Source organism: Musca autumnalis, unplaced genomic scaffold, assembly GCF_047663935.1.
Source record: "Musca autumnalis isolate F117 unplaced genomic scaffold, ASM4766393v1 scaffold_4, whole genome shotgun sequence".
Taxonomy (NCBI): Eukaryota; Metazoa; Arthropoda; class Insecta; order Diptera; family Muscidae; genus Musca; species Musca autumnalis.
In genome coordinates, this window is record NW_027411977.1 from 146,247,970 (window position 1) to 146,320,058 (window position 72,089).

Genomic DNA, 72,089 nt, shown 5'->3' on the forward strand with positions numbered 1-72,089 from the left:
GGAAGCATACTAATGGTCAACCTCCGATCCTTTTCCCAATTTTTAGTTTTAATTTTGCACTCTTTTTTTCTCGATATGACAAGAGATAAAGTTTTTTTTTAAGAATACTGTTGTGAATAGATTTTACACACCTGTCTTGATAACTACTGCAATGCTCCTGCTTTCTTTATTTGAACTTTACTTTTGGCGCTTGTTTAAGCCCTGTGACACTATAACGCACTAGGAGCTGCAGCTAGACAACTAAATAAATGCAAAAACCAATATTGTAAAAAGGTTGAAATTAATTGTTCATTTATGACAACAACCTACATATTTTGTTAAGAAGATGTAACAGTTCGTAATTTGTTACAATTGTCTGAATTTTTCTAATTTTACTACTCCCCTAACGAATGCATTTTATCCTACGCCTTAGGCTTCGGACTTAATTCAATCCAATCCAAATCAGATTAAGGAGGTAAATCTTTGAATCAGTTGGCCCAAAAACATCATCGTTATATTTAGAAATTTGTCCGTGTATTTGACCTTTGGAATGTACAAAATCACAAATGTCTTCTACAACGGAATGAGGTAATTGGTAATGAGTAAAACCGGCAATTGGTATTGAAGAGCTAATTAATGTTTAACCTTGTTTAACCTGTTGCTGTTCTATTATATTCTATGGACGTACAGTTTACTTTTGCCTGCCAACTGAAACAATACACAAATGTCAATAAATATATTTCCTTTAGTTCTAATTTTTGGTGAGAAGGTATACTAAGTCCAAAGACGTAAAATTAGAAAGACTGGACGATATGCATATGACTTACAAATACAAAGTTCACAAAAATTGTGCACGTGCATTGATGTACTCGTATAACAGAGACATGTCAAAAGAAACAGGTAAGTATGGCGTTAAGTTCGGCCGGGCTGAACTTTGCAGTGAAGTAGAATGGAAAAATCACTTTCCCATCGTTTATGAAAGTATTAAGCTCTTCCGCCACGTCAAGGCTTATTCCTAGGAGAAGTGGAATCATCTAACTGAAGAATATCAATTTCTTTTAAACTAGATTTAATACCAATGAGGCATCGATGTTTTCTACACATTGAGAATTCGAAATAATATGTTAGAGTCACTTCAGTAGAAAAATACTTTAAAAGACTTCTCTTCCAAAATCGGGAGACGAATTCTATGGGAGCTATATAAAAATGTGGACATATACCGAAAGTTCTTCAGGAATGTTTTATATTCCCAAAGAAGAATTTATACAGATGGTACCCTTCTATGGGGCTATATCAAAACGTTAACCTTTACAGAAAAATTTCTGGGGAACGTTTTTGTAGCCCCAAGGAAGGCTAAATACCAAATATCAGTCATTTTTGTGTGATAATGAGGCTAAACAGTTGAAAATACCGAACGTCGGGCGGCTACATCAAAACGTGGATCTGTTCTAACATATTTTTGGAGAAAAGTTTTATATCTCCAAAGAAGACTAAATACTAATTTTCAGGCATGTTGATGTGATAATGAGGCTAAAACAAACGTATAAAATTTTAAGTTTTTTCGCAACAAAATTAACAAATGTGGCTAAAACAGGCTAATATTTTAATATTTTTACATAAAACGTATGCAAACCACCGTATATAAAAAACAAGTGAGCAAAGGCTATAGTCGGGAAGGGGCCGACCATGTGATACCCTACACCACTACCCCTGTGCATAAGCTTTCACTGGCAAACATTTCTTTTAGGGAATATAATCCGACTACCACCAAACATAATATGCCCCCATAAGCAACCAAAATTTCGTGACCATCCGATCAAAATTTCGACCTGTAGCGTGATTGCAAAAAATGGAAGAATTGGACGCATTACCGACTATTGTGGTATCTCCCTTGTTGACCACCTTCACCAACCTACATTACACCAATGTCCAGGTAATATTTTCTTCTTCCATTGACAGGCTTTGCCGTTGGAATACCCCTACTAGAAGCCGATATATTCACAAAGAATAAAACTTTGAATTTGTCTCCACATGAGTTTTTCCCCATTCCGACCCCTAAATATTATCCGACTATCACCTCAATCAATAGGCTTCTTCCTCTGTGGGGCCCACATCTACCCCCAAAATCTCGAGACTATCCGATCAAAATTCCAACCGGTAGCGTGATTACAAAAAATGAAAAAATGGATATATTACTGAGTTTTGCGATATCTCGGTTGTTTGCCCACTTACGCCAACATACTTTGCATCAATATAAAGGAGATCTTTTCTTCTACCATTGCACGATGGGGCCAATAGCAGGTTTTCGAGTCAAAAAGTCAATTTTTGAAGTGAACAATTTGAAAAAAATAATAACGGATTTCGATTGCTAACACTTTGAATCACTAAAAAAAAATAAATCAATCTGGTAACATCACATTGCGACATACTGATCTGGCAACGGTGACATATTTTCTTATGCATAATTTTCCGACATTCATTATAAATAAGTAGTGAAAGCATTTTAGGCGCCAAAAAGAAAATTTCAACATTTTTATATTTTTTAAATATGGAAAGCTCTTCAATGGGTATCTATATTAATAAAAGAGTAAAGTGATTGACTCACTGACTGACTGATTGATTCATCAACGCCCAGACGAAACGGCTGAAGCTAGAATCCTGAAATTTTGGGTGTGGATCACTCTTGGTCCGAAGGGGTCAGATAAGGCTGGGTTTTTGGAAATTCGAACTGGAAGGGTACGAAAAGTACTAAAAGGTACTAAATATGGTACCGTTTGTATTTGGCGAACCGGTACAGCTAGAACTTCGCAATTTGGAATGAAGGTCACTGATGGAGTGTAGGAAAGATGTGCTAAAGGGTTTTTGGAAATTCGAACTATAAGTGTACGAAAAGTACTAAAGTGTACTAAATTTGGTACCAATTCGTATTTTGTGAACGGATAAAGATTAAAGATTGAAATTTGGTGTGAGAATAAAGGTTAAAACGTACGGTTGACATAAGGAGGTGGTTTAGGAAAAGTGTACACATGTGTACGAAAAGTACTAAATGGTACTAAATTTGGTACAATTATGATTTGGGCGAACGGATAGAGCTGGAATCCTGAAATTTTGAACTAAGGCTACTGTTGGAGAGTAAAATGGAAGTAGTTTTGAAAATTCGTACTTATGGGTACGAAAAGTACTAAATGGTACTAAATTTGGTACAATTATGATTTGGGCGAACGAATAGAGCTGGAATCCTGAAATTTTGAACTAAGGCTACTGTTGGAGAGTAAAATGGAAGAGTTTTGAAAATTCGTACTTATGGGAACGAAAAGTACTAAAGGGTACTAAATTTGGTACAATTACGATTTGGGCGAACGGATAGAGCGGGAATCCTGAAATTTGAATTAAGGCTACAGTTGGAGGGTAGAATGGAGGCAGTTTTGAAAATTCATACTCATGGGTACGAAAAGTACTAAAGGGTACTAAATTTGGTACAATTACGATTTGGGCGAACGGATAGAGCGGGAATCCTGAAATTTGAATTAAGGCTGCTGTTGGAGAGTAAAATGGAAGTAGTTTTGAAAATTCGTACTTATGGGTACAACAAGTACTAAATGGTACTAAATTTTGTACAATTTGGATTCGAACTATAAGTGTACGAAAAGTACTAAAGTGTACTAAATTTGGTACCAATTCGTATTTTGTGAACGGATAAAGATTAAAGATTGAAATTTGGTGTGAGAATAAAGGTTAAAACGTACGGTTGACATAAGGAGGTGGTTTAGGAAAAGTGTACACATGTGTACGAAAAGTACTAAATTTGGTACAATTATGATTTGGGCGAACGGATAGAGCTGGAATCCTGAAATTTTGAACTAAGGCTACTGTTGGAGAGTAAAATGGAAGTAGTTTTGAAAATTCGTACTTATGGGTACAACAAGTACTAAATGGTACTAAATTTTGTACAATTTGGATTCGAACTATAAGTGTACGAAAAGTACTAAAGTGTACTAAATTTGGTACCAATTCGTATTTTGTGAACGGATAAAGATTAAAGATTGAAATTTGGTGTGAGAATAAAGGTTAAAACGTACGGTTGACATAAGGAGGTGGTTTAGGAAAAGTGTACACATGTGTACGAAAAGTACTAAATTTGGTACAATTATGATTTGGGCGAACGGATAGAGCTGGAATCCTGAAATTTTGAACTAAGGCTACTGTTGGAGAGTAAAATGGAAGTAGTTTTGAAAATTCGTATTTTTTGGGTACGAAAGTACTAAATGATACTAAATTTGGTACAATTACGATTTGGGCGAAGGGATAGAGATGGAAACCTGAAATTTGAATTAAGGCTGCTCTTAGAGAGTAGAATGGAAGCAGTTTTGAAAATTCGTACTTATGGGTACGAAAAGTACTAAATGGTATTAAATTTGGTACAATTTGGATTTAGGTTGTACGGATACAGCTGGAATCCTGAAATTTTGAATTAAGGCTACAGTTGGAGGGTAGAATGGAGGCAGTTTTGAAAATTCATACTCATGGGTACGAAAAGTACTAAATTTGGTACAATTACGATTTGGGCGAACGGATAGAGCGGGAATCCTGAAATTTGAATTAAGGCTGCTGTTAGAGAGTAGAATGGAAATAGTTTTGAAAATTCGTACTTGAGGGTACGAAAAGTACTAAATGATACTAAATTTGGTACAATTATGATTTAGGCGAACGGATAGAGCTGGAATCCTGAAATTTGAATTAAGGCTGATGTTAGATAGTTGAATGGAAGTAGTTTTAAAAATTCGTACTTACGGGTACGAAAAGTACTAAATGGTACTAAATTTGGTACAATTAGGATTTAGGTTGAACGGATAGAGCTGGAATCCTGAAATTTTGAATTAAGGCTACAGTTGGAGGGTAGAATGAAGGTAGTTTTGAAAATTCGTACTTATAGGTACGAAAAGTACTAAAGGGTACTAAATTTGGTACAATTACGATTTGGGCGAACGGATAGAGATGGAATCCTGAAATTTGAATTAAGGCTGCTGCTAGAGAGTAGAATGGAAGCAGTTTTGAAAATTCGTACTTATGGGTACAACAAGTACTAAATGGTACTAAATTTTGTACAATTTGGATTTACGTTGAGCGGATAGAGCTGGAATCCTGAAATTTTTGAATCAAAGATGCAGTTGGAGCGTAGTATGGCAGCAGATTTGAAAAGTCGTACTTATGTGTACGAATAGTACTAAATGGTACAGAATTTGGTACAATTGCGATTTGGGGGAACGGATAGAGCTGGAATCCTGAAATTTTGTACTAAGGCTACTGTTGGAGAGTAGAAGGGAAGTAGTTTTGAAAATTCGTATTTTTTGGGTACGAAAGTACTAAATGATACTAAATTTGGTACAATTACGATTTGGGCGAAGGGATAGAGATGGAAACCTGAAATTTGAATTAAGGCTGCTCTTAGAGAGTAGAATGGAAGCAGTTTTGAAAATTCGTACTTATGGGTACAACAAGTACTAAATGGTACTAAATTTTGTACAATTTGGATTTAGGTTGAGCGGATAGAGCTGGAATCCTGAAAATTTTGAATTAAGGCTGCAGTTGCAGAGTGGAATGGAAGTAGATTTGAAAATTCGTACTTATGGGTACCAAAATACTAAATGGTACTAAATATGGTACACTTACGATTTGGGCGAACGGATAGAGCTGGAATCCTAAAATTTTGTACTAAGGCTACTGTTGGAGAGTAGAATGGAAGTAGTTTTGAAAAATCGTGCTTATGGGTACGAAATGTACTAAATGATACTAAATTTGGTACAACTATGATTTAGGCGAACGGATAGAGCTGGAATCCTGAAATTTTGAATTAAGATTGATGTTGTAGTATGGGATGGTGATAAAAATCGTACTTATGGGTTACGAAAAGTAATAAATTTGGTACAATTAAGATTTGGGTCATCGGATAGAGCTGAATTTCTGAAATTGGGAATTAAACTTGCTGCTGGATTTTAAGAATGGCTACTGTTGGATTGTAGAATAGAGTTGTTTTGAAAATTCGTACTTAAGGTTACGAAAAGTACTAAGTGGTATTAAATTTGGTACAATTTGAATTTAGTGTGAACGGATAGAGCTGTAGCCCTAAAATTTCGAATTAACATTGATGTTAGAGTATGGGATTGATATAATTGGGAAATTAGTACTTCGTAGGCTACATTTGGAGTGTAAAATGGAAGTAGTTTTGAAAATTCGTACAAAAAAGTACCAAATTTGGATTTGGGTGAACGAACAGAGCTGGAATAATGAAATTTAGAATTAAACTTGCTGTTGGTGTGGAAGATGGAGTTAGTTTTGCAAATTCTTACTTACGGGTAAGAAAAATACTAAATTTGGTACAGTTTGGATTTGGGTGAACGAATAGAGCTGGAAACCTTAAATTCGTAATTGAGATTAATGTTGAAGTGTAGGATTGATTGAGGATTGAAATTCGTACTTATGGGAACGAAAAGTACTAAATTTGGTATAATTGGGATTTGGAATCTGGAATCCTGAAATTTGGAATTGAGATTATAGTTGAAGTCTAGGATTGAGGTAGTTTTGGAAATTCGTACTTATGGGTACGGAAAGTACTAAATGGTATTAAATTTGGTACAATTTGGATTTGAGTGAACGAATACACCTGGAATCCTTAAATTTGGAATTGAGATTACTGTTGGAGTATAGGATTACGGTAGTTTTGGAAATTCGTACTTATGGGTACGAAAAGTACTAAAGGGTACTAAATTTCGGGAACGGATAGAGCTGGAATCCTGGAATTTGGTAAGACTACTGTTGGAGTGTAGGATTAAGACATGCAGGTAGTTTTTGAAATTCGTACTTATGGGCACGACATACACCAAATGGTACAACTTGAATTTGAGTGCTCTGATAGCGCTGGAATCAGTGTTGCCGAATTTGACGATTTATCGTCATTTTGACGATTTTTTGGCCCAAAATTTAAAAATGACGATTTGACGATTTTATGGTCCAAAATGACGATTTTTCACGTAAGCCAGTAGTGGAATTCTGTAACTCATTTTTCGAGTTACCGACAAAAATCGGTCAAATTAAAATGTTATAATTTCGGAAATTACCGAAATTTTTCGATAAGTTAGCGACCAAAATGAAGTCGTCGTTAAGTCATACTGATAACAACAGTGTTGTCAACTTTTATTGACATTTTCATTCATAATTTTGCGTTTTAATTTTACCGATTTTTGTCGGTAACTCAAAAAATGAGTTACAGAATTCCACTACAGAAATGCATGAAATAAAAGACCACAACTACATTTTGACCAAAATTTCATGAAAGATTTTAAGAAAAACAATATTCCAAACTCGATTTTTGAGCCATTTTAATGTTTTATAGCAATTTGTAGACGGATTGGCTATATTTCGGCACATATCTGGAATACAGGTATTTTCATAGTTTTTGTTGCCCCATATTCAAATTACATCAGCTGAAAAGTTTCGTATAGTTTTGTTAATGGAAGTAAATCTTCCTTAAAAAGTTTTCTAGATAAAATATTAATTAATTAAATATTTAGGGCCTGTTTATGTATGTCGATAAGAAAACGAATGCGGAAGAAAAACTACCAAATTTGAGTGCGTATTTCAAATTTGTTTTTTGTTTTGAAGCAAAAGCAAGTGAAATAATATTTCAAAAACCAAAGTTTGGGTGTCTTTCATGCGCACACATTTTCGTTTCGAAATACATAAACTGGGGGTTAATTAAATAATTATTAGCTTTAATAACTTCCTACTAATGCCCTCTTTAAGCTGTCAGCCAGTTTTGAATGAACATTTTTATCGATTTACGACTGCCCAACAACCAAAATGTACGTCTACCGACAAACTTGGACGGTCACACTGTCAAGCAAGCGATATTTGAGCTAAGCTGTCATTCAAAATGATGCGTATCCAGCTTTCCATGCTGCATTACTGCAAACTCGATAACCATAGGAAAACTATCATCTTCTGAGAGCTGTTTTTATAGCAGTATTTAGGTGATATCGGGTTAGATTTATTGCTCAGGGTTGCATATCTTATGTTGTCAGTCGCATACACAAAAATATCAGCAAGAAATCGCATTAAACTGTAACCAACCGAGTTTTGGACCCTGTTGACGATTTTTTGACGATTTTCCAAATATTGTTGACGATTTGACGATTTTTTTGACGATTTCCGATCAAAAACTGTCGGCAACGCTGGCTGGAATCCTGTTTTTTGAAATTAAGTTTACTGGTGAAGTGAAGGTAGTTTTGTAAAATCGTTCTTATGGGTACGAGACTACTTAATGGCACTTAATTTGTTGTTGGGTAGGGACAGTTCTGGAATCTGTATTTTTTTGGATTTAGTGTGAGAGTTGGTGTGCAATGTTGGTCTCGCTGTTAACATGTAAGGCTGATCTTTTTGATCTTTTGAAAATCGAACTAAAGCGGTACGAACAGTACTAAAATATTAAACAATAAATATTGATTAAATTGGTATAAGTACTATAAAATTTTCAGTGTTCGCCATTTCCATTATATTATATTATTGTTTATTTGTTTTTAATATCCTTTCCGCATACGAAGTAGCGGGCACTTTGCTAGTGTAAAATAAGATAGTGTTAACAAATAATAAAAATGTTATGGGCCATTATTACATGTGTTCTTTTACTATCTGATGTATTTGAAAATGCAAAATAAATAATAATAACTTATTTGGAGGCATTAAAAATATAATTTTCACATTGAAAGTTAATGACTTGAAGCTCCTCCTTGACATTCAATCATCATTTTTAACTTTAAGTTAACCGGAACGCTATAAATCTGTTCGGTAAATCCGAACTATAACAAAAGAAGACTTATAATAATGGGGGTATGTGTGGTAAATGTATTTTTGAGTTATGATGTTATGTCTTTTTTAGGAGTATTTTGCTTTGTTATCCATGTGTTCTCTGGAGTATAACTTTTGAGATCTAGGTAGATCTAGGATATTATATATATGTGGTGAAAGGTATTAATGTGTACTATCATTTTGTGAAAAAATTAGCTGCGCCCAGCTGCGCCTTTTCATAAAAATCTGATTTCAGATGTCGTAATAAAATTAAAAAATATGGACATTTTTATGTTTTGGTTGGAGAATAATCGGAAACCCATTGATGTTATCAATTGGATTTCAGAAAAATTTAATAGAAGTTTATAATAATAATATATAATTTCAAAGAAATCGCAGACAAACTTGGCTTTTGTGGCGGAATCTTAGCCGATTTTTACTAAATTTGGAACCTTTTTTATTAACTTATAACAGACCACAGACAAAACCATGAAATTTGAACATATGTATATAAGGGAGCTATTTCTATATCTGAACCGATTTCAATATAACTTGACAAACTTATTTGTAGTCCGAATTCCGTAAGATTTTCCAAATTTTATTGTAATTTGATGGAATTTGCATGCTTGGTCAATCATTTGCCTGGAATCGGGCGAACGTATATATGGGAGCTATATCCAATTCTGAACCGATTTCAATATGATTGTCAAAAATGTTTCTAGACCGAAATTCGTCACACATTTCAAATTTCATCAAGATTGGTGCCCAAATACCTAAAATCGGGCGAAAATATATATGGGAGCAATATCAAAATCTGAACCGATTTCAATATAACTTGGCAAACTTATTTGTAGTCCTAATTCCGTGGTATTTTCCAAATCGCATAAAAATTGGGCAGAATTTGCGTGTTTGGTCCATCAATTGCTTGAAATCGGGCGAACATATATACGGGAGTTATATGTATATATGAACCGATATGAACAAAATTTGGCATATTAGTTTCTAAGCCCATTATAAACATCTGTACAAAATTTGGAAGGTCTAGCTTGCCCCAGTGATTTGTTGCCTCGAAAACCTGTCATTGGCCCCATCGTGCATTGGAGGAATACTCCTACCAGAAGCGGAGATATTCGCATAAGAAAAAAACGTTGACTTTTCTCCACATAAGCTTTTTGCTTATTCCGACTCCTGAATATTATCCGACCAGCACCAAACTTAATAGGCTTCTCCTTCTGTGGGACTCGCATCAACTCCCCAAAAATTGTTGACCATCCGATCAAAATTGCGACTTGTAGCGTGATTACAAAAAAAATCGGAAAATGGGATGCATTACCGACTATTGCGATATCTCTGTTGTTTGACCACCTACGACAGCCTACTAACATCGTTGTAAAGGTGATATTTTCTACTTTCATTAGCAGGTTTTGCTTTTGATACACCCATTATAGATGCGGAGATATTCGCTTTGAAATAAAACATTGACTTTTTCCCAAATAAGTTTTTTTGCCCATTCCGACCCCTGAATATTATCCGACCATCACCAAGATCAATAGGCTTCTTCCCCTCCGGGACCCTCATCAACACCCAAAATTTGGTGACGATCCGATCAAAATTGCGACCTGTAGCGTGATTACAGACGGACAGACGGACGGCAGACTGACGGACGGACACACATAGCCAGATCGACTCAGCTCGTCGAGACATTCATTTTGGTATATATAAGTATGGGTCTACGACCATTATTTCGATGCGTTACAAACTTTTTGGCCAAAACCAACTTATAATACCCTCCCCACATAGTGGTGTAGGGTATAACAACTAGCAGATCCGGTTCCGCGTTGCTGGGCCGTCGTAATGAGTTTTAATGACAATTTTTTATGGACTTTGTGCTTGACAATTCAAAAATAGGCATTTTCTACCTCACTTATTCGGTCCATTCTCAAACCGTGGAGGATTTTAAATTTAGCAACAGATTTTGTCTGTAACCTTTCTTTTCTCTTACGGACATTGTCGGATTTTTTCGCCCATTGATGCTGTTTAGGATTTATTATCGTCCATGTCCCCTGTCTTTATCTTAAAGCAATCTAATTATAAAAGTAAAAAAAATATGGTTAATGTCCTAGACAGACGGTAGCGTTAACTTGCATTAATTCAAATAAATGCGTGCATTATCAACATTCTTAATGCACAAAATCAAACTGGATTTATACTGACCCCCCGTTTACACATGCAAGTGGCAGTTCGAAAAACACAAATACACTCACACATATTCATTGCCACACCAACTAACAACCTCACTGCCGACAAAATTTTCTTGTCAGTAATCAATGTAAGTGCTTTGAAAGTAACTTCAATTTTTTTCCGAACGTCTACACATGCAAGTGTCAGTTCGAAAAAATTGAAGTTTCGACTATAATATGTATACACAACTGTCTGTAAGTTACTTGCATGTGTAATCATTGGGTGAATTTACGTATTTCTGTTTCTATGAAAATGTGAAATGAAAACTTTTATAAAGGAGAAAACTGTCAAATAAAAAAAAGAAAATATGAAGGAAATATTTTTCATTTTCAAATACTAGTGTCACTGGTATTTGTAAACAAAACATAAAAAGTGCCAATAAATTATTTTAATTTCAGGCCCATACCTATATACGGACGTATTCCCGGTGCGTGTGTGGTGAAAAAAAGTAGAACACATGTATTCTTATGAGAACTACCGAAATACGTCGAGCGTATACTTTTTGTAAGTTGAAAAAATTTAACTTTGACAGAACGTTATTGTTTGTATGTGTGTGTGTTTTGTATTTTAAAAACTTACCCCCAGTTTATGTATTTCGAAACGAAAATGTGTGCGCATGAAACACACCCAAACCTTAGTTTTTGAAATATTATTTCCTTTGCTTTTGTTTCAAAACAAAAAACAAATTCGAAAAGCACACTCAAATTTGGTAGTTTTTCTTGCGTATTCATTTTCTTATCGACATACATAAACAGGCCCAAAATCCCAACAAAACATGAAATACAATTCATTGCAAAGGAAAATTATTTGTTTTACGAATGAAAACATTTAAGTAAGTTTCGGTCGCGGATTTTGTGTTTTAAATGTGATTTGGGACTCAACGTATTTGGGTAATACGGACGCTCAGAGAGCGTTGTTTTGGTAGGTTGGTGAAATATTTGTGTACGTCCCGTCGTTATTTAGGTTTAGCAGTCAATAATAAATATTTTTAGATTTGGGGAGTCCATATCTATATTAGGCAATTTTACTTGCGGCAATTGTAAATTTGAAGGAGAGAGAGGGAAGCTCTTTGTGTGCAAATTTGTACAAACTTTTACAAAATGCTGTTCGATAAAAAACTTGTTCAGTAAAAGAGAACTGAGAGAACTTGCAAGTTTGTGCAAGAACTTGCAAGTACTTTTTACTTGCGAAGTAATCGAACAGACATAGAGAGAAGGCCTGTTCTGCAAAAACACATTCTCTTAAGTTTACAAAAAATGACACAAATATGTTCATAATATGCAAGATCGCAGTGTGAAAATCGATATTGGGTATATACGAGGGCGGTTCGGAAACTTCTTAGCCTATCAATGAAAGAGAATAGTTAGTTTTTCAAAAATATTTTTATTTTTCAATATAATCAATATAATCTCCTGAAACATCAATACACTTAGTCCAACGCTTTTCTAGCAATTCCATCCCTTGATTAAAATAGTTTTCCTCAAGGTCTTCAAAATAGTGGTTTACAACTGTAATTGCATCTTCATTTGAGGTAAAACGCTTGCCAGCAAGGAATTTTTTTAGATTTGAGAACAAGTAACAGCCAGTTTCTGTATGTCGAAAGAAGAATGTGTGCGAATGAAACACGCCCGAACTTAAGTTTTCGAAATAATTCTACCTTTGCTTTTGCTTCAAAACAAAAAACAAATTTGAAAAACACACAAGAGTTTGGACGTGTTTCTTTCGCACACATTCTTCTTTCGACATACAGAAACAGGCTGTAAATGTCACTGGGAGCTAAATCAGGAGAATAATTGGGTGGTCAAGCAACTCGTACTTTAATTCGTTGATTTTAGCCATTGTTAAAACACTATTGTGCGCTGGTGCGTTGTCTTGATGAAAAATTATTTTTTGTGTTGTAAGCCAGGACGCACTTCCACCTAACACATTCACCATATGATTATGAATTTCTTGTCCCGATAAACCTTTTTTATGTAAATATTTAATGACAGCACGCATTTCTAATTTTTCCATTGTAAAAAAAAATGCGGATGCGTCTTTTTTGAACACCTGTTTCTATATGAAGGAGTTGCCACATCGAAATAAAATTTAACATGTGTTCATAACAGAGACAAAACACTTAACTTTTTTCTGTTTATACCGCGCTTTTTGTGCTAGGCTAAGAAGTTTCCGAACTGCCCTCGTAATAGCGTATTCCATCTTGGGCGCTAACTTCGCAGTGGCTAAAATCATAATATTTGATAATATTTATATGACCTTCCTCATAGGTTTATCTTCGGAGATATTCGTGGGAAATACTTTTTATTCTGAATATTTTGCTCTCAAAAATATATATCCCTAATGTACATAGGAAATAGATGGCCTGTTCCATAACTGCAAGATCAGGTTCTGGAACAGGCATAGAAATAAGTTGTCTGTGTAGTAAAAATTAGTAGCTTCTTGCAGGTTCTGGAACAGAGCAACAAATACATAAATTTTTTTTTTGAATTTGACACTAGTATTAAATGAGAATCGAAACAGCTGGCACTTAATTTTACATGTAAATTATTGTACCATGACCCTGCGTTTACACATGACACGACAGTTGAGTACATGTATTGATTGTCAAAAACCCAAAACAACTGAAAAACAGTTGTAAAATTATGAATGAAAATCAAGTATTTTGCTTTTGTTCATATTCTTTTGTTTTCAACACATTTCAGTTATTATCTCACTTATTTTTACCAAAAAATTTCAAAAAGTTTTTATCCCGACTGTCTGTGAAAAAATGATGAATGAGACACAATTTACATTGTAAACAACAACAAAGTCGTTGTTTACCAGCAATCAACTGTTTCGTAAATGCAGAAACTGTCATGGTAAAGTTAAATGCAGACACCGAAGTAGCCAGTAAGCCGTATTTTGTACTACCTCTGCTAAAATATTTATTGGACAAAAAATAATTTTTCTGGAGTTGTCATTTATAGAAGTGATATTGATCTCCTATGAGGATGCCTACTGGTGTTCTTGCTGAATTTCTTACGGGTCCTCCTAAAAGTTTACCGTGTCCAATGTCCTTTCTTAACATTTAGCAAATAATTTGCATCCAATCGAATAAGTTGCTAATGGAAAGGAAATTTCTTGAAGAATATTGAGAATATTAATCCTCGTTTTTATTGTCCCCACCTATTCGAGATATTTTGAAAAAAATTAGAGGTTTTCTCATGAGGGAGGATACACAGAATTGGGCCCAGTCTAACTTAACGTTGGTTTTACTTGTATTATTTTTAAATCGATAGACAACACGCGATTTATATTGGCTCAATGATATGGAACCTACTTTTTAATGCCGAGTCCGAACGGCGTGTTTTAAAACAGAAAATGTCGTCAACATTACACTGAAGGGTATTTTTGCCACCGTTGAAAATGAGATGTTGTCGGACCTGGGAATCGAACCCCGGAACTTTAGCGTGCATGGCGGGTGTGCATACTATTTCAAGGTAGTACTAAATGAAAACATATTTTCCTTCTTCGGTGAAGGAAGACAAACGAAAAACTTGATCGGAAACCGATTCCAGTTCCACAAAATCTCCACAACCAAAAACCGAACCAAAATCCTCTTACCAACAGAACCATAAGGAGTACCTTCGGAAAAAATTCCTAAAGGATCGTTGAACAGACCTTAAACAGCACTCAAACAAAAATGTTGAACTTTAGTGAGGGACCACCCTAAAGAGTGGACCGATATTGCTCATTTTCGAACTTAAACTAAGTTTCTAGATCAAAAGTTTGGATCAAATCAGTTGCTCCATCCAATAAATATCGCCTGTACCATTTTAGCGTAAATTGTTGAACTTTTGTGGGGAAGGTACCGGAAGCAGTGTACCGATAATCACCATCTTTGAACTTTATTTAAGACTCACAGAAATATTACGATATTTCAAAGTTTGGACCAACGCAGTAACCTGTTCAAAAGTTGTCGTGTGCACAGCCACTACATATCGTGGCCGCAGGAGTTTTTACAGCTTTCGAGCCATTTCCTTAGGCAGTATGGACATGTCCCTGACAAAACTTGTACGGTCGAAATAGGGGCCCCGAGAACAACCTGTTGCAAAATCAAAATATTTCGAGAGCAGGTCTTAAACTAAATTTTTTCGAGTGGAGTGGACCGATATGGACCAACTTTGAGCTTGATCTATCTTTGGACAAAATATTAGGAGGGTCAAATTTTGGACCGAATTGGTTGATCTGTTCGAGTATTTTCGTGCTATACAGCCAGACGGACATCCCTAAAACCATTATTTCGATGAGTCAATTTTGGGAGCATGAAAGTGTGTGTTACCCTAAAGGCTGAGTGTGTTGGATTTTCCTAAAAGAAGAATTCTTAAGAGTTTTTGTGTACATGTAAGACCTTATTAGGCGTCAGAATTTAATTTTGAAAGAATTCAAGACTGGTTGCCAGAGTTTTGCTTGCTTCTGAACAATTTATGAGAAGATTCACCATAGGAATAGGCGATAGAATTCGTCATTAACAAGCCCACAATTGGGCGCCAGAATTTCATGATGGGTACACTCACTGTTGCTCAGCATTAGTTCTCTATCAACAAAATCGCTATTGTCCTTCTGGAATTATTTATGATAAAATCCACGGTTGGGCACCAAAATTTCAATATCATGATATCTAGGACCAGAAATACGGGCACCAAATTATCTTTAGAGAATAACTACAATTGGTTTCTTGATGAAAATAATAACGATTTTTCTATATATAACCCCTTTGGGCGCCAGAGTTTGTCTGCCACAGTTTGGAAGCCTGAATATTAATATAAACAGGACCGTTATTTGGAGGCTGAATTTGCCCAGAACTGGTCATTAACAAATCCACGTGTTGGCACTAAAATGTTTGTATAAACAGGAACTCTAGTGGAAACAATAATTATACTGTCTGTAATTTTTTGGATATTTCTATATTCGATTGCATTATCTTTCTTTTGGTCATTAAATGATACTTATATACACATGAATTGAATGATACTTATATACTCTAGTTGCGAGTTATAGCCTACTTCTGAAGTATTCTGATGAGGGTCTCCAATTTGAAAAATGATACGCCCAAAAATATATGCGATTATTAATAGATCCATTGTTTTGAACATATGTACGATTTATTGTCAAAGCTGCTCTAAAAAACGTCAAAAAGTATTACGCCATTTTAATGAAAAAATAGTAATGAATTTCATTCATCAGAAAAATAAGTCTAAAACAAGTTAAATAAGAAATTTTCGCTAATATTAACTTCCCAAATTTTGGTCCGGTGGGTTAAATGTTATATTTTGGGGGTGGGGTAAAATGTTATATTTTATTTTATTTTATTTGTGGTGGACGTTTGGTCAGAAAATTCAACGGAAGTTTACATAAAAAAATTATTCGCATTTATTTGCTCACATTTGGTTATCATTTTAAACATTTTACAAAATAGATGATACTCAAAGATATTTGGTATATTCACACTATTTTACGCAAACCGCTCGAGACCAAAAAAAAATATTTTGCATATATTTAGTAAACGCTGAAAAAGAAGACATTCACTTTCATATACATAGCGTTGTTGTTCAGGGACCACTGTTGCTCCACATATCATATTTGCCCACACCAAATTTTATCAGTGATTCTCGTCTCACTGCAATCAAATACTAAACATAATGAGTAAATGTGAACACTTTTTATATTGGTTATTTACACTCACTTTATTTTTCGTTTGGGTATAATTTCCAGTTAATTCCAATTATGAAGAATTTTTCTACTCCAAACTACGAGTTTCTTAAATTTATAATGTTTGTTTTTGTTATTCCTCTCTTTGGTGACATTTAATTCATTCATAAATTTACACGCCTTTCTTTGCTAGCCCCCTACTACTATATTCACCACCGTGCAGATAAGTGGTTTATGTACTAGCTTACAAAAATCACAGTGGCCGAATATTTTCCTAAAATTACTTATTAAAGAGGTATTAAATAATAATTTTAGCAAAATTTTCGAAATCTGCACTATGTTTTTGTAGACTCAATACACTTTTTGAAAATACATTAAATTTTATAAATTCGATAACAATTCGAGAACAAAAGGACACCCTGTGTACATATCGATACAGGAATTTTGCATTTTATTTTGTTCATATTCTTTGCGACTAACTTTAGATTATTATCAAGTCAGAAACAAAATTCTTCCTTTTTGATTAAAAACTTTGAAAGAATCAGAACAAAATCGTCCGCTACAAAATCTATAAAAATTTTGTCAATCCATATATTTAACAAATTTCAAGTTGAAAATATAATTCACTTTCAACATCACCAAAATATTTTATCAAATCTTGGAGGTAAATATACCATATAAAGTGTGAAATCAAATGTGTAACCAAAGTGATTTTAGGCAAATATAATTTCTGTGCAATTGTGGCTTCCACTAAACCGCTATACGTGGTTCTGAAGAACCTAGTGATAGTGCCACAATATTTTACTTGGAACTGTACCAAAACCATACGGAAACTCCACATCTAATAGGGTACCTGCCAATCTCGACATTTTATGACCGTCCTTCAGAGATTTCAAAGGTCATAAGAGGAGCTAAGTACGTACCAACGTTATTTGCAAGCCCAACTTGGAAACCAAGTCCTCCCAGACTTAGGATCTGGATCAAAACCATAAAGTGGTAGTGTCTCCAAGAAAAAGTAAACCTCCCGCACATATTATACACAACACCAGATCACGCTGCCCACAGGGTAGTCGTGCATCTATATTCATCCAGCGATACATCGATCAGTATTACGATTTGTACCAACATAACCTGATAAGGGCACCTTGGAAGCTCTATAAGAGTGTCATATACCATTCCCCATTTATCTGTGCTGGGTATACGAGCATTTTTTTTCTTGAAGAACTCAACCATATAAAGACACAGCGCAACATCAGCATATGAAATCTCGGAAGATGTAAAATTTGATGTTGCTTCAGCGTAATTAATAACAGACATAATCTTTCATGGCAGATTCCATTTCATGGTCATGCGGAGTATATTAAAAAATACAAAACCATTAAGTATTATATTAATATTTCTTATGCTTTTTCCAACAACGTGATATACCTACAGTGTATATATATATATTTTTTTTTTCAATATTAGAACACATCACTTTGCTTCAATTTTATATTTGAAAAATTAAAAAAAAAACTTACGGAAGAATTAAATTAAAATCAATGGAATACTTTTACATCACATATGATTGTTAGAAATCAATTGATATAAAACTATTCCAATTTTCTTGAATTAACATCCTTCATACATACTGTACATATATCATGTTGCGCCAGTGTAATTCTTATCTAAAATTTTAAATTTTATTGCATATCAAAAACCTAAAACCTTATCACATGCGAGAAATCAATCACAACTTAAAGAGAACGTTTATAACATCCACATAGAAACTATCTAGATCAACCAGCTTCCAGGAGAAGGCCTTCATCCACGAGGAGAGCTCGGTAAGTTTGCTTATTTTGTTATAAAATTTTAAGAGCAACACATCTCTGTTACAATATGTGAAATTTCTCTTTTATCTTACATTGTTTTTTTTTTTTTTGAAATGTGATTTCATACTACTCGATCTCTAAATCTCGTCATTGATGTCTTGCTCTTAAAATACAAAAAAAAAAAAAAAAATTATTATTCTCTTGTTGTGGTGATTTCTAACAACTGCATTCAGTGTCATTAACCCCTTAAAGGGGACAGAATTTACACTTTCCTATAACAATTCAGAAAATTTAAAATAATTAAAACTAGATTATTAACCACATAAAATTGATATATATGTATATCGTTTTGATTAGAATGCATAGTATTAGGTATTATTTTGTTAATATTTATTTAAATTTGATATGAATAAACAAATAATTGAATTCATAATGAACTGCTAATTAAATTAACGACGTTTTCTTACACTCAGGGGTAGCAATTTAGATACGGAGTAGTAGAAGTAGGGGTCCATACAATATTAGCCATTATGGACAAAGGTAGGTGCGGGTTTCGAGGTTACTTCTCAAAACATCTGAGAAGTTCCCACTTATTAAAAAGCAGGTGATTAGAATGACCATACTCATTTTTCCTTTTATTTGCTCTTTTTTTTATATTGGGGATTTAGTAATATATTATTATTTTTTTTTATTAATTTAATACACGGTCCATATTAAGGTATATTGTAATTTGTTTAGCAGGGAGTCTATAATAATATCTGTAGGTGAACGTGCGCTGACTAAAGGGAGGACAAGAAACCCCCCAACACCGACTGAAGCTTCCAATCAAAGGCTCCCGCAGTCCTTCTCTTGGTCAAAGGTTCAAATGCTAGCAATGCATTTTATTATACTCTTGTACATTACAGTATTTGGCGCCCAACGTGGGGCCTGGAAAATTCTATCGTGAATCCCGGCTCTTTTCCGATTTCTATGTAGATTTCATTAGTATGGAGGTTATTTATATGTTGTTGTTTTAGAACATGTAGATTCAGAATAGTTATCAGAGTCCCTCTGGATTTTCGACAATTTGGAGTTGACTCCGATTAGTTGACCGATGGATTTCTGGTGACACTTTCTCTTCTATATGGTCCTGGAATAAGGGCAGATGATGTACCTTCAATAGTTTAGCGTATATGGCTGTATATTTTTTTATATTTTTGACTGTGAAATCAGCACCTTTCAATATCTCTGCTTATTGCAATATATTGACCTCTGTTTCAAAGATGTGACTATTGAACCTTATTTGAATGTCAAAGCTGGTGTGTTGAATATAAGGGGATTCCAGGCATATATACGAAACTCCATAGACCAATATTTTTGTTCCATTCATTTTAATCACAAGCTATTGCTCACTCCTATCTACTTTGCGTATTACCTGGTAAGAAACGTCATAAATCTGAAAACCTTTAAAACACTTTCGAACACATATATTGGACCTATAAGGGACTATACTGTTCCTTTAGATCTACTTTTGCCAATTTTTACATTAGATTTTGGACTTTTTCGTATTTTTTAGTTTCTATACGAAAAGTAAGATAATTTTCTGGGAAATTTATTTTTGCGTACTTTTTAAATTGTGTATTGTGATCTATTATTATGGCTGAAAAAGCATCCGCAATACCGGAGGAGCAGCCTTTGGCTTCGACAAATGCTATGTCGCCTGGTTGCCATATCTGTAAAGAACCTATGTCTAAAGGGCAAGATTGCCTAGTAATTAGTCAATGCTTGCACTCTTTCCATAGAGATTGCATAGAGCAACATTTGTCTGCCTCAGCCCAATGTCCTGTGTGTCAACATCCATGTCAGCTCAACGAGTTGAGGACATATGTTGTCACACCAAAACAACCTCATATGCCAAAGCACACTAAACGTGGCATGGGAAGAGGAACATGGACACGAACATATACTACAAGAAGCGTAAGTCGGAACTTGTTCCAGGACTTACCAAATAACTCAATCGTTGATAATGGTAACTTACCCCCAGTTCAACAACAACAACCACAATCTCCTAACCCAACGAACAATTCGTTAGGTATTGATAATTCTGTAATATCACCTTTACACAATAATAACAATCCATCAAGTATTAATAATCATGTTGTTAATTACGCCAGTATCAATCGTATGATTGAAAATAATATTACCCGGATTTTACACAATTTGCACTTACATCCAAATTCAATAGGGCCAATGAACAATTCACAACTACCACCGTCTAATACCAATAACCATGCAACTGATAACCCATTAATTCCTTATGGTAATGGTGAAAATGTTCCCAATCCCTTACCTTTTAATCAAAACCAGGTTCCCAACAACCATGGAACTGATATCCCACTAATTCTTTATGGCAATGGTGGAAATGTTCCCAATGCTAATAATAATGAACAAATTCCAGTTCCTCAATGCAGTCAAGACACAAATAACCCTCAGAACTCAAATTTTTCGTCTGTTTTAACCAATAGTAGCAATATTCAGGCCGATAAGGTTACTTCGATTATAAATAACTGGAATCTCAAATTTGATGGTTCATCCAATGGCCTTAATATTGACGAGTTTCTTTATAGAGTTAAAACTCTAACAAACGAAAATCTTAATGGGGATTTTGGGGCCATTTGTAAAAACCTAAACACACTTTTAGCAGGTAAAGCACGCGAGTGGTACTGGCGGTACCACAAATCGGTTAAGACTATTACCTGGGAGGAGTTTTGTAGGGATATTCGTGGCCAATACAAGGACATGAAGTCCTCTTTTGACCTTAGGGAGGAGTTAAGGAATCGCAAGCAAAAGCCTGGGGAAAGTTACGATAACTTTTTCGATGCTTTATGCATGATAGCAGACAGACTACCCCGGCCCATGATTGAGCAGGAGTTTATAGAGATTATAGCCCGCAACTTGCGCCCTGAGGTACGTCAGGATCTGCTATATGTACCCATAAACTCCTTATCACACCTAAGGAAGTTAGTTCAAATGCGTGAGAACTTCCATAGCGACGAGTACGTACGCAAAACGTTAGCTCAGCGCAGTCAAAACCCGAATGCATATCCACGTAGAATGGTTGCAGAAGTCGACCATCACGATTATCTTCCAGAGGCTGAAACCGAATTCCAGGTTGAAGCACTCCAAAGAAATGAACCCAACTATAAGTGTTGGAATTGTGACAACACGGGTCACCATTGGCAGGACTGCCTGGAGACCAGAACCGTTTTCTGCTACGGATGTGGCATAAAAAAATGTTTACAAGCCGCAATGTGCTAGGTGTACTTCTCGAAATCAGTCTAATTCAAAAAACCAGAGACCAACAGACCCTCCAAAGGACCAATCCTTACAGAGGGACCTTCAATAAAACCACCTCCTGTCCATGACAATAAAGTATATCATGAATACGACCATCACCCAGCCTGTACTACATCGCAACCTCCGAATAACAACGGTAAACCGTTTTCTAGCACCTCAAAACCATCGTCTAATGACTTTTTTCCAGATCATTTGGGTCCTAATTACAATAACATTACTATCCTTAAAAGGCCTAGTAGTGTTGAAGACCCATCTGATATATACAATAGATCACCTTGCATATACCCTAGACTTCCGCTACATAAACGTTGGGAGATGTACATTAAAAAACGAAACGAAATTTTTATGTCTCTTCCCTCGTTTCAGTTAAAACTCCCAAGCGATCCACTCTTCGATTACGAAGATTTTTTAAGATTCGGAAAATCTGCTCGAAAATACAGATTTCCACTATAATTTCAAACCCCCATGACCTCAGATACTATGCTAAGATATCATTTTTAGATTTGAATGAATATGGCCTACTAGATACAGGGGCCAATATTAGCTGTCTCGGGGGAGATTTGGCCAAGAGGGATTTTTCGAAATTTTCTAACTTTTTTGACTGCAAATCTTATGTCAAGACCGCCGATGGCAATCGCCAGGAAGTTTTGGGCTGGATTAAAGTTAATGTTTCTTTCAAAAACAAAACAGGCGATCTTAATTTATACATAATTCCAACTATATCCCAAAGATTAATCCTTGGGATAGACGTCTGCAAAACCTTTAATTTGTTAGACAACTTTCTAGATTCCACAGACATAATTGGCGCAAGTATTAATGGTATTTGTACACCTGATGTGTCTACCTTTGATATTCCGCCCATAGTAGAGGACTCTAAAGACATTGACAACACGTTTTACCCCCTTTCTAATGATGAACGAAATCAATTAAACACTGTTATCGAACTTTTCCCAAATTTCGAGAAACAGGGACTTGGCAGAACCAATCTGATCACTCATTCAATTGATGTAGGGGAAGCATCCCCTATAAAACAAAGGTTTTATCCCGTTTCGCCGGCGGTTGAAAAGTTAATGTTTGCCGAGATAGACCGAATGCTGAAGCTCGGTGTTATCGAACCTTCCAACTCCCCATGGAGTTCCCCCATGAGGCTAGTTGTGAAGCCAAACAAGGTTCGGCTATGCCTCGACGCCCGCAAACTTAACTCCGTGACGAAAAAAGATGCTTACCCCCTCCCTAATATTGAGGGCATATTTTCACGTCTTCCAAAGGCGAATATAATCACCAAATTGGATCTTAAAGATGCCTTTTGGCAGATTAGTCTCGACCATAAGTCCAAACATCTAACGGCATTCACAGTTCCCGGGCGGCCACTTTACCAATTTGTGGTTATGCCCTTCGGACTGTGTAATGCCCCGCAGACGATGTGTAGACTTATGGACGAGCTAATCCCGCCAGACCTTCGCCATTCCGTCTTTGGGTATCTAGATGATTTGATTATCATCTCAGAAGATTTTAAACCCCATTTGGAGATTCTCATTCGAATTTCGTCTCAGTTTAGGAAGGCAAACTTGACTCTAAATATATCGAAGAGCAAGTTTTGTGTAACCAAGGTAAATTACCTTGGATATGTGATTGGAAACGGAGGTATCACGACAGATCCTGAAAAGATAACGGCTATATCCAACTGGCCTGTACCCAAAAACTTGAAGCAAGTTAGGGGTTTTTTGGGTCTTGCTGGTTGGTATAGGCGTTTTCTTCAGAATTTTTCGTCGGAAACGTTTCCAATAACAGAGGTGATTTCTACAAAAAAGAAATTCAAGTGGACTGAAGAGGCTCAAAAAGCCTTCGAAAGGGTGAAATCACTGCTCACAAGCGCTCCAGTGTTGGCAAACCCGGACTTTTCCAAAAAGTTCTACCTTCACTGTGATGCGAGTGACTTTGGTATAGGTGCCGTCGTCGTCCAACTTGATAATGAAGGCAATGAACGTCCGATAGCGTTTATGAGCAAAAAGCTCAATACCGCTCAACGCAATTATAGCGTGACGGAGCGTGAATGTCTGGCGGCTCTCGAAGCAATAAAGAAGTTCCGGTGCTACCTGGAACTTCAAGAATTCGAAGTCATTACGGATCATGTAAGCTTAGTATGGCTCATGCGTCAGCCAGATCTCAGCGGCAGGTTGGCTCGATGGGTTTTCAAACTTCAACCCTATCGATTCACCATCAGCCACCGCAAAGGCCGAGATCACGTGGTTCCAGATGCTTTGTCAAGGATTCCACAAGACGAAATATCTGGCCTCGAAATAGTGGACCCAGTAATTGACTTCGATTCTCCTTCTTTCGATGACACAGACTACACTGAACTGAAAGAAACCATCTCGAAAAACCCCAGTAAACATCCCGACCTCAAAATTATAGACAAATCTGTCTACTATAGGACAGAACATTATACTGGAGATGAGTCCCAGGAACAGCTAAGTTGGAAACTGTGGGTTCCCCAGAAGTTGCGTGTCCAAGTTATAGCAAAAGCTCATGATGCACCAGAGGCAGCACATGGAGGTATGGCCAAGACATTGGAACTCTTAAGGCGCACTTTCTTTTGGCCCGGCATGGTTCAAGATGTACGAGAATACGTTCGCAATTGCGACGTATGTAAAACGACCAAGGCCCCAAATATGGTCATGAAACCCCCTATGGGTCACCAAGCCGAATCAGTGCGTCCGTTCCAACGATTATATATCGATATACTCGGTCCCTATCCACGCAGTAAGTCCGGTAACATTGGAATTTTGATAGTCCTTGACCACCTATCAAAATTCCATTGGCTTTGTCCCCTTAGAAAATTCTCTTCCTCCCCCATACAAGATTTCCTCTTAAAACATGTATTTCATGTGTATGGGGTGCCGGAGACCATTGTGAGCGACAATGGAAGCCAATTTAGGTCACATGAGCTAAATGCCTTCTTGACTTCCTATGGAATCAAACACACCTACACTGCCCTGTATTCCCCACAATCCAACGCATCAGAACGCGTCAACCGTTCACTGATTGCGGGAATACGGGCATATCTAAAAAAAGACCATAAACAGTGGGATGAGAAGTTGAGCCACATCAGCTGTGCTCTCCGAAACTCATTCCACCAATCCATACAATGCTCCCCATACCATGCATTATATGGATTTGATATGGTCACACACGCCTCTTCCTACGAGCTATTAAGAAGTTTAAATGCTCTGAATGAGCCAACATTTGCCTTGTCGAAAGACGACAGCCTTCAGCTAATTCGTCACGACATTAAAAAGCATATAAAAAAAGCGTACGATAAGAACCAAAGCTCCTACAACCTCCGAACAAGACCACAAAATTTCAACGTGGGTCAAATAGTTTATAGGCGAAATTTTGCTCAGAGCAGCCAAGAAAAATCTTTTAATGCCAAGCTCGCTCCAGTTTTTATAAAGGCAAAAGTCAAAGAAAAATTAGGTAAGCATTACTATGTCTTAGAGGACTTGGAAGGAAAGGTAATGGGAACTTACCATGGTAAGGACATTAAACCTTAAAACGTCCTTTCTCCCTCTAATTATCCCACGAAATCGTGGCTAATTATATGGTTTGTGGTGGACGTTTGGTCAGAAAATTCAACGGAAGTTTACATAAAAAAATTATTCGCATTTATTTGCTCACATTTGGTTATCATTTTAAACATTTTACAAAATAGATGATACTCAAAGATATTTGGTATATTCACACTATTTTACGCAAACCGCTCGAGACCAAAAAAAAAATATTTTGCATATATTTAGTAAACGCTGAAAAAGAAGACATTCACTTTCATATACATAGCGTTGTTGTTCAGGGACCACTGTTGCTCCACATATCATATTTGCCCACACCAAATTTTATCAGTGATTCTCGTCTCACTGCAATCAAATACTAAACATAATGAGTAAATGTGAACACTTTTTATATTGGTTATTTACACTCACTTTATTTTTCGTTTGGGTATAATTTCCAGTTAATTCCAATTATGAAGAATTTTTCTACTCCAAACTACGAGTTTCTTAAATTTATAATGTTTGTTTTTGTTATTCCTCTCTTTGGTGACATTTAATTCATTCATAAATTTACACGCCTTTCTTTGCTAGCCCCCTACTACTATATTCACCACCGTGCAGATAAGTGGTTTATGTACTAGCTTACAAAAATCACAGTGGCCGAATATTTTCCTAAAATTACTTATTAAAGAGGTATTAAATAATAATTTTAGCAAAATTTTCGAAATCTGCACTATGTTTTTGTAGACTCAATACACTTTTTGAAAATACATTAAATTTTATAAATTCGATAACAATTCGAGAACAAAAGGACACCCTGTGTACATATCGATACAGGAATTTTGCATTTTATTTTGTTCATATTCTTTGCGACTAACTTAAGATTATTATCAAGTCAGAAACAAAATTCTTCCTTTTTGATTAAAAACTTTGAAAGAATCAGAACAAAATCGTCCGCTACAAAATCTATAAAAATTTTGTCAATCCATATATTTAACAAATTTCAAGTTGAAAATATAATTCACTTTCAACATCACCAAAATATTTTATCAAATCTTGGAGGTAAATATACCATATAAAGTGTGAAATCAAATGTGTAACCAAAGTGATTTTAGGCAAATATAATTTCTGTGCAATTGTGGCTTCCACTAAACCGCTATACGTGGTTCTGAAGAACCTAGTGATAGTGCCACAATATTTTACTTGGAACTGTACCAAAACCATACGGAAACTCCACATCTAATAGGGTACCTGCCAATCTCGACATTTTATGACCGTCCTTCAGAGATTTCAAAGGTCATAAGAGGAGCTAAGTACGTACCAACGTTATTTGCAAGCCCAACTTGGAAACCAAGTCCTCCCAGACTTAGGATCTGGATCAAAACCATAAAGTGGTAGTGTCTCCAAGAAAAAGTAAACCTCCCGCACATATTATACACAACACCAGATCACGCTGCCCACAGGGTAGTCGTGCATCTATATTCATCCAGCGATACATCGATCAGTATTACGATTTGTACCAACATAACCTGATAAGGGCACCTTGGAAGCTCTATAAGAGTGTCATATACCATTCCCCATTTATCTGTGCTGGGTATACGAGCATTTTTTTTCTTGAAGAACTCAACCATATAAAGACACAGCGCAACATCAGCATATGAAATCTCGGAAGATGTAAAATTTGATGTTGCTTCAGCGTAATTAATAACAGACATAATCTTTCATGGCAGATTCCATTTCATGGTCATGCGGAGTATATTAAAAAATACAAAACCATTAAGTATTATATTAATATTTCTTATGCTTTTTCCAACAACGTGATATACCTACAGTGTATATATATATATTTTTTTTCAATATTAGAACACATCACTTTGCTTCAATTTTATATTTGTAAAATTAAAAAAAAAACTTACGGAAGAATTAAATTAAAATCAATGGAATACTTTTACATCACATATGATTGTTAGAAATCAATTGATATAAAACTATTCCAATTTTCTTGAATTAACATCCTTCATACATACTGTACATATATCATGTTGCGCCAGTGTAATTCTTATCTAAAATTTTAAATTTTATTGCATATCAAAAACCTAAAACCTTATCACATGCGAGAAATCAATCACAACTTAAAGAGAACGTTTATAACATCCACATAGAAACTATCTAGATCAACCAGCTTCCAGGAGAAGGCCTTCATCCACGAGGAGAGCTCGGTAAGTTTGCTTATTTTGTTATAAAATTTTAAGAGCAACACATCTCTGTTACAATATGTGAAATTTCTCTTTTATCTTACATTGTTTTTTTTTTTTTGAAATGTGATTTCATACTACTCGATCTCTAAATCTCGTCATTGATGTCTTGCTCTTAAAATACAAAAAAAAAAAAAAATTATTATTCTCTTGTTGTGGTGATTTCTAACAACTGCATTCAGTGTCATTAACCCCTTAAAGGGGACAGAATTTACACTTTCCTATAACAATTCAGAAAATTTAAAATAATTAAAACTAGATTATTAACCACATAAAATTGATATATATGTATATCGTTTTGATTAGAATGCATAGTATTAGGTATTATTTTGTTAATATTTATTTAAATTTGATATGAATAAACAAATAATTGAATTCATAATGAACTGCTAATTAAATTAACGACGTTTTCTTACACTCAGGGGTAGCAATTTAGATACGGAGTAGTAGAAGTAGGGGTCCATACAATATTAGCCATTATGGACAAAGGTAGGTGCGGGTTTCGAGGTTACTTCTCAAAACATCTGAGAAGTTCCCACTTATTAAAAAGCAGGTGATTAGAATGACCATACTCATTTTTCCTTTTATTTGCTCTTTTTTTTATATTGGGGATTTAGTAATATATTATTATTTTTTTTTATTAATTTAATACACGGTCCATATTAAGGTATATTGTAATTTGTTTAGCAGGGAGTCTATAATAATATCTGTAGGTGAACGTGCGCTGACTAAAGGGAGGACAAGAAACCCCCCAACACCGACTGAAGCTTCCAATCAAAGGCTCCCGCAGTCCTTCTCTTGGTCAAAGGTTCAAATGCTAGCAATGCATTTTATTATACTCTTGTACATTACATATTTTATTTTATTTTATTTTATTTAGCAAATTATTAAAATTTAGCGCTAAGGAAAAACGCTAGCCCAGAAAAGAGAAAACTGGTCATATTTCATTATAAAAACAGTAGAAATAAAAGGAAATTTTGCTTATTTTTGAATATTTAGTCGAACATAGTTGCAAAAGTGTAAATGTCACGAAAAATAGAAATAATCGATTTCGTGAAACACATAAGCCATCCAAAACCAAGAAGTGGGAGGGAAGGTAGAGGAATCTCCTGAAAAATTACAGATAATACTATGTTTACATTTACGAAATCCAATCGATTTCAACTGTCAATTCCATTGCCCAAACGTCAAATGAAATCCAATCGATTTCAGATGAGTTTTCATTTGACGTATACACAAAGGAATTGACAGATGAAATCAAGTGGATTTCGTAAATGTAAACATAGTATAAACCGCCCTTAATTTTATTGAAATTGGTCACTGAGTCCTAAATGACTTTCATAAGATAGAAAATATGCACTTACATTACAAAAAATCGTAAGTATAAAGCCTTTCATGGCTTTGTAACACATTACAAGCCATCGGCTTATTTACGTAACCAAAAATCTAGTTCAAGTTTCGCCTTGATGTACCTTCAAAACTTGATGTACATCAGAAACTTGGTGAAATTGAGTTAGTTTTGAATGTCTAAGCAGGAAAGTCAGTATACCACCAAGTTTCCGGCCTTTCTGTGTACTCCAACACAAAAAGTACAAAGGAGCTTCTAGGAGACATGTATTTATCAATGACTTATGATGTGTTACAAGGCCATGAAAGGCTTTATCCTTACGATTTTTTTGTAATGTATAGCTCTGTTCCAGAACTAAAAAGTTTTTACAATTTTTACCACTTTTACACATTTTGCGTTCCCGTACACAAAATTTATATGAAAATCGTTTACGACTTTTACAACTTTTACCACTTTATAAAGTATGGGAACAGGCCATAAGTAAGTGCATAATTTCTATTTTATGAAAGACATTTAGGACTCAGTGACCAATTTCAAGAAAATAAACAAAACAAGGAAATGTCTATAAATTATTGGAATTTAAAAAACTAATATTTTTTCACATTTGATTGAATATTTTGAAAAACATTATTGAAAATTCGTCACATTTTCAATTTGAATGTTTCCGTGTCATTTCAATAAATGGATAATTTCTCGCAGAAAGTAGAATTGTTACAAAAATATTTTGAGTCGCTAAAAATTCATTGAAAAATGAGAAGGTGTTTCAAACGTTAGTTTTTGACATCAAACAAGCACATGTTTATTAGGGTTTATTTTTTAAAATTTAACAAAACATCACACATATTAAGAAATGTTGTACCGCCTGTATAAGAGGTGTTTTAGTCAAGGCTTCGGAGTCGAGCCATTTTTGGGCAGACTCCGACTCCAGTCCAATTTTTTTCTCGACTCCGACTCCAACTCCGGAGTCGACTCCGAAAATATATAAAATAAAATTCACAAATTACAGTCATTTCAGTTTGAACTTTCAAGATACATTACATTGGGAGGATACCAAAACATAGTTGTTCGTTTTTTTTCGTTGACAATACAGAATATAAAGTAACAAGCACTTCAGTATACTTCACACTTCAGAACATGTAGCAAACCCCTTCAAAGCAACTGCAATCGGACGGTATCGTTACAAGGTTTCTCTACCTAAACACCAACATACGATTATATTTACAATTTTCCGAATTTGACTTATGTACCCAATGAGACTCGAAATATCAAATTACCATAATTACTGTCCGGTAACACTCTTTGTAATTTTTTGAGTTATGGAAAATTAACGATATTTTAACACCGCATCGTGATAGAAGACCAAAATAGCCTATTTCCCCTTAACATACACTTTCGTGGTTAAGGTTACTTGAAATTCACATTTTTAGGGTTTTTTTATGTTTTCACGATTTTGCTTGAAAACGGTAAGTCCTATCGAAATAGGGCTAAAGAAAATATTGGTTCTGCAAAAATTCACTAGAGGATTGACCTTTACAATTTCGTAGGTTTTACCATTTTTGAGATATAGAAGTTTAGGTCACATTTTTAGGTTTTTATTATTAGGTTTTCACCATTTTGCTTGGGAACGGCAAGTCTTATCGAAATGGGACTGGAGAAATCATATATCTGTGGAAATTCTCTACAATACTGTCTTTTGCAATAATTTCCTAGGTTCTACTATTTTTGAGATATATAAGTTTAAGTTGGTAAATTGTAGTCATGACATTATAAAGAGGCGATACAGTCAGTGCAGAGAAAATTTTCACTGCTACAACATTTTCTTTACATGGAAATGATGTAAAGACTTGCGGTTTTCAAGCAAAATCGTGAAAATTAAAAAAAAACCCTATAAGTGTGAAGTTTGACGGCGATTTATTTAAAAAGCCTTCCGGCTATTGCAGTTTCAGAATCCGCGAAAACTTCTCAGGTGTAAGCTCCTTCCATTTAAATTTGGTTAAGGGGCACCGTGGTAAGTCTTTCGTATGATTTCCCTTAAAGTACTACAAGGTCTTTCATAGAAGTCCAACAGGTTCTTTTACACCAGACATAAATGACTTCTTATAAAAAAACAAGAGAAGACCAGTGAGTCTTCCTTAAAATGACCTGTAAATCTTCTAAAAGATCTTACCCAAGTATATTTGGAGCATGCAAACATTATTATATTGTAGTCAAATAGAGATTAAGAGTTTTTTTAAACTATGATCATTTAAATAAATTAAATTGATTTGACAAATTTTGATAAATGTAGAACAGATTGTTGCCGGAGTCGGAGTCGAGCTTTTTTCACGACTCCGGCTCCGACTCCAGCAAAATTTGCTAGACTCCGACTCCATCTCCGAAGCCCTGGTTTTAGTGTGCGGCACGTCGTTCGGACTTGGAGGATGTTACATATCATTTATATGAAAAAGTCTTTATGGGAAATAGTTTTTTTCTGAATGATATATTCTTTCCGCAAACGTATATATCCCTAATATACATCAAACATAGAAAAAATATAAAATGTCGTATGGAATTTGGCACAGACATTACAGCCCAGTTCAGTCAGCTGGGTATTGCTGTTACCTTATATTGTTATACCATGATAAGAACTTAAATAGTGCGCTGATATAGATCATTGCCAATCTGACTTTGCCAACAAATTTATATTATGCTGTTGTTAAATGCCTTGGAGAGAGTTTTTTTTGGCCATGTCAGAACGGTACTGATCTATATCTGATAACGCAATTTTTAAAACTATTGATTAAAGACCTTTGACTACTTAACAGTTCTTATCTTCGGCATTTGCAACTAATTTCGAGCTTTATGGTTCCAAAGTATTTACAAATTTTCATTACCATTTAGTAGCTAAACATTCAGAATTCGATCAAGAGCTCTACCATGGACACGGATAGAACCTTTTACAATGAGGAAACTAAAATTTGGTATGGCCCCAATACAGAACCTAAATTCGGATTAGATGATTCGATTGGATCCGTTGTAATGAAATTTATGCTTGAATACCCCGATCATATAATTCAGGTAATATGAAGGTCTTAAGGCCTCGGTTCACAAGGGGCGGGCTTTTTTTGCTTAAGTCATTTCTGGTAAAAGAATTTGGCTGTGGCTTTATTTATTCATTTAGAAGAAATGATTTAAGCAAGAATGCCATGCTGCTTATTTACCTAGGACTTTAGGATGCTAACTTAATAATTGATTTTATTTTATTTATGTATATGTGCTTGTATGTCGCAGGTGTGCCATCAAAGTGGAAAGCAGTTTACGAACAAGGAAATGGCAGAAATGTCAACTAGAGCTGCTGTTCAATTTAGAAAATTGAAAATGGAACAAACTGATGTGGTTGGAATATGTGCTGGAAACAGTGATTACATTGCGCCCATATTCTATGGTGTCCTCTTCTCTGGCCTTTGTCTTAGTAGTTCTGATCCCAGTTTCAACGTTAAGGGTTTAAAACATGTCTATTCTTTGACAAAACCTAAGATAATATTTTGTGATGGAGAAGTTTATAGCAAGGTAAGGCAGGCATTACGGGATTGCGAACTTGAAGAGACTATCATTTATACAGTACGCAATCATATCGACGGTGTTCCAAGTGTTATGGAGTTTCTCGATGTATCTATTGGCGATGAGGAGTACAGGTAAATATGCAATAACTTTAAATGACCTTCATAATACTAGAAAGTACATTAATTTTGTCATTTTGTTTGGAACTTTTCGAAGTATTCATTTGTCTGCGTATTTATAAGTAAGTTTAGGACTCAGCTTTTGGTATACCAATTTTCATATGCCGATGATAAAAAACGATGAAGTTATGCGGGTTCGTCAGCGTGTCTATCATTAGTTGAATTCAAACTCTATGCAGCAGTTATGGACCTATCGTTACCAAAAAAAGCCTATAGTTTGGTAATGACCTAAAATATGAAGCGGAAGAAATTGCTCAGTAAAGTTATCGTCCTATTAGTACAATAAAAAGGAGAACAGAGTTTGGGACATAGAAGAAGCCCACAGTTTTGTATGATGTTTAACATCGGAAAGGATCATAACTTTTTGACCAAGGCTCTTAATATTGGCAGAATATAATCAACATCGCCACTGTCGTTGAAAACTCCTTCTGCCAGGATTAGAATGCCTCTAAGCTTAGGAGTTATGTATTCTGTTTACAGCCTTTTTTTAGAAAATCGATAGCACTTTTCAAATATTGTATTTCGTTAATCCATCCTCGTTTAATGGGCTTATTGTAGAAATTTTTCGATACAGTTTGATTAATTTGATCACAAATTAAATCTATGGAACACATTAAATCGCTTGACTTAGTTGCCTCTTGCAGAAGGTGTCCATTATGAATAATTGTCTACATATATGCCAGATTGTAATGTGTAGCAGAATATGTGTATGACCCTTAACATACATACATACATATGTGGGTGAATATTGTGAAATAACTGGTTTTGGGGATCGAAAACGGCAAAATACAAAAATGGGTTTAAATAAATATATTTCGGCTTATACTGTTATATAAGACTATTTTATGTATTAATTAGCGGTGGGACATGTCTATTTATGGATTTTAACTATTTTTTTTAAAACCACGGGAATGATAGTAGGCCCACGGAAATTGCACTTTTTCCTCTGCATTTCTAACAATTTTTTGAGGGTGTCATGTTGTATTTGATGGTATGTGTAATAATTCTTGCTCTGTACCAGAACCTGCAAGAATCTACTAATTTTTACTAAAAATGTTTCCTTTATGTTATCAGAAAAATTAGATTCTTGCAGTTCTGGAACAGACCATATATAATAAATTTATTAAATAACTATCATAGATTGAATAATCTCAAATTTATATTGAAAATGTCATTCCCCTGTTCCTTTCGTCATTTCCGTGGTTAGAAAATACAATGGTGGAATCGTGATTATTCTTGAAAATCTCAAAATTTTTTTATAAAATATAAAATAATTTAATACAGACTAAAAAATTAACATACCTATACCATCAAGTTGGAAATTATAACATGATTAACAGAAAAATACTCACCACGGAAATGACTAAATTTCAGGAACCAACACAAAAAACACTAAACACTTCAATCGTTCTCAAACAACTGACTACATTTTTCACTGCTGTGGATTATCTTTATAACTAACGGGAAATGTGGTTACATTGACAGATTACATATACACAAAAACCAGGTTTGCAGAATTTTTTCTTAATAAACACCTTGGCTCACGGGAATGACAAAAAACACGACTGAAATCCCTCAAAATCATAATTTAAAAAATAAAATAATATTTATGAAATTAAAATAGACATTGTTCGTTATTCCTGAATACATAAGTCGATGTGCTTCATTTATAAAAAATATGATGAAATATTAATGAATATCTGTGTTTTTTTGAGCACAAAACGATTGGGGACACGCCATGGTAATGAGTATTTGCACCTTGCGTAAAAACTTTTTCATATAAATACAGTGAGTGTCAAAAATATTCGGTTTTCAATTTCACCAATAATAACACCTCAGTATTTTAGAAGCCCATACCCAATATCCAAAAAACCAAATACTTAAAAAAATGTTAGTCCTGGGGCTCAATTCTTGTTCTATGAAAATTTGAAATGAAAAGTTTAATAAAGGTAATAAATGTCAAATGAAAAATTTTATAAGGCAAATATTTTTTCATTTCAATTTTTCATAGAACAAGAATCCATCCGCTGTAGTAATTAAAAAATGTACGTAACATGGATCCATTGCAACCCTTTAAGCGAGAATAACAAAGAAAACGTTGTTAACCCTGTTTTCTATGCGTCAAAAATATTCGGTTTTTGTAACTTTTGTTAAATATTTTCCCAAAAAAACCGATCAATATCGAACTTTTTCTGCAATAATAATATACATTTTCATAATTGTGAACAGAACCTTTGTTCCTGTGTGCAAAAATATTATATTTTATAGCAAATTATTAATATTTAGGGCTAAGGAAAACGCTATCCTAGAAAAGAGAAAACAGGTTATATTTCATTATAAAAACAGCAGAAATAAAAGGAAATTTTGCTTATTTTTGAATATTTAGTCGAATATAGTTGAAATAATGTGCAAAAGTCACGAAAATATAGAAATAATAGATTTCGTGAAACAAATAAGCCAGCCAAAACCAAGGACTGGGAGGGAAGGTAGAGGAATCTCCTGAAAAATTACGGCCAAACCTCCCTTAATTTTCTTGAAATTGTTCACCTAGTCCTAAATGATTTCCAGAAGATAGAAAATATGCACGTATATTCCAAAAATATCGTAAGGATAAAGCATTTCATGGCTTTCTGTAAACCTTGGGCATAGCTTTACATTGATATTTTTATTGTGTTCGAAAACAGCACCTACATATGTGTCCTTCCTTACAGGATTACCATCCATAGTAAAACGGTTTGAAAGTAAGTTATTCCTCAGGGATTAAAACAAAATTTGGATAGTCCCGTAGGTAGATAATCTTTTTGTTGTTGTGTAGGAGATATTTGCTGTAATGCATTTATGGACCAAACAAAATATTCTTTAGTGTGTCACCACTGGCACCGTTGCTTAGGGCATAGAAACTGACGATATACTTCCAATTACTGCAGAAGCGTTTCGTCATAAATACAAGGGCCTTTGTAGCAATTTTTGGATTCCACTCTCCATCTCTTATATCTTTGTACCCATTTTCAAAATCTTCAGTTTTGTGATATTTAAACTCCTTTCGTAGTTCCATCTCATCAAATGCAATTATAAATCATTTTGTAAATGTTGCCACAACATTTTTTGAATTTTCAATTCGGGCCATGGCACAATTAACCAGGTAGTGGCATCGTAAAATTTTGAATATGTTATGTCAAAACTTTCTTTATGTTGTTGGGGAAATTACAACAAAAAATTTTTTTAATAAAGGGATTTGACTTTTCATGTTCGATCAGCTGGTGTGATACCACTACCTGGTGGTTCTGCCATGATTCGGGCAGTATCAATTTCCATTTCAACACTTCTCAGTGGGCGCCAGTTCAATAATGAGGGGATACCAAAAAGTTGTAGCACTGCCTGAACTTCCTTTTTTCCTCCACTTCCTTATGATTGCTTTTTTCTCTTCCTCTAGCTGGTTTTGTAGAAGGTCGAGTTGAACACGTAGAGCGCAAGTTTTCTTTGGGATTTCATTTGATGTTTCCAAGATTTCTGATGTGATATTATCTTATGACAATTGCACATATAAACGGAACTTTGTTGTAAATGTGGTTTTTCTTCGCATCCAGCAATTTTTCTATTTGATTTCGCAACTTTCCATTCTTAACATATTATAGACGATTGTTGTACAGAGGGTTTGACTTCCGATTCAGCCATTTTTGGTTCTGTTTTTGTTTTCGATTTTATTTTATTTTTTGATTAAGGCTTTTTGTTCGGCTTTTCTTGGTCAGATTATTTGTATAATAACACCAACACTGAAAATGCAAACAACTTCTAGTATGCATTTTTTGAAAGTAGATATTTAGACTGCAAAAACCCTAGTAGGGTTTTGTCTTGTCAGATCCAGATCGGATTTTATGGCCTCATCTAAACCGGGCTAAATCTACACTTTTTTGCATTTATCAGGCCTTTATCTCAGAAACGAATAGGAATTTGGCCTTGCTGTCTTTAGCAATATTGTAGCCCTAAACTAGTAGAACTTATCTTTTAAAAACACCACATAAGAAAAACTCCATCTAGGGCATCAAAATCTATAACATATAGAACATTTTACATAATTGCTGAAATTCTGGTCAGTATCGGCTAAACTATTGGGAGTTGAACCAAGTAACTTTTTGCAAAAGTCTTCCAAATAAAGTTCTCAACAGTTCTTTAAAACATTCTGAAACTCTAAATTGCTTACTTCATGTTGTTTCAGCGGTATTTTGCATCATATCTTTTACAACACGTATTTCAAACACAGTTCACACCAACAGTTTATTCTCACATTTCGGATTTCACCACATTATGGACATTTTTATTAAATCGTCGTTGAAAAATATACTGAAAACAACGGCATCGAGGCATTTTACAATAATGACATGTTCTGAAGAGTTATGTATTACATTCCAGGGAAAAAATTAACGGTTTTGGAGATACGGTGCGAAATGTATAAAAATTGTGGAATTTTTGCATATATTTTGAAATTTGAGGCAATAAATGTGGTTTTTCGAGTTCATTATTTCTCCAAATATTTTATTCTTGTCCTTATCTACAAATTTGCTTCAGAGGTCAGAAGAAGATTCGCATTGGTTTAAGAGATATAGCCCCGAATTTCTTTTAAAACTCAATATTTAACATGTTTTGATGGGGCCATAAAATCCGAGCTGGATCTGACACAACAAAACACAACTAGGGTTTCTTGTCGTTTGGGTCTGTACTTTCAAAAAATCCTCAGTTCGAATTGTTTGCACAAGATCACACAGTGTAATAGAAACTAGTTTCATTTCATTTTCAGTTCGACGTTTCGCTGGCTTTTTCCAGCTTTTTTATTAAAAATCTGGTAACAATATATCAGGAATATTGTCAATTATTTCATATTCCATTTCAAAAGGGATACATTTTTTTCGCGCTACATCAACGATTTTTGATATGTAGGTTAAGAAAAAAATTCCTAGTAAGAATCTAGTCGCGAGCCAATCTTTGGTTGTTGCGGACAAAAGTTATGGCGCTTTTATTTCGCTTTTTAAGAAAGAAAATATGATAAAAACGCTAATTATTATAATGAGCACAATTGTTACAAAAAATTTCCCTCGAAGTGACTTCAGCGAGTAGATTGCATAATACCTGCAAAATGTTACACAGAATTCGCGGAATGTACATAAAATTGACAAATTATTGAATATAAGTCAACTTTTTTCAAAATGAAGGCCCATTCAGTGGTCATAAAATTACGTAAAAATTTGTTGTGGATCAAAACTTCACGGCGAATCATATGAGACTACAATCATACAGATTGGTGTTATAATTTCGATTTTACAGCCATATTAAGCACACATTTTGGTCAAAAAAATTATTTTTTGTTTGAAAAAATATGTTTTCACATGCTAATGCATGTAGTAGAGAATATTGTAAAAATCTGTAGAAATACTTCCTTCATTTTGCTTAAATCTCCCAATAAAATAGACGGATTTTGCTTTATTGACATTCACATTAAAGCTTTCCCATTAGGGAAGGTAACTGGGTTGATGAGGATATATCTCAAAGCTTCTGAAATGGAAATAGAGGTCAAATAACCCATTTTAATTTATATGCATTTTAAAATACGTGTAAATCGCGTAATTATCAAAATCATTTTGTCCGCATGTGATTTTCATGTACAGCAAGGCCATATCTATTAAGTTGTATATATTTTTCGAAATATAATTTGGACTCTAAGATGTAGCATCGGCTGCATTTTAGCATTAAAAAACCTATAAAATATCGCTAATTTGCGCAAAGTGCATAAAATTTTTGTCCGTATCCGATTTCAGTGTTCACCATGAAAATCTACATCGATATATATCTGTTTGAAGGCGATCAATCAAGAACCGTGGATGTAGCATCACACACTATTTTTTGGGATAAAATTAATGTAGCTTTCTTATCACTGAAGTTTTCAAATCTCTGTTTCCGCTAAAACGAAGATGCTGCACTAGTTTTTTCACTGCAGTGGAAACGATCCGCAGAAAACGCGATAAAATACGCGATATTTTCAAAAACAAATTTAGGTGATTTTTCTACTTTGGAATTTCTCGTAACTCGCGTTTTAGAAGATGGATTTTCACAGGGAATGATTTATTGGATCCGGAACGTAAAAAACTAAAATGTGCAATGGAGAACGAGGTATTCTAGAGACAATTGCAAATATTATAGTACGTTTATATATAACCGGATTTAACAAACCCACTGGGTTTTAAATGTCAATTCCATTAGATATATGTCAAACAAATCCTAATAATGAAGGTTAACCCTGCAAAAGGCTATAATATAAACATGGCCTTAGACCCGAAAAATATGATTTTTAGAAAAATGTTCGCATAAAATTTCTGCATTTGGATGCAGATTTCTATGAAGCTGTGCAGACTACATTCACAATATACAGAATCGCAAGTACTACAATCCTATATATTATTTTTTGAAAAACCTGTTTGCGGAATGAAATTAGAAGAAATTTTCAAAAAACACACGCAGAGAAAAAATATTTTTCGGTTTTGTTGGAACAAAAATATCTATTTTGGTACCAAAAATGTGTTTGTTTTGTACAAACATTGTAATCCAAATCCAAAAATATCATCTTTTGTTCCGAACATAGAAAACAAAAACAACTTTCGAATTTCCACAATATTGTAAAAATCGTTAACAATACCGATTGTAGGAACAATCAAAATCTAAATTTTTTACAAAACATATTGTCAGCCCTGAAAACCAGATACTAAATATTTTGATTTGAGTGTATATACTTCTCATATACACTTTCCACACAAATTTGATATAAATATCGCGTATAATATTACGAGCATTGATGAACGCAATACATGGTTTGCTACTTTAGCTGACAACAAAGACAAACAAAAAGCCACAAGCAGCCACCACAACATAAGGAATAATTAAACACCATAACAAACATGGAAAGGAAAGGAGAATGAAATAAAGAAGAAGAATGAAACAAAACAGAAACAAATAAAAACAAGAGTCTCATTGTTGGTATACATACACACAAAAACAAAGATAAAGGCGGCATGTCATACAAACACCACAACTCACCAAAATTGTTTTTTCAACACGGCATCGAATAGCGAGAGAAGAGAAAAAAAATTTCGAAGAAAAGAGAGAAATATTGTTCAGTTGACACAAACTATTTTTGGATTTAACAAAAACGATTGTTGGATTCACAATACTACATAAGGAATCCAACAATATGTTAACAATACATATTTTGCTCTTGGAATATTGTTGGATCAAACATATTTTTTTCTATGCGTGCACTGTAAATCTGGCTTCAAAATGTCAGCATCTTTAATGGTAGAAGCAGTTCAAATTTTGAAAAGTAATACATAAGTGAGATGATCCTTATTTAGTTTGCTTCTAATTTTACTTTGACAGGAAAATCAAGAGAAGTGTGGTGTACTCACAAATCGAGAGAAAACAAAAAAAAAAAAAATGGTGGCTGCAACCCATTTTTACTCATTTTTTAACATAAATATAGCCACAGCTTCCACGCATATTATCTTTTAAGGCCAATATTTTTTGCCACGTCCAAAAACATTTCATTTTATCCAAAAATATTTAATTTGTATAATATACAATCACAAGTCGCGTGTTCTAAAAGGGTAAACCTTGGCTTCAGCTATGTTAAATTTTCAAAAATATTGGTGATATATATAATTTTAAAATTGAATTACATTATTTTTCTATTGCACTTTAATTTTTAACTTACGTTACATTATTATCTTTTCTTATTAATATTAAAAAACTGGACTCCACAACACATACATAATTAATATAATAAAAATAAATAAATACACTGCACCCCGGTTATATACCACTCTGCTTAACTGCCTTTCCCGTTTAATTGCCTCACATTCAAAATTCCCAAAATTTTTTCATAAAAATGAATTCAAACTGTCGCGGTTAACTACTTTTCTCTAAGTACACATTTCGGATATTTTTTCACCAAAAAGAAAATTTCATAATACATTCCTCTGTTTATTACCAACATTGTATTCCTGAGACAATCAATTTCGATGACTACGAGAATTGCCATGAAGATGTCCAGTGCTTTCCTGTGTGATTCTTATTGGTTAAATATTATATTATACACTCATACCCCTTTATACGGCATAGATACGTTCCCAAAATGTCGGCCGTAAAGCGAAACGCCGTAAAGCGAGGCAATACATTTCATACGAATCCATATTAACAGTAAGGCCCATACCTATGTATATAAGGACGTATATCCAGGGCGTGTGTGGTGAAAAAAGTAGAACACATGTATTCTTATGAGAACTACCGAAATACGTCGAGCGTATACATTTTGTAAATTGAAAAAGTTAAACTTTGACAGAACGTTATTATTTGTATGTGTGTGTTTTTTGTATTTTAAAAACAAAAGCCCAACAAAACATGAAATACAATTCATGGCAAAGGAAAATTATTTGTTTTACGAATGAGAACATTTAAGTAAGTTTCGGTCGCGGATTTTGTGTTTTAAATGTGATTTGGGACTCAACGTATTTGGGTAATACGGACGCTCAGAGAGCTTTGTTTTTGTAGGTTGGTGAAATATTTGTGTACGTCCCGTCGATATTTTGGTTTAGCAGTAAGAGATCGTTTCCGATTTATTGTACCGTTTATTTAAATCAAATTATATAATCTATTTGATTTCTCACAATGCCTTCTTTTCATAAAACAGTGCGACTGTGCAATTATTTTGGTTCAGTTAGCTTCAAGTTACCTGTAGTGCGATTCTGCAACTACAGTAGAACTTCGATAACTCGTACCTCGATAATTCGTAATCTTCGATAATTCGTAACAAACTGCCGGTCCCTTGAAAAAATCGCGATATTTCGTAAAAATTACACACATTTTGGTCCCCTCGATAATTCGTAATTTTTTCACCTCAAAACATTTTCAAATTTCATAAAAATTCTTGCGAAATTACACGATCACTAAGCGTTGTCAACGGCTTTTACCGTTGGGTAAACATAATCAAATCGTGTATTCAAAATTGCTCCCGAGCTTGCGGTTTTGTTAAGGATTTGATCTACAATTTATGCGATGAATCGATTGTAAATATCAATAACGAGTTTCAACGTATTCCTTTTAATTCCGAGAATGTCGTTACCTTTGAAGAATACGTAAATGTGGATAATGACGTTGGTGTTATTGGAAATTTAGGAGATGACGATATTTTGGAACAAATTGCAGGGCAAAATGAAGAAAGTGATGGTGACAATCACGAAGAAGTTGTGACACATAAAGATGAAAAATCATAAATTCAATAACTACTCTCTTTTTTATCAATTCATGACGAATCATTATTTAACTATTTAGTACATATAGAAAACTCAGTAGATAAAATACGAGAAAATATCCTTAAACAACCTCATATCACAGACTTTTTTTATGTTTAATTTCATTTATTTTAGTTTTCAAATCAAGTGTGCTTATTTAAGCTGTATGAATAACAGTTTTTGTTTTTTTTTTCAGAATTTTTATATAACCTCGATAATTCGTATTTTTTTATTTTAACCTCGTTAATTCATAATCTCGATAAATCGTAATCTTCGATAATTCGTAAAAATTGGCTGGTCCCTTGAATTACGAATTATCGAAGTTCTACTGTAGTTAACGACAGAATTAACGACAATTATCGATAAATGGTATGCACGCCCGCCTTGCACGCAGAAGGTCGTGGGTTCGATTCCCCGGCCAGACAACACCAAACATTTTCAACGGTGGCAAAATACCCCTCAGTAATGTTGGCGACATTTCCTGAGTATTTCAGCCTTGAATAACTTCTCCACAAGTGGTGTCTTAAGACACGCCGTTCGGACTCGGCGATAAACAGTAGGTCCCATATCATTGAGCTAAATATGAATCGGGATGCACTCGTTGATATGGGAGAAGTCTCCCTTGTCCCGTATAGGATGTTGTGGAACAATGTGTTAAAACGCTATTAAAAGCTGTTTTTGTAACTATTTTTTGTTCGTTCGTCTATATTCGTAATAATTTGGGCATCCATAGCTCAGCCCCTAGATGACATACAGACCTAATTTTTCGTAGACACGTTCTATACAAAGTTAAGAATTCCTCATTCAAAAATCAGCGTTTCACATTTGCGCTAAGGCGAGTAAATCGATCTACAAAATTTGACAATTCGTGTGAGAACAATAAAATTTGTTACAAAAACTGGGGGTTAACCTAATGATTTTTTGGAATATAAGTGAATATTTTCTATCTTCTGAAAGTCATTCAGGACTCAGTTTTCTCTTTTCTAGGTTATCGTTTTTCCTTAGCTCTAAATTTGAATGATTTGCTATAAAACATAATATTTTTGCACACAGGAACAAAGATTCTTTCGCAATTATTAAAATATATACTAATATTGCAGAAATAGTTCGATAATGACCTGTTTTTTTTGTCAAAATATTTAACAAAAGTTACAAAAACCGAATATTTTTGACGCTTAGAAAATAGGGTTAACAAACTTTTCTTTGTTATTCTCGCTTATAGGGTTGCCATGAATCCATGTTATATACATTTTTCAATTGCCACAGGACCAAACTTTTTTTAAGTATTTGTTTTTTTGGTTATTGGGTATGGACTTCTAAAATACTGAGGTGTTATTATTGGTAAAATTGAAAATAAAATATTTTTGACACTCACTGTACATAAATATGTAGGCATTTTAACTTTATAACGATTCATTAAATTTGTTTCTCTTTCTAGAATATCGCCTCTTAAACATGGTGGTCTACAGGATGCCTTTTATGTGTGTACTTCTGGAACCACAGATTTACCAAAAGTACTTCGTATGTCTCATTACGCCATATTAAATAGAATGCAATGGTAAGTTTGTTGCGAATTATATCAGTGCGAAGATGCAGTTTTTTAACTACTGTTTTTTTCAGCAACGATCGTCGAAAAGGACAAAAACTATTAGTATTTAGTGGTGTCTATTGGTTTTTGGGTATCGCAACTTTAATAGAGGCTGTGATGAATTGTGAGACTCGTTTCATTTCGGAAAAGCCATTTTCGCCCGAAGACTTTTTTGAAATTGTAAAACTTCATAAAATATCTGTTGTTGCAAGCTCACCATCACATATTCCCCTTTGTTTAGCCTGTCCGTCGGAAATGTGGCTAAACAGTGATCTTTCCGGCCTTAGACTATTGCTAACCACAGGCAAAACACTTCCGTACTCTTTGTTCGCGAAATTTCAAAAATATGCTCCGAATTGCCGTTTTCCTGTTGTATATGGCATGACAGAACTTTGTGGCTCAGTCACAAGAGCCTTCATCGATCCCAGCAATTCGGTGGGCGTTCTCATGAGCAACAATGAAATGAAAATTCTAAATGAAAATGGAGAAAAATTGGGACCAAATGAAACGGGAGAAATCTACGTACGTTCAAAATTTACCAGTTCGGGATACCTTTGTAATCCAGAGGCGGCCCGTCGCACATTCCTCCAAGATGGTTGGATTCGTACTGGAGATATGGGCTATTTCAACGACAAAGGAAGGCTTTTTATTGTCGACCGTCGGCAGGATATTTTAAAATACAACAATTTCCATTTTTCACCCAGCGCTATTGAAAAGGTTATTTATGAAATACCAGAAGTAGCTGAGGTTTGCGTGATCGGCATTCCTGATGTTACTTTTGACTTTCTGCCAGCAGCTGCTGTTATAAAACGTTACGGCGACAATATAACGGAAGCGGAAATCTGCAAATATGTTACAGATAGAATGCAACATTTTGAAAATTTACACGGAGGTGTGTACTTCTTGGAAAGTCTCCCACTTACGGGTTCGGGAAAAATAATACGTAAAGAAGTTACGGAAATATGTATGAAATTAAGAAGTTTGAATTTAACAGCTATACCTAACTCTCAGCGCGACGTACAAAAATTATTCACCAACCTACCACAACAACGCTCTCTGAGCGTCCGTAGTACCCAAATACGTTGAGTCCAAAATCACATTTACAACACAAAATCCGCGACCGAAACTTACTTAAATGTTTTCATTCGTAAAACAAATAATTTTCCTTTGCCATGAATTGTATTTCATGTTTTGTTGGGCTTTTGTTTTTAAATTACAAAACACACACACACATACAAACAATAACGTTCTGTCAAAGATAAATTTATTCAACATACAAAAAGTATACGCTCTACGTATTTCGGTAGTTCTCATAAGAATACATGTGTTCTATTTTTTTCCCCACACACGCCCTGGGTATACGGACGTATATAGGTATGGGCCTAATGTAACACATATGGAAATATTAGTTATGTATATAAGGATAATTTGTTATATAGAATATGTTCATAGATTAAACGCTCCTATTGCTTGTCAGGGTTTTTTTGATTCAAATTCAACTAAACTAATGTCATGTTTATACCAGCATTTGAATCACGTTGTTCGCTCTCATAATTACGTACACGAATTAAGCCGTTCATACGACATGGTACAAAATTCATAGCAGCATGATTCATATTTTCATACTTTTCATTTACTGATTTTAAAGAAAGTTGCAGCCAAAAGACGAGTAAAATTAATTGATATGAACCGAAAAATATTTGTCCTTCTTTTAGATATGTACATACATATCTATTTAATATTAAATTATATTATTTTCATTCATGTTTTCTATATTTTCTCACAATGTTGGTGTTTTCAGAACACTTTTTCAAAATTAACGAGAGAGAGACCTGCCAAAATAACTTTTTGGTATACAGACTTTCTGGCAGGCATTTGATTTTTGTTTCTAGATTTGTACGCGAGTAATGATAGCATTATCATTACAAACACATATAACAATATGATTTATTATCTTAATATTTTTAATAGCTAAATATCATTCCCTCTTCCCTCTTCCCATTTTATCAATTTCTTAATTTTCTGTTTATTGTTTGTTAACATACATTTTTATTATATTGATAAACTTATAGATTTTATTCTCATCACTATTGTAATTTTAATACCACTTTGTACAATTTCCCTGTCGACATATTTGAATTTACTGTTATTTCATAATTTTCATTTCCTGTAAATCTTATTTTTCAAACAATATTATTTTGTTACTTTTATATTTCCCTTTGAATAAAGAAGTTGTACAATAAAAATCAATTTCAATTCAAAATATATTGAATTTTCAATAAAATATTAAAGAACGAATATCAAAAGGATTTAATAATTGGATAAACCACTAAAAACATTACTCGCGAGTTTGAACAATATTCTCTTCGGTACCTAAACTGAATTGTTAGTAATTTTGTGTGGGAGGTACCCTAAGGAGTGGACCGATAGAGTCCATATTGAAACATCTATGTCTGGTAGAAATTTCACGATGTGCAGAGTATGGACCAAATCGAATATTCTCTTCGAGAGTTATCGTACGCACAAAATTTTCCAACATTTTCGAACATAAAGTTAGCGAGCTAGTTCAATTGAACGATTCATTGAAAAGAGCGTATGAACTAGATCAGTCGATATAGTTCATTATAGTTCAATAGTTCACTGAACTATAATCAGTCGGTGAGCGTACGATCAACGAACGATTCACAATCTAGTTCAACATATCGTTCACAAATACATAAAGTGACGGTGTCGTCTATGTTAAGGGATGCCTTCGTAATGTGATCAGTTTGTTTATGTTTTGGATCAAGGTACATGGAATAGCTGTCCGAAAATAAAGATTTCTACAAAAACATACGAGACATAACATATTACAATATGTCGAATCCATTACCTATTGAATCTTCCTTTTTGGATAGAAAAAAGGGGAAAAAAGAAACACACAATTTCTACACACACACACAACATACGATTTTTTGCCAGCCACCTAAATGAATGATGTTTTTCTAAAATTAATTAATCTTTCTTTAAGAATGCAATAAAACTATGCAAATGTAATATTTTTGTTATGGAGTAGTTAAATTATATTAGTCTTTTGTTTGTATTTGGTGTATGTATGCGTTTTCATCAAACGACCGATTAAGAGCCGGTGAACGATTTTGATCCGAATGATTGAACTGGACAGTGAACTATGAACTAGATTACTGACCTAGTTCAGTTTAAAGAGCTGAGCTATTGAACTAGATCTTTAAAATGAACTAGATTGCACAACTCTACTCTAAAGTTGACGAACCCCGCAAACGTTTAAAGGACCATGAATTATATCTGCCATGACACAAAGCATGAGTTTTGTTGCGGATTTGTAGTGCGTCGGAGGTTAAAACATCTGGTCCAGTTCACCGCAGTGAATGAAAGACTCGCTACATTTCGATTAATAGCAAATATCTTCAACATCAGCTTTATTTGCGCACATGCTCCCACTGATGGCAAGGACGAACAGATCAAAGATATATTTTACGAGCGCTTAGAAGAAACTTATGAACGTTGCTTGCTCATGACATTAAAATTATTCTAGGCGATTTTAATGCCAAAATTGGGAAGGAGAATATCGTTAGTCCAACAGTCGGGAAATTCAGTCTCCACAGCGAAACATCTGACAATGGTATGAGGCTGATAGACTTTGCAGCTGCAAAAATGATGGTGGTTAGCAATACCAGATTTAAGCATCTCGATATTCATAAGGGCACCTGGCTGTCGCCAGATCAGAGAACAAGTAGTCAAACTGATCATGTTGTGATAGATGGAAGACATTCATCGAGCGTGTTGGATGTACGACCTTGTTGCGGTAAAGGTACGTACCCGTGTAAACGTTGTAAATAAGGCACGAACAGATACAACGCGGAAGTTGGACATCGATAGGCTGCGAACACAACTGATAGCCACAGCATATTCTACTCAATTAGCCCGATTGCTTAATGAAAGCACTCCTCGTCCCGATGACATTTGAGCACAATGACAAACATTGCACACTCCATGCAAACAGTCGTAAAATCCATACTTGGATACCAGAAACCTCCACCAAGGAATCCATGGTATGACCAGGAGTGTCGTGCTGCTACCGAAGAGAAAAATGCGCCATATAGGCCTACTCTACAATCAGTAGCAACGCGTAGCGCACGAGAGAGGTATCGGGAGAATCATTCGGCTTTGTATTACATTAACTGATAATTGGTCCTCATTTGAAATAGGAAAGAACCTTTCCAAAGACTTTATTACCAAAAGGGATTTTAGACACGGAGACTGCCTCTCGTGTAACTTATTCAACATTGTGCTGGAAAAGGTTATACGGGATGCGAAGGTCAAAAGAAGTGGAACAATATATACAAACAGCCATATGTTACTTGCTTATGCCGATGACATTGACTTCATGGGTCGATCGGTAAAGGAAGTAACTGATACCTTTGCAAAAGTCGAAAGCGAATCTGCTAAAGTGGGTCTGGCGGTAAACGAGAATACCAAGTTTATGGTGTCGACGCGCAATACATCCATAGAGATCGGACCAGCTGTTGATGTTGGTTCCTATAATTTTGAGGTAGTAAAAACATCGGCACCGCCGTAAACACAACAAACGACATCAGTTGTGAAATAAAAAGAAGAATTATATTGACCAACAGATGCTACTTTGTCTTAAGTAAGCAGTTTAAGAACAAAGCCACATCTCGTCAAACAAAAATAACCCTTTACAAAACACTGATACTACCCGTGCTGATGTATGCTTCCAAAGACTGGGTACTTGCGCAAGCTGACTAGGCAGTGCTTGGTGTGTTTGAGACCAATCTGCGTTGACGGTCGTATGAACCACGAGCTGCAGCTGCTATACAACGACATCGGTACAGATAAACGTATCGAGATGCAACATTTGAGTTGGCTAGGCCATGTCATAAGAATGATCGATGTAAAGGCGTATAAATACGTGCCACATGGTGGTGCAGGCAGAATTGGCAGCCCTAAATGTTCTGTAATGGACCAGCTATGTAAGTCCCGGTCCACACTAAAGTGATTTCAATAAAATAATTTCATGGAATTAGGCGTTCTTAGATTCCATACTTTGAAATGTTTCAATGAAGTGTGGACCGGGATTTGCGAATTTAAATAAATTTGTCAAAAAACTGAAATGTTCCTTCCGATTTGTTGCCGACAAAACTTTCCGCATTCGTGAGCACTTCGGAAAAAATGTTCTTTGGGAATTCATAAATTTATATTACAGCATGGATGTGCTGACTTTGCAAAACACACACATGTGTATTTCGTTGTTATACCCTACACCACTATGTGGGGAGGGTATTATAAGTTGGTTTTGGCCAAAAAGTTTGTAACGCATTGAAATAATGGTCGTAGACCCATACTTATATATACCAAAATGAATGTCTCGACGAGCTGAGTAAATATCACCTTTCTAATGATGTAAAGTAGATTCTCGTAGGTGATCAAACAACGAAGATATTACAATAGTCGCAAATAAAACCCACACGCAGAGAATAAATATTTTTCGGTTTTGTTGGAACAAAAATATCAATTTTTGCTCCAAAATTGTATTTGTTTTGTTCAAGCATTGTATTGCAAATCCAAAAATACAAGCTTTTGCTCCGAACATAAAAAACAAAAACAACTTTCGAAATTCCGCAATTTTGTAAAAATAATTAACAATACCGATTGGTAGGAACTATCATAATCTAGATTTTTTACAAAAAATATTGTCATTTAAAAAATTCGCTTTTGTTGTAGTTTTAAATACGTATTGTTATTTTGTTTTTTCAGTAGATACACAATTTTGGTTTGAACATTTCTATTATTAGTTCAAAAATACATATTTTTGACTATACTCTCTCCCGTTAACTTGTTGAGTATTTTCTCTGGATTCTAGTAGCTGCATTCTTGTTTTGCTCTCTTTAGTTTATGTGTGGCAGCCGGTTAAGTTATTTGTGTTTTGTGTATTCTTTGTCCCTAATCAGTTTTTGTTTGGCAGTCAAAGAAAGTGGAACAAAAAAAGTAAAACATTAGTGATTATAAACTTAGAAAAAAAACATTCCAAGACAAAAATGCAAAAAATCTAATAATAAAAGTGTCATACATTGTTAAATCTATTGAATTCTTTATTATTTTAAAACTGTCGGTGTTTTCTTTTTTTATGGCATTATCTACTTTAAAATGCCATGTAGTTTTTTTGTTTTAGGGTTTCTCATGTGTTTTTGTGAAGCGGTAAATAAAAAAGTGGTGGTTGAAGCAGGATTTGCGTTGCAAGGAGATATTAAAGAAGAATTCCGATAATTCATACATCTTTAACACAATAAATTAAATTTTCTTGAAAACGTCGATCCCTTTTGGATTCTTTATGTACTGAATAATGTTTACGACACTCGTTTGTAGTTTTTACCAAACCTATTGTAAATATAGATAATTTCAACTCAACTGTTAACAATATTTATTGTCCATTTTACCAATACTATTTTTCATCTTTTGAATCTCTTCTTCTACTATCGTATGTAAGTTGTTATGTGTGTGTGTTTTGTGGAGAGCTAAAAACAAAAAGGTGGTTGAAATTTATTATACGAAGAGAAAATAGAAATAGTTTTTTCTTAAATTTGTGTTTTGTCGGAATTCTATTTTAATTTAAAATATAAAGAGCGCGTTGCAACAGTCTAATAATTTTTGCAATGCATGCTCAATGAAAGCCAAAGAAACGACTACTGCTGACACTTGTATTTTATTGCGTAGTTTTGTGTGTCTGTTTTTAACTAACTTTTTTTATTTAGCGGGTTAAGGATTGTTTTGCTGCAGACTTTTTAAATGTAGTTAAGAAAACATAAAACTAATCACCGACAGTTATATTCAGTAATTTGGAGCAACAATACATTTCTTCAACCGATTTTGTTTTGGGCATTAAATTAATTAGTAAGTATCTTCTTTTTGTACTTTTACTAAGCGTTATTTCTTTTTTATTTTAGCTTCAAATTCTACTAACGACTTGGATTCGCAATTTTCCTGACCGAGTAAATAACAAGAAATAGTTTACCAACATGCTTTATTTGCACATCAAGAGACGGATCTTTGTTAAACTAAATAAAATTAGCGTCAATGGAAATTAAAATTATTTGAAATAAATAATACAATGAAATTTTTATATGTTTTTAAATGTAACACATTAAAAAGGTAGGTATACAATTTTTATTTATAATAAATATTGTTACTTCTGACCAAAACTATTGTGAATTGCAAAAATAAATATTGTTACTTGTGACCGAAACTATTGTAAGTTCTAACAATATTCATTGTCCATTTTGACCAAAACTATTGTGAATTGCAACAATAAATATTGTTACTTCTGACCAAAACTATTGTAAGTTCTAATAATATTTATTGTCCATTTTGACCAAAACTATTGTGAATTGCAACGATAAATATTGTTACTTCTGACCAAAACTATTGTAAGTTCTAACAATATTTATGGTCTATTTTGACCAAAACTATTGTGAATTGCAACAATAAATATTGTTACTTCTGACCAAAACTATTGTAAGTTCTAACAATATTTATGTTCTATTTTGACCAAAACTATTGTATATTGCAACAATAAATATTGTTAATTCTGACCAAAACAATTGTAAGTTCTAACAATATTTATTGTCAATTTGGACCAAAAATATTGTGAATTGCAACCACATATATTGTTACCTCTAACCAAAACTATCGTAATTACATGTTTGGTCCAAAGCGTTATAGTGTCAAAGTGACAATACATATTTATATTTAGAACACATAATATAGTCCAGTGTGACAATAACGAATGTTGGATTGACAATACTACATGAGGAATCCAACAATATGTTAACAATATATATTTTGCTCTTGGAATATTGTTGGATCAAACATATTTTTTTCTCTGCGTGCAAATTTTCATTTTTGCGATTTTAATTATAATGACGAATATCACAGCTTTGGTTGGGAACTTTCCAAAACCAAAGCCTGACTATGAAAGTAGAAGATTCCATCTTTACAATGATGCAAACTAGGTCGCCGTGGGTGACCAAATAACGGAGATATCGCAACAGTGGGTAATACATCCCATTTTGATGGTTAATGGGGGTCTCACAGTGGAAGAAGCCTATTGATTTTGGTGATCGTCGGATAATATTTAGGGGTCGCAATGAGCAAAAAACTTATTTGGATAAAAAGACAAGGTTTTCTTCCAAAGCGAATATCTCAGCTTCTATAAGGGTAGGTGATCAAACAACGAAGATATCACAATAGTCGCAAATAAAACCCAGCTTTTCATTTTGCCGATTTTAATTAAAAAGACGAATATCACAGCTTTGGTCGAGCCCTTTCCATCTTCCCATCTTTATAATGATGCAAACTAGGTCGGCGTAAGTGACCAAATAACGAAGATATCGTAATAGTCGGTAATACATCCCATTATTCAATTTTTTTGGAAATCACGCTACAGGTCGCAATTTTGATCGGATAGTCACAAAATTATGAGGGTTAATAGGGGTCCCACAGAGGAAGAAGCCTATTGATTTTGGTGATGGTCGGATAACATTTAGGGCCGGAATGGGCAAAAAACTTATTTGGATAAAAAGACAAAGCGAATATCTCAGCTTCTATAAGGGATATACCAAAAGCAGAACCTGACAATGAAAGTAGAAAATATCACCTTTCTAATGATGTTAAACAGGTTCTCTTAACTGATCAAACAACGAAGATATCACAATAGTCGCAAATAAAACCCAACTTTTCATTTTTGCGATTTTAATTATAATGACGAATATCACAACTTTGGTTGGATACTTTCCAAAAGCAAAGCCTGACTATGAAAGTAGAAGATCCCATCTTTATAACGATGCAAACTAGGTCGGCGTAAGTGACCAAATAACGGAGATATCGCAATAGTCGGTAATACATCCCATTATTCAATTTTTTTTTGTAAATCACGCTACAGGTCGCAATTTTGATCGGATCGTCAGGAAATTTTGAGGGTTAATGGGGGTCTCACAGATGAAGAAGCCTATTGATTTTGGTGATGGTCGGATAATATTTAGGGGTCGTAATAGGCAAAAAACTTATTTGGATAAAAAGACAAAGTTTTTTCCAAAGCAAATATCTCAGCGTCTATAAGGGATATATAAAAAGCAAAGGAAAGTAGAAAATATCACATTTACAACGATGTAACGTTGGTTGTCGTAGGTGGTCAAACAACGAAGATATCGCAATAGTCGCTAAAACACAACTAACTCGCCGTTGCTGATTCCACCTGTATTTATCCCAAAATCTCCCTGTTCGAGAGTTATCCAGAACATCTGGTAACACCTCGAATCTGTGCAATGAACACACAGACGCACTAAGCGAACAACCATACTCACATACATGGGCGAAGATCAGTACAAGTGGACAAGCACACTAACGACGTAATTAGAACAACAAACAAATGCAAGAAATACAAGAGTAGCAAACTAAACGATAATTACATGATTATGGCAAAACAAACAAAAGCACATTAATAAAAGGTAAAGTAAGAACTAGAATGATGAAGAGAATTCTACATGGTAGTTGTTGTTGCTTAAATAAAGTAACTGCGTAATAAAAACTTTACGTTACAATTCAAATTTTTAAATTAACGGAAATTAAGCTAAATTAACTTAAACCTATCAGTTACACTCGTAACATTGCCTCCCTCTTAAGCCTATTCGTCCCGAATAGGCACAGTTCCCTCTCGGTGGTAAGGGCATTGGTAACACTGCCTCCCTCTACGGCGTCAGCTTTGGACTTTTGCTCTTCTGGACGACGTTGCTTTCTCTCCAGGAATCGCGACGTTATACCTTCTTTCTTTGTGGTCATCCTCCTAAGTGCCACCTGTTCTTCATCGGACTTGTCCTTTCTTGCTGTACGGCCGCTTTTCAATGGACCTTTCTTCGACGTACATCTTCGCTTGCTCCCCTTCGTTGCGGGATTTTTCCGCTTTCCTACGTGCCAATTGTTGGAAGTTTCCACCTTCAGCGTACGGATATCGACAGCGATCTCGCCGGATTCTGCATTTGGGCGATGCATGATTTTCTTCTCATAATCATTATGTCCAGGTTGATATCGAAGGCAATCATCGCCCACCATAAAATCGATATTTACTGATTTTCTACCCATGCTCAGCCTTTGGTAGGCCTTTCCATGCACCGTTGTAGTCTCGCCTGTAGCCGTCCGCAATTTGACTCCATTTAACGACAATACCATCCCTTTCACCAAATCCGGTCTAATAATGGACTTTGTTGCACCGGTGTCCAATATCAAGGTACGCAATACACCATTGATGAAGCCTTTAACCGTTAAGTTTGATTCTTCTGCTGGACTATGGCTATAGAGATTGTGGGACCATCGTTTTCATCATCTGCCAGCGGCGCCTCGTGATTGACGGAACTCACTTTTTTGGATTCACTTGATGTCTCTTTTTCCAGATTCTTGGCCACCAGTTGGTCGTCGCTTTTTGAAGGCGGTGAGGTGGATCTGGGCCTTGCTTGCGCAATCTGCATTCTCGGGCCATGTGTCCAGTTTTCCGACAGTTATAACAAGTCTTTTTCGTTCTAGCAGCCCCTCGTTTTACACGCATTAGTGCATCTTTCAGCAGGTCGACAACGGTCTGGGAATTGTTGTCCTCAACTTCCAGCCTCCGCACGTTGTAAGCTTTAGGTTTCACCAGCATCCTCGCGGTTTCTTGGGCCAGGGCAAATTACACGTTTTCTGCAAATGTTCCTATCGCACATAGGTTTCAATAAGGAAATTTTTGGCCAAAACCCTATTTTTGAAATTTCGAAATTTTAACTTTTTTTTGCACAGAATAATAAAAAAGACCTCAAGTCATCTGAAAATAATTAGTTTTTGTAAATAACGTTAGTATTCGTTGATTGGCGCAGTACCAAAATTGACACTTTTTATGTAAAAATAAAACGGACTTTGTGCTGTAAAATATACAATTTTTGTTGTATTGCGTCGCTGCATAAATATACAGAAGTGAGACCAAAGTTATTATGAATCGGGAAGCTGTTAATGAGTACTTTCATAATATTTACAAAAAGGGCGATGAAATTTGTAAAATTAGCGTAATAAAATCAATTTTTATATATATATTAAAAATTATTTTTTACAAATATTTTTAAAATATATTTAAACTTTTAAAAAAATGTCCAAGTTTGTCCACCTCCAAATTGATAGCTGGGGATCTGAACTAATAAATTGAGAAATAAATTCTTGCTCAAATTTGCCACAGTTAAAATAAAGTGGATTTTTCTATTTTAAGATGGGAGAATTTTTTGTAAATACCTGTTGTGACTGTACGTAGTATCCAATTGAAATAGAACGGTAATACACGCATCTATCAACCGATTTTTCTTAAAATTCATATTTAAGGGTTTCAGAGTGCAGAAAACAAGTATGTGTAAGTTTTTTGAAAATAGGTCCATTTTTTGTCATAGCCCCCACATAAAAGTACCGTCCGATTTTAGATATTTTGTGCATTTTAGCGACACTTTATTGGCCTGTTCCCGTACTTTATAAAGTGGTAAAAGTCGTAAAAGTTGTAAAAGTCGTAAACGATTTTCATATAAATTTTGTGTACGGGAACGCAAAATGTGTAAAAGTGGTACAAATTGTAAAAACTTTTTAGTTCTGGAACAGAGCTTATGACCGATTCGGCTGAAATTTGGTATTTCGACCTCTTGGAAGATATGAATCCTTCGTACCAAAAATTGTTAACATAGGTCAATGTTTTGGTTTAGACCCCACACAACGGGACCACCCTGTTCAACAAATTATGTTAGTTTTTGGTCATTTTGGTCGACAAAACGTAAGAATTGCTGTTTGTACACATTTATTAAAAATAATAATTAATTTCAATACAAAATGGACGTAGATATACTTTTGGCCAGAAAATTTGGATTTGGGACCATTGTGCATCGGTGCCGCATACATCGCAAAATGTTATCTCTGGATCACGAATACCACTAGCAAATGTCTCAATCTTTATGCGGTCCACCAATGGATGTGTCTCTCCTGGATATGCCAACTCCGCCAACCGTCGAACACAGGAGGCTTTATTTTTAACGTGTTATGAATAGCTCTCACTGGACCGCCTCTGATTTTCAGTTCCGACATTTTCTTTTCAAGGTTCACAAATTTCTCATCATGGGCCAGAAATTTCTCGTCAACAGACAACATCTTTTTATCCAACTCTTTAATTTGTACCTCCAAGTTTTCTACTCTCTTTTCAATCACTAACGTGATGTTCTCGAGTTTCTCGTTAATTTTTCTAGAGTTCTCTTCTAACTTTTCCTCTAAGTTGTCGTCGAATTTGGCAAATCTTTCCTCCAATTTTCTGGATTATTCTTCACTCTTTCTACAATATTCTGCCTTCATTTCCATCATAAGTCTAGAAGTTTCTTCGCTCATTTGACAATTTTCTGCTTTCATTTTCATCATAAGTCTGGAAGTTTCTTCATTATTTCTAGACATCTCTTCTAACATCTTGTCAGATTTCATTTCCGCCATAAGTCTTCTTGAATTTTCTTCATTTTTCTTATTCATTTCCAGCATCATCATAGCCAGCATTGATTTCAAATCGTCACCCGTGGCAGCTACCCACGAAACTTCCTCAACGCTGGATTCGCCCTTTGCCGATAACTCGACTTCCTCCTTACTGTCGAACTCATATGCGTCTATGTCCATTCCGCGGCGCACAGCGGTGCCGCTTCCTTGTAAACGTGGACAAAAATGGAAGGAGTTGACCTAGGATGATGATTTTTTGTACAAGTACTTATGAGGACATAGAAATGAAAAATACCAAATTTGGTCCATATCAGTTCAGATTTGGATATAGCCCCCATATATATCTTTCCCCGATATTGCTATTACTCGGTCAATTTTAGGAGAATATCCTTCAAATTAAATATCTGATATTTTCTTAGGCCCCTAATCAGTTTTACCGATTTTGATAAAAACCGCTTCAGATTTGGATATAAGCCCCATATATATCTTTTACCGATTTTGCAAAAAATCGGTCAATTTTAATTGAATATCCTTCAAATTGAAAATGCGATGTTCTCATAGGCCGTTGATCAGTTTTATCGATTTTAACAAAACTCGGTTCAGATTTGGATATAGTCCCTATATATAATTCTCCGATTTTGCTATAACTCAGTCAATTTTAATTTAATAGCCTTCGAAATTAATACGCGATTTTTTTTTCAATTTTACCGATTTAAACAAAATTTTATTCAAATTTGGATGAAGTCCCTGTATATAATGGTACTTTTATTTTTAATAATCCCTCTTTAATAAACTTCCTGGAGTTGCCACATAGTTCGTTTAAATTTGAAATACATTTAATTGAAACTATAATATTCATGTTTATACTAACGGTTTTTGTATCTCGATTAATTTGACGTAAAATGTCCGGAAACACATGCCAACTAAATGAAGATAGATCCATTATCATAACAATGTAATTTTTTTTAAGGCCAATGGCCACTCTTTATTTCCCATCTCAAAAGTTGTAATATACTCTATGTCTAAAATTAGAACGTTTGTAGTTTGAATTTATCATACATATAACAACAATATCCTACTCCTATCAAAATAGTGGCATTAACTATTGGCAAAATTATTTCAGATTAGAGCTCTCTAAGTGTTTTTGACAATGTATTAATAAAAATAACAGGAGGCAGTCAACTAAAGTGAATTGGTAAAATGAGGCAAAATCAGGAAACTTGCATTTTTCGTTCACACTGTTTATGCAAATGTGGTTGTGTCTCAAAGTATCGGATTTTGTCGGATGCAATTTTTGCATCATTTTATTCGAAAGGGATGTGTGTTTCATGTACCAAATGCCCGAAGCTGAAATTTGCTGCAATTTTTAGATACACTCCATGAAAAAAGCGAAATTCTTGAGTAATGTATAACATGCTATTGCTTTATTCAACATTACAGTACCTTATGTAAAAACATTTTATGTAAACTTGTTTGTTCACAAAAAGGAAGGATATTGGCCACTCTTTATCTCCCAATTCAAAAGTTTTAATATTTCTAATAACTTGTTTAAATACAGTTCCATGAACATGTGGTCCTTTTTTGTATAAATTTCAGTATAAGCTAACTACGAAAAATGTTCTATGTTTGAGAAGCTATAACTTTCTAGTAACACCATATATCGACAAAATTCTTTCACCGTTGTCCTATTTGAAGTGTTCTCTATAAAATAAAACCATAAAATTATAAAAAAAGTCGAAAACACATTTTTCGATTTTTGTCCACTGAGGCACCATTGTGCGGCGCTCGTACCATTCCATGGTACAATCATTACAAGGTAGGACACAGCAAACATATGATTACAATTTTTTCTTGAGGTCCGCCTATTGTGTCAAAACAGTTTTGACAAAGGTTGACAAACGACAAAACAAATGTATTGAATTCAAATATTTATTGAATTTATGTAAACAGATTTATCTTGGTGGGAAAAATACAATTGTCGTGTGTTTTATATCCGAGCTATGCCAAACGTAAAGAAAGCCGGAAGTTGGAAAAAATGTTTTGGACGAATCCAGTGCCACAATTTTAGATGTCTTGGAGGAAGAATATGCTGCTTTATTAGGAGCATTTGACGAAAAGGTATGCACATATACGCAGTGTCCCGTTAAATGACAAGCATTATATTCATGTCTGACTTGCAGCCCCAAAAAGCCGTGATGATTTGTCCAAATGAGCTGGTGTCTGTTTGGTATGTACTTATCAATGCCACGAAAACCTAGAATTGCTTGAATTGAAATTTTCGCTGCGATTGTATAACTGAACCTATGGGTAACTCTAACATATGTATGTGTCTAAATCCTAGCGTGAAACAGGTTGTGGCAGCAAATCGGAATAAATTGTACAATTAATATTTCCAGGAACTTTATTGCAATTGTACAAGCCGGCTGCTGAGAGCCCTCATTCAAAAAAGCCTAAACTGGACAATGATAATAACGAACCAAAGTCGAAATGTACTGAAAAGGGGACCTACATTAAAGGGCCAACATATTGAGATACAGATTGGAGAAATTCACTTTTCATTGTCCATTTTACATGTTGATTTAAAAAAAGAATAAGTTCGATATCTTCTCGATTCCGAGGATTTGGCTTAAAGTCACGAAGAACGTGGTATACAAAAACCGCCGCTGAATCATCATTTCGGATGTTCATACATATATGTTCAATACAACCGGATGAAGGATAGACTAAATGACTACTTGTAAACAGTTATTCCTAGTAAAAAAATGACATAAATAAATGGCTTCCAATGTGGTTGATTGGACAAGCGAAACCACAAAAGACATTGTCTATGTCTTCATAAATAGCTGTGTTCCAGAACTAAAAAGTTTTTACAATTTTTACGACTTTTACACATTTTACTCGAAAAAGCGTTCCCGTACACAAAAAAGTTGTAAAATGTTCACTTCTCTTTAAACAAAAATGGCGCTGAATGACGCTCTCTTTAAAAACTTTTTACACGACAAATTTGGGCGAGTAAAAAAATAGTAACATGGTTGCCGGCGTCTGATTGGCTGATACACCGACTTTGACATTTGTTCCAGTCTTTTTGACGTATTTTCCACTTTTCCGTTCCCGAACTATTTCAGAAAACTTGTGTGTAAGAACAAATTTTTTGCAGTTCTCTCTTTTACGAGTTTTACCATTAAAAAGTACGGGAACGAAGCTAATGCTTTAACCTGGTTTACCAACTACATCGCGTTCATGCCATTATCGCAAAACTATACTAGGCAATCCTTAAATATGTCAATCGTCTGTTCATCTTTCTTTTCGGTCGGGCTTGGAAGCAAAGTAGCCAATGCTAAAATACATGATTTTAAAATAACCTTTTTTAATGGGGCTATATACACAATTTAGGACCGACAACTCTGTACAGAAATATATTATATCTCCAACAGATATACAGATATAGGTACCGAGGTACCAAATTTTAGCCATTTCGCTTGAATAATGTACCTTAAAAACACCAAAAAACGGGAGGTACGGCTCTATGGGGGCTATATCAAAACGCAAACCGATTTAACCGTTTTTAAGAGCAAACATCCTAGGATAATTGTGGTGATCCTCCCGATAATTGTGTTGATGGTTGTTTGTTACTTTGTTACTAAATCAGGCTTAAGCAGTTTTCATGGGTTGGGCAGCGGTTTCTTCAGTGTATTTGCCCTTGTCCTTACCCAAAGCAGCCAAACGTCTTACTATGTACCAAACTATAAAGGTCTCTCTAAATATTGTTTTTTTTAATGTTAGCATTTTAATAAATGAAAATGAGTGGTTCCCATTTTAACAGCCAATGGCTCCCAGTCACAATCGCCTTCTCCCGAGTGCGAAACATGTTTTGCTCTCAAAGCAGTTAACTGCTTGCAAGTCCAAAGTTGTTACAAAGGCATTTCAATGGAACCAACACCAGAAATCAGACGTGGTTCAATTACCAAGTTACGTGCAACATGCAAAGCTTACATACACCTGTCAACAGAATGGTACAAGTCTTGGGACTTCATCTACACTTGGTAATGTAGCTGAATTACTCATAACCAACTTTCTTAGATTCAAAGAGACCAGCCTGAGAAAGAGACCGAAGAGAGAGAGCCTGCGGTACTGAGGCGCGGAAATTATTAGTCTTACGCAAGTTTCTAATGACAATTACAAATTAAGTCAAACAATATAAAATAAACAAAATGTAAACAATGCAAACTTTGACAACATTTCAAATGAACAACACTTGTTGCATTTGTTATTATTAATTTTGAAGTTATAAGCAAACTGGCTTCAGAGTTGTTTTTTTTAAATTTTATCAACCTGTCCAACCTTCTAATAATTGAACCATGTACCATTCCAACAAGCGTTTTTGTAGTTCGGTAGAAGACAACTCCAACTTACTTAGCTGCTTCTTCAAGTCTTCCACTCGTTGATCCTTAAACTTCATTGTAGGATGATCGTAATCTCACTCCTGACACCAATTGTTACGGAATTAGGTACCGCTCAATGAGGGCTATTCCTACACGGGAACAGATATTGACAATATTTTGTACATATTGTTACGAGTTAGGTTTAACTAATCTCCGTGTAGATGTTGTTTTATTCCCCGATATGATTTGTACCAAATAAAACAGGGTTCGTTTCAGATTACGTTTCTACAATGCTTTATTTACTTTATTACACTTATTCGGAACCGATTTTAATTACTAAGCACGCAGCTTGTCTCTAGTTAGCACGCAACTCTTCTTTAACCGATCTGTTCAGTTCAACGCTTAAAACACAACTAACTCGCCGTTGCTGGTCCCACCTGTATTTATCTCAAAATTCCCTCGTTCAAGAATCCTCTAGAACACGTCTGGCAACACCTCGAATCTGTGCAACGAACACACAGACGCGCATTCGCACTAAGCGAACAACCAGACTCACATACATGGACGAAGATCAATACAAGTGGACAAGCACACTAATGACGTAATTACAACAACAAACAAATGCAAGAAATAAAGAAGTAGCAAACTAAACGATAATTACATGATTATGGCAAAACAAACAAAAGCACATTAATGAAAGGTAAAGTAAGAACTAGAATGATGAAGAGAATTCTACATGGTAGTTGTTGTTGTTGCTTAAATAAAGTAACTGCGTAATAAAACTTTACGTTACAATTCAAATTTTTAAATTAATGGAAATTAAACTAAATTAACTTAAACCAATCAGTTGCATTCGTAACAATACATTTAGATGGCAGATCGTGTTCAATAATATAGAAAAGCATGCGAAACCGATATTTTATTGAAGAAATTAAAAAAAACTTGTATGTGCGGTTTTTAAACTTTCTTTCAGTGTAAAAATTGATCATTTGTGCCATTTTTACACATTTTCGTAGTGTATTTTGCTCGCTCAAAAAATTTTAGGTACGGCTCTCATTGGCAACTAATCGATTTTGTAGCGTTTTCATAGTTATTTTTGACATTTACCCCTGTTTGCTGAGAAAAAAAACTATGTTTTGTGTTTTTGTATGTTTTGTAACGAATATACAAAAAACAAAATATAGTATTTTTCTGAGCCAAAACAGGGTAAATGTCAAAAATGACCCTGACGCGACAAAATCGATTAGTTGTCAATGAGAGTCGTACCTAAAATTTTCTGAGCGAGATTTTTGCAGAACATTTCGAAGCTGAAAAATGTCACCTTTTGGTACTTTTATAGCGGCTCTTAAAATAAAGGACGAAAAGGACATTGAAGGAAGCGAGTTAGAAGGTCGAAGTGCTCTACAAAAATAATCCTCATTCGATTTGACTGAACAGTGAACAAAGATATAACGCTAATTCTTGATGTCTTACAGGGTCTCTAGCAAAAACTTCATCACGCCATAACGCGGAAGTTTGACTCACGGCGGATCTGTCCCTCGTGGTTCTTAATATACTCACCAAGGACATCCATCCCCAAAAGGAATTATCTCTTCCCCAGACTTTTACCTCCATTTTGTTGCATAGTGTTATCATCTGAGGAGCTTTCTAAAACATTTTAAGTTTATAGAATCTAGCAGACCCGCGTTGCTAGTCCATCGTATTGAGTTTTAATGACAACTTTTTATGGACTTTATGCTTAAAAATTCAAAATAGGTATTTTCTACCTCATTTCTTGTCCATTATAAAACCAAGTTATTCATTGTGGATTTTTAATTTATCAACAGATTTTGTCTGTAACCTTTCTTTTTTTCTTTGTCGGATTTTTTTGCACATTAATGCTAAAGCGATCTAATTATAAAAGTTAAAAATGTTAAAGTCGAATTCTCCCACTTATTGAGACTTTTACGGTTTTAGTTTTTCATGGCTGATGGACCTTTGAACCTCACCATTTAAGGACATTTGTAAATAAATGGTTTTTCTTAATAGGGGAGATTCCGTGCCACCTCCGAAATTCATGCCTACATGTACCACGGCGCATTCCACAAAATTTCATGAAAATCGGTTCCTTAGTTTTCGAGATATAACATACTTAAAAATTGGTCGTGGTCGTGGTCGGGACTTTGGGCACCAACAAAAAACATTTGATCGGGGCGCAACCACCGTTATCTCGAAAATTAATTTGCAAGCCGATACACTCATAAGTTTAGCAAATATAGCGATTATAAAACAATAGGTCCCTGAAATTCATCAACAAATATATAGCATTTTGCACCAAGGGACATTCCTAAACGTTTTCTGAAAATATCATGAAATTAGGTTCAGTAGTTTTGAAGGTATAATGCATTGAAAAGAGTGGACGTGGTCTCAATTTTCAATATGTAAAATATTAAAAAAACCAGTGGGCGTGTTTGGGTATTTTAGCTCCAAATATGTATCTAGAGTCGGAGACACAACCACATTGTCTTCCAAAAAATTAATCCTCAAACCGATAGGGTCATATGTTTTGCATATATATAGCGTTTAAAAAAGGACGTGGGGGAGGAACTCCACCCCCTCCGAAATTCATAAAAATATACCTTATCACAACAAAGTGTGAACTTCCGTCAAATTTGCCAAATTTCATCAAATGACGACGTGTTTGGTGCGTCGAATGCATGAAATCCGTCGAAAATATATATAGGAGCTATATCCAAATCTGAACCGATTTCAATAAAATTTGATTCTAGATTAAATTCCTACAAACCTTCTAAACTTCATTGAAATTGGACATAAATTGCGTGTTCTGTGTATCAAATACATGAAACCGAACCTATTCTGTCTGAACCTATTCTTACCAAATAAATAGCGTTTGCCCTTTGTCCCAAAAAATGATATTCCTCAATTTTCATGCTAAGCGGGCAATAAATGCGACTTGTACTTTGTTTAAAAAATACATGGACAGACAGACGGACATGCGTAAATCAGCTTAGTGATTCTATGTATATTGCTAAAAGGAACTATGGGTCTATTTTCTAAATTTCATGAAAATCCTTTCAGTAGTTTTGTAGATATAACACATTTAAAAAAGTCTCGTAAATTGATTTTCAACCCGTGGTTAATTTTTCTTTTCATAAAAACCTAAGTTGGACTATGACAACATTTCATAAAAAATATCCAAATTGGTCCAGGCGTTCTCTACTGATGCAATTATCAACGAACCACATTTAATTTTTATTTGCAAAGATGTATATTAATATTTTATCAGTTTTGTGGTCATACGTACTAAATTAAAATATATGTTCTTAATATATTAAAGACCTGCGTGATGAGTGAGTGACTGATGGATCAATGACCAGCAGAATTGTATAATTCACGAACGAATTAGTTCAATTGAACGATTCATTGAAAAGAGCGTTTTAACTAGATCAGTCGATCTTTCGATTGGTGCTCAGTGAACTATAATAAACTTTATAGTTCACTGAGTACAAAGAACGAACGATTAACATCCAAATCCAAAATCGGGCAAATATGCATTTTAGAGCTATATCAAAATCCCATCCGATTTTCAATAATTTTTGTAGGATTGGTTTTTAGCCACAACAATGAACTGGTATAGTTATTTTATCGATTAGACCATAATTGCGGTATTTAGAGAATTTTCGTGAAAATGTATCTTTGCCCTATACAAATTACTATGGAAACAAAGACCGCTAGGGTGGCACGGGTTAACGCTAACCGATCGCCATAAAATTTTATATATAAGGTTTTTGTATCAAACAGAAAAAAAATAGTGCGAAGAAGTTATTTTTTGTGGGCCGCCCTAGTGTACAACCTTCAAAATATGTGAAATCTAAAGGTACCTTCATAATAGGAATATACCCAAATATGGACCTATATTGTTGATTTTCTGCGTAGAGTGTTTCTACCCATTGAAATATCAAGATACAGTCACTACATTAGAAAAATTCGTTAAGAGATTCACATTGAGCGGTATCATTACACCTTCCAATCTGAGAACCCGCAATACCAAAGTAAGCAATTTTCATCGGGAGGAACGGTTATGTCGGGTTATTCAAAAATGTCTAAAATTTTTGTCGATAAATCTTTCAAACCCTAGCAACATTAAATGGTACATTGGAGGCACTTTAGTCGGAAAATAATGTCTTCAAAGTAGCTTAAATCGTGAGGTATTGTGGTGGGGTTATACCAATTTTTCGTAAAGAAGTTGTCTGACCTCTTGGAAGGTTAAAAAAGTTAAAAAAATAAAAATAGCTAAAATCCACAAAATAGCAAAAATTCGGATGTACTGTTATGGGGGGGCTGTATCAAATACCAAAAGAAACCTTATTCTAAAATTTTTCGAGGAGTTTTTTGTGAGATTGTAGCTAATTAATTTAAAAAATGTGGTTAAAACCTTAAAATACCTTAAAGTCTTAGAAATACCACCCGTTCACCGTATGTATCTTGTCCTTAAAGTCCATTTCTGTTATCCATTACTTTAAGAAAAGTAAGGAATAAAGTTCCCATTACCAGTGATTTGTTATTTCATCTTTCATTTAAACTAAATTTTAAATTTTGTAAAAATATGGCAATATCAAGCAAAAAATCTGTATACTTCAAGTTTTCTCAAATCTGATTGCAGCATACTCTCGGGCGCAGTTTAAATTTTAAAAGGAACCAAATGTTAATTTTAATTTATCTGGCACTTATTCTTAAATCAAGCATGTAGGCATAAAAACTGTATTATCCGATTACGACTAACATTTAAGTACCGAAAGGATGTAATAATGGACTTATGTATATTAACCTGTAATTAGTGAAGTGGTGTGAATATTAAAGCTGTAATATCAAAATGTTTGCTCTATATAAAAAAGGCTACTTAAAAAATAATATTTCAATGGACTGAATAAATACAATTATTGAATATTTGTGATTTATGGCGTTACGGCCCACAAAACAAAATAAAATTGTACAAAAACAATTTTTAATTATATTTTTTAGAAATTAAATTGGTGTAAAATTACTCCCCGTTAATGTGAACATAACCCAGCAAAATGTTCGACGCCAAAGATGCCATTCAATCATGGGTGAAACTGATCTGGCAAGTCATCTTTTTAGCATCTTCATCAATGAATTTTATATAAGCGTGGACTCCAAAAGATCCCAGCAAAATGTTCGATGCCAAAGATGACATTCAATCATGGGTGCAAGTGATCTAGCATGTCATCTTTTTAGCATCTTCATCGATGAATTTTATATGAGCGTGGACCCCAAAAGATGGCGTTCTCTTCTGGATCCTAAGCATGTCATTTTAACCAATGCGTTGGCATGTCATTTCCACCAATGCTTTGGCATGTCATTTCCACCAATGATTTGACATGTCATTTTCACCAATGCTTTGACACGTCATTTTCACCCATGCTTTGACATGTCATTTTAACCAATGCTTTGGCATGTCATTTTCACCAACCCCTTGGCATGAAATGTTCATGTCTTGTTTGGAAAATGGAAATGCTGTATTGAAATATGGTTTTCATGAAAAACAAAACTCTTTATTAATTCAAACGAATTCATGAAATAGCTACAATTAATTTATCAGTTTAGTTTTTCAAAAGTTTACATCCAAAATTGCAATGTAATCACCACCGCTGCAACGCAAAAGATTACTTCCTCCGTTCTCCGCAACTGATATTCTTTCATCTTACAAAAGGTTTTTTTAATTATCTTCCCATCACCAGTTCAGATTTCAACATGGACTCCAAATGCACTCCTTTAAGTATTTTTATTTCGTAAATTACTTTTATTTTATAATTTTGTTATTAAATGGTTTTATTTAGCTCACCCCGTTTGTTTTATTTTTTATTTATTATTTATTCTTGGGTCAAATTTAGTAATTCAAATTTCATCCTCTTCCTGTCAACCGATTAATCTGAAATTTTGTATACACTTTGGATTTTGGTGACAATACAATTATATTTATTCATTATCATTATAAATTCAAGATGGCGGCCGCTACAAAATGGCGGATAACGTAGGTTTTATCAATCCCATCAATATGGGTATCAAATGAAAGGGCTCAACAAGCAGAATACAATATACTATAAAAAATTGAAATCCAAGATGGCGGATAACGTAGGTTTTATCAATCCCATCAATATGGGTATCAAATGAAAGGGCTCAACAAGCAGAACACAATATACTATAAAAATTGAAAACCAAGATGGCGGATAACGTAGGTTTTATCAATCCCATCAATATGGGTATCAAAGGGCTCAACAAGCAGAATACAATATACTATAAAAAATTGAAATCCAAGATGGCGGCCGCTACAAAATGGCGGATAACGTAGGTTTTATCAATCCCATCAATATGGGTATCAAATGAAAGAGCTCAACAAGCAGAATACAATATACTATAAAAAATGTAAATCCAAGATGGCGGCCGCTACAAAATGGCGGATAACGTAGGTTTTATCAATCCCATCAATATGGGTGTCAAATGAAAGTGCTCAACCAGTAGAATACAATGCACTATATAAAGTTAAAATCTAAGATGACGGCCCCTACAAAATGGCGTATAACTTAGGTTTTATCAATCCCCTCAAAATGGGTATCAAATGAAAGGTCTCAACAAGTAGAATACAATTTACTATGCAAAATTGAAATCTAAGATGGCGGCCGCTACCAAATGGCTGATAAAAATTTTTTATCAATCCCACCAATATGGGTATCAAATAAAAGGGCTTGACAAGAAGAATACAGTGCACTATACAGTACATCTTATACACCCGAAAGCCATACAGTTTCCAGCTGAGTAAAATTACGGGACGGCTGAAAGAAGAATGTTGCCTTTAATACTATCATGGGCTTCTACTATACATAAAATGCAGGGCAGCACTGTGGATCACGCAGTCGTATACTTAGGTGCGAAACTGTTTGAAGAAGGTCAAGCCTACGTGGCTCTTAGTAGAGTAAGATCTTTGCAGGGACTACGTATAGAGGAGTTGGACTGCAATAAACTAACGGGCAAGAAACCTTGCAATAATGAAGCACTAAACGAATTAAACAGAATGCGAAATAAAAACTAAAAACTAGAAAATAAAAATAGGTAAAAAAACTTTTTAAGTTAAACGGTTTTATGTTAAACATACATTGCAATGTTTAAGATAAATGTACTAAAAACCAAAAAATAATAAAATAGATACAGTCGTGGGAATTATAAACATATGCATAGACTAGACTAAAATAAAACCGTGGGGCACGTCAATTGTCTACAAATATCGACTTAATGTGCGATAGAAGAATCGTTTAATTCGTCGTTAGGCAGTTGGCCCGCAGACGGTGAGGAAATTACTTACTATTTCTTGCTCATGGAAATTCCAATAGTTATACACTCCATGTAAATAAAAGAGATGTTTCAACTAGTTTATCGTTGGACATTCACACTGCTACCTGGCGAGGAAGCGTTTCACTGCTCGTAGTTTGTCTTTAATCGACAAAGTACACTCGCTCACCACTATGAAACCCTAAAACTCGCTTATAATTGAGCTTGCTAGCTTGTTTCCACATTCTAGCCCTACTTATCACACGTCCATCGTTGTCGGTTGAACAACTGTCTAATTATAGTGTAACATTACAAAACAAACATTTTAATCAACGATTGTAGACAATTGACGTGCCCCACGGTTTTATTTTAGTCTAGTCTATGCATATGTTTATAATTCCCACGACTGTATCTATTTTATTATTTTTTGGTTTTTAGTACATTTATCTTAAACATTGCAATGTATGTTTAACATAAAACCGTTTAACTTAAAAAGTTTTTTTACCTATTTTTATTTTATAACAACATTTTGGTAATTTATACTCTTTTGTTTAGTGACGGAAATATGTAGGGATCTACAACCCGGCTTGCTTTAGGGATCTCTAAGAACAAATGTATCGAACGGGGAGGAGAGATTTTTTATGGAAAATACCATTTATGCTTAATTAATTTATTTTTAATTGTTTCTTTCCAAAAGTAGTTTCTTCTTTATTTTCAGATTCTTGTTCCTTTTCGTTTCGGACTTTTTTTTCAAATTCCAAGAAGCGAGATTTGATTGATTTCATTCTATGTCAGATTTAGAACAGACAAGGGAACTTTTAAAATAGCAATGTGTGCAGTCCGATTCTATTTTTAGCTCGATGGTTGGGACTTCATATAATACCAATTGTTTAGAAGTTTTAGTTGTTTGATATGCAGGAAATGTGAGACAACATCACGACGACAGTTCTAACAACTTTGGTCTGTTCCAGAAACTGCAAGAATCTACTTATTTTTACTACGATAACAATTTTTCCTTTATGTTATCGGCCTAAATAGTAAAAATTAGTAGATTTTTGCAGTACTGGAACATACCGAAATGAAAATAAACAGGTGTGTAAACCCAGGAAAATGTTCGATGACAAATCATGAGTTGAATCATAGGTGCAAGTGACATGTCATAGGTGAAAATTTAGGTGAATCACCAATGACATTTACAAGGGAGTGACACATGGTTTCACGAATTCATTGTCATAGCATTTTGCACCAGTTCATTGTCATAGCATCTTGCACCAGTTCATCATCATAGCATCTTGCACCAGTTCATCGTCGTAGAATCTTGCACCAGTTCATTGTCATAGCATCTTGCACCAGTTCATTGTCATAGCATCTTGCACCAGTTCATTGTCTTGGCTTATTGCCATAGTTCATTGTCATGGCTTCTTGCACCAATGCTTTGGATCCGGATTTTCGCCAATCAGAAATAAAATTCGCAATACAATTATGTAATTTGTTGAATTAATAAGAATACAATGCGCAGATGATTTGTATCGCCAGATGTTATTTTTCTTTATTTTGTATGTAATTTTCAAAATTATATATTATATTAATCTGCAATATCATATTTATCTCTTCCGATGGCTGCAAGATACTTCTTTCAACTTGGGGGGTTCCGTTTTTCCCATATTCGATAAATTATGTGTCAATCTCTGAACCAAGCTCATCGTTTGGGAAATCTAGTATAAATTTGAATTCTGTTATTTTATTTCAAAAGAAAAAGCTTATCCTGTAATAGTTACCATGTTATGGTATCTTTTATACTTATTTTACCGATCTTCTACTTTGCATGCCATGTCTTGTGATATCGTGATCTTTCCATTGGAGTTTTGTTCCCTCGGGTCGCATAACGTCAAATGGCTCGTATTCATATGCGGTGGCATCTTTATCCATCCTGTTAACATGGCCCAACCAACCCAATAATTGCAGCTCGATATGTTTTACTATATCGGTGTTGGTCGGCTGGGGAAGCTCATGGTTTATAGACCGGGTCTTTTTCATACTTTATTTTAATATCCACAAAACGAAACAGGTTTCCAAACACAAAATATATTTTTCTTTTGTTTTACATCAATTAACATTGTATTTTTAATTAAAATATATAAATTTTGCCACTATCGACCACTTTCATCTGACTTTTATTTTCATTTTAACAATTACTTTTGCAAGTACACAATTATTCGGGTATATGAGTATTTGATAATTTATTGTGCGGTTACTTATCAATTTATTTGAACTCATAACAATATTATGACAAAGATCGGATCTTTCACCACTTCAGTTTCACTCATGAAAATTCGATGAAAAAGATCGGATCTTTCACGACTTCGATTGCACTCATGAAAATTCGATGAAAAAGATCGGACCTTTCACGAGTTCAATTGCACTCATGAAAATTCGATGAAAAAGATCGGATCTTTCACGACTCCTTTCGCACTCATGCAAAAGAACCAGTGAAATCATGATTTCACATGGAATCACTTCCATTTAATTTTGCTGGGAATAAAAACACAAACATCATCTCTATTGGATCGATGGAATGGGTACAAATGCTGATGAAAAGATCGGATCTTTCACGACTTCCTTTGCATTGGTTCAAATCCTAATGAAAAGATCGGATCTTTCACGACTTCTTTTGAACCAATGCAAAAGATGATATGAAATCACGTCATCGCAAAGAACCCCTTCCGTCAAATTTTGCTGGGATGCTATTCTTTCACGACTTCCTTTGAACCAATGCAAAAGATGACATGAAATCACGTCATCGCAAAGAACCCCTTCCGTCAAATTTTGCTGGGATGCTATTCATTTTTGGATCCAAAGCATTTCATTTACACCAATGCTTTGAAATGTCATTTTCACCAATGCTTTGGCAAGTCATTTCCACCAATGCTTTGGCATGTCACTTTCAGCCTTTGCAATGACATTATCATTACGACGAGAGTTTTAACAACGTTGGTTGTGATTCCGAGTTTCCGACAACATCGAGCCTATTGTAAATAATTAATCTTATATATTTAGAAATATGTGTATAAATAAAAACACAAAATTTATCTCTATTGGATGAATGGAATGGGTTCAAATGCTGATGAAAAGATCGGATAATTCACGACTTCCTTTGCATGGGTTCAAATGCTGATGAAATGATCGGATTTTTCACGACTTCGTTTGAACCAATGCAAAAGATGCCATGAAATTACATCATCGCTTGGAACCCCTTGCTTCAAATTTTGCTGCGTAGGGTCGCAAATGACAAAAAAAAACTTTATATTAAGGTCCATACTGTGATGGAGGATATACAAAATAAATAATTTTAAATTGGATTGTGTCCGTCCGTCTGTTGAAATCAAAATACAGCTCGCAATTTTTAAGATAGAGCTTTGTAATTTGGTATAGACGTTTCTATTACCATTAGGATGTTTGGTATTGCAAATGGCCCGCGTTTTGATGCAGCACCCAACGAACGGTACCTCCCGATTTTCGTTATTTTGAAGGTTATTGCTTCATTATCACACCGAAATGGCTGAAATTTGGTACTTTGTCTTCGTTGGGGGTATAAAGCTTTTCCACAGAATTTTGTCGGTATAGGCCCACGCCTTCATGTAGTCCCCATAGAAGGGTACCTCCCGATTTTCGGTCTTTTTGAAGGTTGTGGCCACAATAGTCCACCGAAATGATTAAAATTTGGTATGTAGTCCTCATTTGAGGTACAAAACTCTCCCCCAGAAATTTGTCGGTATATGTCCACGCCTTCATATAGCACCCATAGAACGGTACCTTCAGATTTTCGGTATTTTGAAGTTTGTGGCCTCAATATTCCTTCAAAATGGCTGGAATTTGGGGTTATTCAACTTTCCCCTCTTAACAAGTGGGCAAAGGCTATAGTCGGGACGGGCCGCCATGTGATAACCTACACCACTACCCCTGTAAACATTTCTTTTAGGGAATATAATCCGACTACCACCAAACATAATATGCCTCTTTCTGTCTGAGACCCCATAAGCAACCAAAATTTCGTGACCGTCTGACCAAAATTTCGACTTGTAGCGTGATTGCAAGAAAATGGAAGAAGTT

The 72,089-nt window shown here is 34.7% G+C and overlaps 1 protein-coding gene across 2 annotated transcripts; it reads left to right on the plus strand.

The window, feature by feature from the left end:
- Nucleotides 1-808: 808 nt before the first annotated feature.
- LOC141403522 (probable 4-coumarate--CoA ligase 1) lies at nt 809-44,931 on the plus strand. 2 transcript variants are annotated; one of them, XM_073986073.1, is made up of 5 exons: nt 809-879; nt 31,931-32,107; nt 32,321-32,724; nt 43,540-43,659; nt 43,722-44,931. In XM_073986073.1, exons 2-5 carry the CDS (start codon nt 31,967-31,969, stop codon nt 44,773-44,775), a joined length of 1,719 nt encoding a protein of 572 aa, XP_073842174.1. In that variant the 5' UTR covers nt 809-879; nt 31,931-31,966; the 3' UTR covers nt 44,776-44,931. The 2 variants fall into 2 exon arrangements, with proteins under 2 accessions (XP_073842174.1, XP_073842173.1); XM_073986072.1 differs by lacking the exon at nt 809-879 and having other exon boundaries at nt 31,456-32,107.
- The last annotated feature ends 27,158 nt before the right edge of the window (nt 44,932-72,089 follow it).

Excerpts from the sequence above, each read along its gene's own strand:
- LOC141403522 (XM_073986073.1), top strand. The coding sequence starts at position 31,967 with ATGGACACGGATAGAACCTTTTACAATGAGGAAACTAAAATTTGGTAT. Across the intron at positions 32,108-32,320 it reads ACCCCGATCATATAATTCAG|GTGTGCCATCAAAGTGGAAA; the intron begins GTAATATGAAGG and ends TGTATGTCGCAG. Across the intron at positions 43,660-43,721 it reads ATATTAAATAGAATGCAATG|CAACGATCGTCGAAAAGGAC; the intron begins GTAAGTTTGTTG and ends TGTTTTTTTCAG.